This window comes from Pseudochaenichthys georgianus, chromosome 8 (assembly GCF_902827115.2).
Source record: "Pseudochaenichthys georgianus chromosome 8, fPseGeo1.2, whole genome shotgun sequence".
Classification (NCBI taxonomy): domain Eukaryota; kingdom Metazoa; phylum Chordata; class Actinopteri; order Perciformes; family Channichthyidae; genus Pseudochaenichthys; species Pseudochaenichthys georgianus.
Genome location: NC_047510.2, coordinates 29,914,552 through 29,986,640, shown reverse-complemented (window position 1 = coordinate 29,986,640; position 72,089 = coordinate 29,914,552). Strand labels below are relative to the sequence as shown.

The following is a 72,089-nucleotide window of genomic DNA, read 5'->3' as shown; positions in this document are numbered from 1 at the left end:
CTGATTTTGGGTCCTTAGCTTGAAAGAGGAGGTGGAGCTAATGCCTGCTCAGAATTACCCAGCAGATACAGTTCAATTCTGCCGTGATTAAACGCCATCATGTTCCAAACCACATCAAGGATTATTTCTGAAACAGTATGGAGCTCAAATGCTTTCTCTCTTGCGGGTTTATCACAAGGTGAGTTCCTTCTTTTATGTACTCTCTCCAGCACAGGTTAGCTCTGAGTGTTAGCGATACTTGCTAATGTAAACAAAGACCATATTACGTCCAAAACAGGTCAGGCATTGTTTCTGATAGCAACTTTCCGATAGTGCCGTGGGTCCGCATGTCCGATATGATGCAATTTACGTCATAACGGGCGCAAATCTTGATCAGCTCCGTTGTAACCCTGTTTTTAGAGATTTGGGTACAGAGGAAAAGAGAGAGGGTTTTCTTTTCTGACACTTTGTGAGTTCCCCGACGCACCGGGGACACATATTTATGTATAAAAGACATCAAAAAGTGCATTTTGCATGATAAGTCCCCTTTAAGTGTGGTTAGGGAAGAGGTGCATGTGTTGAACACCAGACAAATGCACATCATCGATTGCAGTATTAATGGGACTGCGTGCACTTTACATGACCGAACTGTACGTAGATGCAGAAAAGAGGCTTTAGTTTATTCAATGAATGAAATCATCCCTGTCGTTCTCACGAGAGGATCCTCCAGGTCAGATTGAAGTTTTAGTTTCCCGTTTGGGGATTCTCCACCAGAGGATCTGTCAGAGCAGTGATGTCCCAGCATCAACTCCAGGGAGGTAATTAGAGGACCGCTGGTTTGTGTAATGCTGTGGAGGAGGCGCCAAATCAAAAAAGGACAAAAATTGTTTGATGTAACAAAAAAGGATAAACACCACACCACACACTCAAAGCCACTGGTTAGTGTAACAACGTTTCACTAGTTTTTGTGAAAGTTTGATAAAAGTGGAGGTTTGTTTCTCTGATTGTTGACAGTTTGGTTTGACAGAGATATTTTTTGTTAGCGAGACAGCTCAAACTCCGTCTGGAGGAACCGTTAATAATGGCTCAACAACAACTGAGCCCTTGCGAAGTGTTTTTATTTTCTGCTTCTCTTTTCTTGTTCTCCCTGATGACAGGAACAGTTACTGTCATACATAGCTTTTATGTGAAGTCGCAGTGTATATGCTTACGTAAAATATTACTGTATTGTTTCTGGCAGATGTGAAAGGAAGATCTAAAAGTAAACATGCTCTGTTTTTGACAACAGAGGTGCTGCATCTCAGTTATTTATTCCGTGTTACGGTTTGTTCTGTGACCTTTCTGATAATATGACCTGGTTTTCAATAAGAGCTTTATTGCCTTGACAAACATCATTAAGATGGTATTTTGATAGCTTTTCCCAAAGTAGGGGAAGAAGCGTTAGCCAAGAGATACAAATAAAAGGTTTCTATAAGTTGCTATTTCTCATTGTGTGTCTGTGCTGATGCTGATGCCTCTCTTCCAACAAACTGTTGTAATTACAGAAAGCACACTTGGCAGCTCTCTGAGTTGGATCCGTAGCCAGTGTTTCCATATGACCTCGCAGGACGAACGAGAATAGAGGGCGCGGTTGTGGATGAAATATTTTCTCTGAGGAGACATTTGTGGGATGCACAGAATTGCCTTCATGAGGACTGCCAGTTGGCTAGTCATCCGTGTTTCTCTAAAACGCCCCAGAATCTGTCCACTCTCTCTCGCTCTCCTAAAATACCTCTGTTGACTTCTGTGGATGCCCATTCTTCTGAACTGCTTGGCGTCGAACCTGCTCAAACACCGGCTTACTGGATTTATTACAATCTATTGTAATTCCCACTGCTGCTGTAAGAGTTGAAGCCTGAAAAAGCTTTTTGACATTAGTGTGTATGACATTCGGATTATCGTATTGTCCTCGGGCGAGACACCCAGCCCCTAATTGCTCCCGACGGCATGGGTAACGGTGTGGGAATGGCCAAATGCTGACTTGTATATGTAAAGCGCTTTAAGCTGTCGCACAGATTGGAAAACCACTATATAAATGCAGTCTATTTATTATTAATGATTCCTCAATGCCACACTTGTCATACTGGAGGTGCACTTACATCAGAGATTAAGGAGGATCAATTGCAAGGCAGACTGTAGAGGAGGGACCAAGTGAAGTCCCAAGAGGTTCAAGTCCTAAACAAGTCATAACTCTTCTACCTGCATGATTATTTTGTGTTTCTCCTGTGACATGTCTTCATGCTTTAATGTTCAAAAAGGTCTTTATTGTTCTCATACTGCCTGTGCTGCAGCATCTCTTTTCACCCTCTGTCTGAAACCAGAGCCCAGTCTGCTGTGATTGGTTAGCTGGCCGGCTCTGTTGTGATTAGAGATGTCCCGCCCCTTAACCTGTCACGTACAATGTGTTGGAGCGCCAGCCAATAGAAATGCAAGTGTTACATAGTGATGTCCCTTTGCGTTTCAGGCAGTGAGAGAGTTTGAGATGTTAGCCTCTGCAGTCCATTTACATGCACAAAGACTTATATATATATATAGACATTTTTATTGATTGGGATGAACCCCTTGAGATGCACCATCTCGTTTTCAACGGGGTCCCGACAACAGCAACAACTTACAGACATACATAAACAAAAAGACAACATGCAAAACATGACACACAAGACAAACCACATACAGTCTGTTAAGTAAAATTCAAGCAATGCATACAATCATTACAAGTTGAGACAGTCAAGCAAATCAGTTTCATCAATATCAGTTTCATTAATAACAAGACAGACCAGTTGAAAGTGAGATGATAATGCATGTTTAAACATACCCAACGATGCAAGAGATCTAATGGCAGCAGGTAAAGTATTCCAGTCAGTTGGGGCTTTGAACATGAACGCTCTTCTGCCAATCCATTTTTTTGCAGAAGGGACAGAGAAATAAATCTGAACAGAATGTCTAACTTGATGATTTGGTGAGGTACAAAATACTGCTTTAAATAAGGGGGATAGTTAAGATAAACGCATTTAAATATCAGCTGAAGCCAATGCGTGTGTCTTCTTACATTTAAAGAAGGCCATTTAAGTTGGTTATACATTGTGCAGTGATGTGTACGAAAAGGACAACCAAGAACAAATCTGTATAGTCTATTGTAGGCTATGTTGAGTGGAGCAACATCTACACACTATAGGAAAGGTAAAACCCCAAAAAGCTTATTAGTGCCTCTTAAATCTGACATTTGGGAGTCTGACTTGAGTCTTGCGATTCTTCCTCTGGTAGATGCTACAGCTGTCAACTGTAATAAACTTTGTGTAAATAATTAAACAAATGTGATTATCTAGCCACAGGTTTACTATTCACTTAGATCAGTTTGCCGGACTTCGGGCTAACATTTCTACCTCCAGTGTGCCTCCACTTCAAACAAAGTAATCATCTTCACAGCTGACACTCCAGTGGGCCCTTCACATGTGATGCATTGAAGTGGACGCTCCAGTGCCACATCTGTTCACATGGTCTAAAATGTGTAGTGACACCTCCTCAGGTTCCATCAGTGAGCACATGGGCCGCATGCTGTAGATGAGTCAGCTTTTGCGGCTCTTAAATGTAACAAAAATATATACGAATCAGAGTGTAATGAGGATAAACTGACTGTCTTTTAAAAACCAAAAACGACCCAATTTTCCTTTGTCATTGTGAAACATTTGAAGGGCACATGTGAGTCTCCTTCATTGTAACAAATAGTGTTTTCAGGTTTCTCTTATGCAACGCTGTGAGGGCTTACATTAGGCTTCAACCCAGTCATATTATACCTTCTTCACAAACACCATTGGTGTCATAACAGCTGCCTGGTGCCATCAAGTGGACAATGTGAGTACTGCAAAATCACAAATGTAAAGCTTCCAGGCTTGTTATATCACAGTCTGAATCTCTCCTGAGCCAACAAACGTCTCCACATGATGTCTCGAAGTTCCTTTCTGAAAGTGGGCCGTTGTGTTAGGAGACGTTTTTTTATTGGGATCAAGATAATAGCAGGTTTCATTGTTGCAACAGCCAGTGTGTTCATTAAGGACCATTCAACCCCCAGCTATCAGGTAGTTAGTGTTCCCTTATCCTGCTTCCCGCTCTTTTCTGTCTTCCTTAACCTTCTTTTCTTCCGCCCCATCTCTCCCTGCCGTCCACCCCCCTTCTCCCTTAGAGGTCTGCAGGCACCATACCAGGTCCCTGTAGACACCACAACTACACACTCCTCCTAATGAGGGACACAATGCCCCAATTCAACTGTAACACTGACTCTATAGTGGATATATGACCGTACATCGATTTAGTTTGTGTGCCTGTGTGTAACAGATATACAAAGGCAATTTCCTGTGGTTACATGGTTGGACTGCTTGACCTACAGTACACAGGATATTTAATTCAAAATGAAAGACTGAGGCGTGTGCTTTTGATTTTCGGTGTGTTTGATCTTGCATGCGTGTTTGTTTTTATAAATGCCGTTCCTGGAAAACTATGAAAGATAGAGTGCATGACTTTCACATCTAAAAAAACATCTGTCACATTCGATCCATCGCCAACTGCTGATTAATCCTATCGCCATGAGGGAATCTTCTCCGTTTTCTTACAGTATTTTGGAGCAACTTTCCCAAGCTGGTGCACTAATTCCGCTTCTCCCTAACCCAGCGAGCGCTAGTCCTTAATCCTTCCTCTGAACGCCAAGGGTTTATTTGATCTGAAGCATCCACTCCAGAAATGTGCGCCATGATCCTGGCCGCTGCTCAGTCTCTCTCTCTCGTATGGTACTCTCCCTCTGAGCGGGGGGGAGACAAAAGTTCTGCACTCTAACTATAATTGTTACACATTTATTTGTTGCTTTCTTGCCTAGACTTTTCCAAAAGAAAATGGATACTCTCGTGACTCGTTACACACCAATTCATTTTCATAAGGCCATATTTTCCAAAATATCAAACTATTAATTTAAGTTAAGTGTCTCCAACGTTTTCATGCTAAGGGTATATGTATAAAACGGTGATTGCATATTAACTTGAACAACATGCAGGTCGGCATAAAGTGGCATTTATGAACATACCTTTTGTGGAGCATCATTACACAGCTTTTAAATAATAATATCTGTCCTAAGCTAACATAGTTGTGTTATTGATAGGTGACACACAATGTTGTATATAATATATCTCAAGTGATTTCACAAGGCGTGTAGACTTTCATCAATGTTGTGTAATGACCTTGGTTGTTTTTTTAAACGGTGATTTATCTTTGCTAATAATATGTTGGATTCATGTTTCTGTAATGTGTATTTTCAGACATATTTTAACTTTCTAACAATAATTTGGCATTCATGAACCACCTGTCGAGGACCACACGTCTCAGGAGATCTTGCAACGATTAAAAATGGAGGTCACATAAACTTCATAAAACTATGTGCGCACAGGGACAGATAAGTTGTCATTTTCTCTCTCTCACACACACACATGGAGGCAGACACACTGAACTCACCGACACACACACACACACACACACACACACACACACACACACACCCACACACACACACACACACACACACACACACACACACACACACACACACACACACACACACACACACACACACACACACACACACACACACACACACACACACACACACACACACACACACACACACACACATACACACACTGTCCAGATGGGACAACCCAAGGGCATTGCAGGAAACGGCTGGACATGGTGACTGATGCGGCAGAAGGTCTGGAGGACAGTTCACATGTGTCTCTAATATATTTATGCATCCATGTATTTATGGAAGGGCACGGCACTTATCCTGGCCTTGGCTCCACACAGACAAGGAGCTGCGACCTGTCCAGCTGGTGGGCCGGCGCTGGCTGGTTGCCTGTGGAAGGAGCTGACAAGATGGAGGTGAAAGTTAAGGAAGGAGAGAGAGGTGGTCTACAGATTAGTGTCCAGCTTTGGCTTTGGTTTTATTTAAAGAGGAACTGTTGTGCTTTTGGGGGCTTTCTCTTTCCTGTGTGTTTTTTGTGCATATTAAAGGTGGGGTAGGTAAGTTTGAGTTACCGGCTCGAGATACACTTTTTGTTATATTCCATGGAATGCTCTTAACATCCCGATAGCAATGAATATCTGAAGTGCTTTGACAAAATCTGTGGAAGCCGTAGTACTGTAAAAAGCACGACCAATCATCTGAGCCGGCCCGGCTAAAGTAACTGGATGGCCTACCTGCCTGTCAGCCTTCCATCTGGGCACAAACTTATCTCGTGCCCTCATTGGTCACGTGCGCGTTCATGTGTGTTGGAGGAGGGGCTCTGTGAGGAAGTGGCAGATTTGTTCCGGCTGTGTATTTTCAAATTCTAGCGCACTCGAGCTGGTTTCTCCAAAATTGCCTACCCCACCTTTAATCGTCTGCAAAGGCTAAAATCCCCTAATTCCTTCCAGAGGGAGTTTGTCTCCCCCTGAAACGCCTCCATTGGATTTCTTCGTTTATTTCCGTTAAATAGTCATATCACTATGTAAAGCTTCTCTGGCTAGCGCTCCAACACATGATAGGCTAAAGGGCGGGACATATCTACGCGGTTGACCAATCACAACAGAGCCGGCCAGCTAACCAATCAGAGCAGACTGGGCTCTGGTTTCAGTCAGAGGGTGAAATACAGGCAGTATGAGAAAAATAAAGAGCTTTTTGAACATTAAAACATGGAGACACGTCACAGTAGAGACACTAAGTACAAATATGAACCTGAAAATCAGCAGAATATCTCAACAAGTCCTCCAACTCATACGACCAAATGGGTCGATTGTTTAAGCCAGGGGTGGGGAACCTCCGGCCCCCGGGCCGTATACGGCCCGCGAGACAATTTGATACGGCCCTCGAGGTAACACACGCAAAAAAGAAAAACAATTAAGAAATCTAGACCGCAAAATATGTAACAAGCGAGTGCCTGTTTTTCCTGGCCAAGGTCAGTGTCCTTGAACACAACACGAGCCTAACGTGTCGTCACGTGGTATATGTCTCGTCTGACAGGGGTTTAGAGCTGCCGGAGAGCAGAGCACCAAAACGCCGCTCCGGGTCAGGACTTCACAAATGTCAGTAGCCATAAGGAGCCGTACACATGCGCAGTTTTTGCGTGGCTGTGTCTTTAGTTGAAAGCCCAGTGGCGATATGTTCATCTGACATACTGATCATACAGTCAATAACTTTGTTGTTATTAGCATCTGGTTAGCTAGTTATGCTAACGAATATAAGAAGCTTTTTCTACAACCAGTGAGGTAAAGGCACATCTTTATATGATCATTATAGTTATAAAAAAATAAGAGAATAAAGTAAACAGGTATAAAATACTATATGACAGTAAAAAAAGTTGTTATTAATAAACAAGAATACAGTTTGAAAAGGGAGTGATTTGTAAAATATCCATAAAGAAAAAGAAAATCTGCTTCCAGTTCTGTTTCATATGTGTTGAGAGATGTATCCATAGATCTACTAATGTTGCTCTCAAAGTGCACCAGATTGATGCTTTTAACTTCAATATTTAAAAAAAAAAAAACCCTATAGTAGGTTAGGTGCCCCCCCCACTTAAATCATGTTCACATGGATAGGAAACTAAATTGCACACATCTTGTGTCCATATCTTTCTGTTTTGGTGGTCATGCCACAACTGTGCACGTGCATGCATGCGCGAATCATGGTAAAATATCTGGATTAAGAGGTTGCTTTTTCTTTGCACAGCATGAAAGAAAGGCCAAATGAATGGGCTGTGATTTTAGTATTTTAAGCAGACGTCAATAATTTGTACGGCCCTCGGAGGACGTTGAAAAAATTGAAATGGCCCTTGAGAGGAAAAAGGTTCCCCACCCCTGGTTTAAGCCCTTATTACGACCAAATATGTCGTTTGTTCAAGCGCTTAATACGACCTATAATTACGTTTGAAAATTGTCGGCCTCGAGTGCTCCCGTTGAATGCAAACGTTACAGAGGGTTGTTTATTCACAAATAACCCTCTCTGTAAAATCCTAAATTGTAGGATAGTTTGGCCATTAAAACACTTTATGATTAGATTTCTAGCGAGAAGTATATATTGTACTTTTAGAATCCACGTCCAGTCGATATGTAGGATCTATAGTTTGATAGATATTACGAAGATGATTTGAGATTTCGTCAGGAGAACGTGGAAATGCAGCAAGCTTCCATGTAAAGTTACGGGTTGAAAACAGTATTTCCTGTCTCGACATTTTCATAATAAAACCAATGATCAAATGATTTAACAGTGATATCTGCACTACACATCCACTAAAAAAACATCAGTTTATCCTAGTTAATTATACGACATTAATTGGTTTAAATTGTGTACAATGCTTTTGTGTTTTTCCCATAGGTTTTTCTCTTTCGATTCTGAGAGACACATTTATTTTTTCAGAGGTTTTGATAGGCTAAAATCACGCCGCAATGCACGTCGGGATATGGTGTTTATGTGATATGAAATCGGAAAACATTAAAAAAAATAATAATAATACTTTATTCCGAGTGTTCTTGCTTTTCTCTTTGAAAGTCATCACATAACGGCATTGTAATACACGGTTCGGCTGCATTAAATATTACATATCTGCCCTAGATATGTATTTATAGAGCCCTGATCAGAAGACCTTTTGACAAACTGGAAGAGATGCCGCCAAAACTGAATACGTGACGTGGACCATAAATATATCAACAATTAAACAACATCTTCCATTTCTTTTCACACAATACGTCTCCTTGCAGTATCAACACTAATTCGGCTGACTTTTATATTTGATCCAATTAGTAGATAGTCTGTATTTACACCATAACGGTGCACAGCTGATAGAAAGGGACTTTTTTGTAGTTTTTAAAGATATTACTGATTTTCTGAACTACCTTTCCAACTCCTCATGCAGTTGACTGTTACAGGTCTATACAGGTTCATGGTACACTGCATAAGCTTCACATCGAGAGACTGAAACTGTATTTTCCTTTACCGTTCTGTTTTAATTTCACAATAAAGTGAATAGTCATATTATGTACGATATTATTATGTTTTATTAACTAGACCACTGGTCTAAACCGCACCTCCTAGTGGTTAAAGCACGTTATTGAATGTAGTTGTTGAATAAGTTATATTTGATGAAAACATTTAAATATTAAGAGTAGCCTACATACAAAATAGGGGTCAATGATAGAAATATAGAATGGAAAATATCAAGAAGATACTGTAGTGATCTCTACAATAAAACAGTTTAGTGCAGGACGTCGAAAGATATTAACAAGAGGATGTGCAAAACAGACAAACTGATAAGGCTGAATTTTACTCAGGTGTAACTAAAGTCTGATTTAAGGGTTGTTTATACTTCACATCATTAATCAGAATCTGCAAAGTAACAAAAATAAATGTAGTAGAGTAAAAATACCAGGTTAACCTCTGAATTGTAGTGGAGTAGAACAAAGTAGTACATGCTGCTGTAACAAAAACATTTCCCAACTTGGGATCAATAAAGTATCTTATCTTAAGATGATCGATGGCTACTGCCATATTTGCTAAATGTGCATCTGAACCTTGACAAGTGCATGTTTCAGGCTTATCAATTAACAACAGGAGGGGTCACAGGCATAAGACCAGCTGTCATGTGGTATTAATGCTGCCCATTATGGACACAAGCAATTTTCACCCATGTATTAATTATATGTTTTAAATTTGATAACACCAATGTGTTTCGTGTCCCCTAAACCTCCAGGGATGTATACAGTTTAATACTGGCAACTTCTAATTGTGGGAAATACGAAAACGTCTTTTAAAACTACATTTCCCAGTAGAGACGTGACATAGAACATGTTGCGAAACACACAATAGCCAGCAAGTGTAATTCTGGGGGGGAGGGCCGGGCTGGACCCGTCCAAGTCCAGTTTTGGATAGTCTGGCGTGGTTCCATTCCATTTCAAAGAGCTGTTTGACAGCGTAACCTTGTCGCACTGCCACTCCAATATCCAATCACAGAGCTTGAGGGCTAATCACGGGGTTTGTAAAGCAAGGCGGATGTTGTAGTCCCAAACGATAGCTGGGGATTCTGGGTAGTGTAGTGTCTTCGGAAACTCTGTAGTGTCTAAACTCTGAAAAAACAATTTGTTTCACCGAATCGAAGGTTAAAAACACAAAAGCATTGTACACAATTTAAACCAATCAATATTGTGTAATTAACAAGGATAAACTGATGTTTTTTAGTGGATGAGTAATGGAGATATCACTGCGTAATCATTTGACAGTGTGGGGAATACTTCCGGTTTTATTATGAAAACTTCGAGACCGGAAATACTGTTTTCACCCACGCTAACTTTACATGGAAGTTGCCCCATATACAGTACACGTTCTCCTGGCGAGACCTCAAATCATCTTCGTATATCTATCAAACTGTAGATCCTACACATCCACTGGACGTGGATTATAAAAGTACAATATACATTTCTCGCTAGAAATCTAATAAAAAAGCATTTTAATGGCCAAACTATTCCACAATTTAGGATTTATTGTGGAATTTAGGAGAGGGTTATTTGTGAATAAACGACCCTCCGGAGCGTTTGCAATCGACAGGAGCATGTTGTTTCTTACACGACCACTAGAGGGGCTACACTTTAAAACGTGACTCTGGGTCGTATTTAGCTGCTGAACAATCGACCTATATGGTCGTTTTTTGTAGGAGGACAGGCTGGAATATCTATCATACACTCCCTAACATCAAAAAGTGATCTGTTTCTGCATCCAATAAAAACGGAGCCAATTCTTGTTTGCAACAAACTTGACCTGCAGAAAGTGCATGAGTGCTTTTAGTAAAAAAAGAAAAGAAAGTCCATTGAAATAATATATAATAGCTGCAAAGTCCAAGGCAAAATGGATGATGGAAAATGATAGGGGTTAAGGAACAAGGTCAGGAAAGTCGGAGGAGGACACGAGTAGAGGAATGAGAGGAGGAATGGAAAGCGGAGGAGGTGCAGCCAAGCAAAAACTCCCTGGGTAATTAAGGATTTTGAGAAATGGGGGATTTTAAAGGAAGTGTACAGAGGTGTAAGAGTAGAAACTATGAGGGAAAAGACGAGGTCTGAGGTGTAAAAAGTAAGAAACTATTAGAAAACGTAAGGTATGCATGCTTAGTACTGGTGTGTTGCAAATGAGGTCTGAGATACAAGGAATGGACAAAGGACAGATTTGCAGAGTTATGGAGGATGAACATACAAGAGGAGGGAGATGGAGGATGAAGAGTTAAAGGGTTCAAAAGAGGATATACCCTTTTTTCTCGTACATGCTTAAAGAGGGTTGCTGTGACAAATTGACAGTCATTCAAAGTGACACCTACAGCAGAGATGAAGCATGACCGGACAAAAATAATCACGTTCTAGACAGACTCCTATGTGCAGACGACGACTGTGACAACACAAGGAAGAATCCAAGAGATTAAAATAGAATAAGGAACGTTTATTCTGCTGCCAAGAGTGGTTTGTTTCTTGAATTTGGTTTGACAGATTAACCAACAAGATCTAAGAATCAAATCTGAGCCATTTAGGAGACTCACAGTGGCGTAGTGTTGTTCAGGCGTGCAGATTTGTAAACGAGATTAAGGGATGTCTTCCTGCAGAACACCAGATGAAGGAAACATGAAGGAAATATGGGACAAATGATAGGGTTTTCTCTTACCCTAAAACTAAGAGCCTGGCACTCTGCTACTGTGCAGTGTGCAAACATTAATTATTCGCAGGGTAACCTTCAAAAAGTGGTACATGAATCCTTTAATTATGCATATCAGTTCTAAATGAAACATTAAGCCGTGGGGAGAGCTCACAAAATGCAGCTTTTAAACACTTACCTGTTAAAAGCCTCCCTCTTTTCTCTGTCTCTCACCTTCTCTCACCCACAGAAACACTCACAAACTTTGAGGACTCTGTTAGAGACTCACACATCAGAACCTTTTAAAAATGAATTCTCAAACCTAGAATGCATTTGGTTTGTGTGGTTAGCTTTGAGGCCACAGTTTACGATTTTGCTTTTTCGAATTTGATTACATCTTAAAGCTTCTTTAACCAACATATTTAAGCTAGTGGTATAACCTAATGCATCGCCACGTTGTTCTTTTGTACAGTGTACTGTGGTCCAGTCTGATATTTGGACTACTGTTGGAAGGATTCAAGTCTCATATATAATAATATCTACTGGATTGATTGGCACAACATCTTGAGGTCTACAGATGTTCGTGGTTCCTAAAAGACGAACGATGTGGAGCACCTGACTTTCATCTAGTGCAGTGCTTCTAGCTGGTGGTCCGTGAGCGCCCCCTAGTGGTCCATGAGTAGCCTATATTAGTAAAATTTCACATTTGAAATAAATAAATGTATTTAAGTTTTTCGCACTCGCGGGAATATCTCCGCAATGGAACGAGCTTAAGTTTCACTTTCGATTGCATGATATAGCCCAGATAAGCACCTTCATCACAGGCCGAGGCTATATACAGGATGGTCCTGTACACAACGCCAAATGGCTATATACAGGACCGTCCTGTACACAGCTCTCTGAAATGGCTATATACAGGACGGTCCTGCACAGAAGCCCTGACATGGCTATATACAGGACGGTCCTGCACAGAAGCCCTGAAATGGCTATATACAGGACGGTCCTGTATATAAGGTCTCTGAAATGGCTATATACAGGACGGTCCTGTGGATAAGATATCTGAAATGGCTATATACAGGACCGTCCTGTGGATAAGATATCTGAAATGGCTATATACAGGACCGTCCTGCAGCTAACGTCAAATGACTATATACAGACCGGGCTATTATAGCATGCTTAAGCAAGTTTCGCGGGTGGTAATGTAGGGATAGGATTCACAGATAAATATTCTCACGACAACATTATTTTCAATGAGTTTCCCCTCAATATAAAATGGTCGCAATTAAATCTCTTTCCATGCCAATTGCTTAGCTTTTTATGCTGATTTCAGTCTTTTTTTTGGCTTATCTTTTTATGTTGTTTCAATCATTTTCTACTTTATATTTTCCAATGCACAATGTTTTACTTGTAAAGGATATCACTGCATACTTTAAAGACTACTCGGTTTTATTAAAACTGACGTGTTTTTTTTAAAGAATACGCCGACATTTCGTTGACGTGTAGTGATTTTGCATTGAAAGCAACACAAATCATTTATCGGCTACGCCGGCATTTTTATTTTAGAAATCGGAGAAACCGTCTTTTGAATTGTATGTAGTATGCTGTACATTTTTGTAATTTATCCTGCTGTAAACGTTAATTGTACACCAATTATATCCATATTTCTGTAGACATAAAAAGCCATTTCAGGGCTTCTGTGCAGGACCGTCCTGTATATAGCCATTTCAGAGAGCTGTGTACAGGACGGTCCTGTTTATAGCCATTTGGCGTTGTGTACAGGACCGTCCTGTATATAGCCATTTCAGAGATCTTATATACAGGACCGTCCTGTATATAGCCACTCCCTTCATCACATATGTTGCCAATTTTCAGGCGATTTGTAAAAAACGATGTGTTTTTGGATATTTGTGGAGTTAGGTGGTCCGCGAGTGTTTTTGTATTGGTTAAGTGGTCCTTGGTATGAACAAGTTTGAGAAACACTGATCTAGTGCTACAACATTTTTGGTTAGAAGTCAAATGTCTTTTGCTTTTACAGGTTGCTATGAAATTTGATTCATTTAATATGTTACTTCAAAGAGGAGGAATCATCTGGTGTCTGCACTTTATATCTAGTGCCATTTTAGTAACATTTAATTAGTCAAATATTTCAGTTCGAAATCTACTTTTCGTTTAGTGCAAATGACCAAATGTTAGCATCATAGCCAACACGCCAGACTGAGATGTAAGCTAAGTAAACATTAGCTAAACAACATGTTGGCATTGTGTTTGTTGGCATGGTCAGTTTAGCATTCAACTGCTTGCATTTTTAAGAGCCAAGCATTTCTCTGAAACATTGAGCTAAAACGGGAGTGATTATTGGATTGAAATTGAAATGGGTGTGTTAATAACAAATGATATGCTAACATGTTGACATTGTAAGTCAAGTAGTAAGTCACGACAACATACTAGCTTGACGTACATATCAAATATGATGTGGTACAGCCTACTTATAATAAATCTCATCTTTTTTATTTAATTTTACAGATTTTGTGGACTAATGAGCTGAACTGCATGGCACTTGCCCTTAACATTTAAACCGGTTTACATGAGATGAACTTTGTATTCTGAATCTGTATTTTGAACATGACTCTACATGTTGGAGGAAAAGCCAAATCACCCTTATGTGTCATGGCAGGATTTGCACCCCCAGCAGGGCCGTCGGTGACTCGCCGGCTTTTGTCACAGAGGTACTGCCATGCTAACAACTTTGGCCAGCTTAACAGTCCCCTTGTAGTCGAGGAGAAGGTTAACGTTTGTCAAACGTCATGTGGAGACTCATAATTGTGCTAACCAAGCTGATTCAGCGGCTCGGCTGCAGGGAGCAAGGACAGGCTAGCTCTGTCTCGCATTTATTATCCACTTTCTCTCAAGACAGGTGCAGATTCTAAAGGTCATGAGCCAGGTCTGTTTCACATCTGTCCGCTCAATAATTTTGCTGCACAGTGAAATGTCTGAGGTATCTACTTTCTCTGCAGTCATGATTGTTACCCCAGAGTTTAGATGACAAAATTATATTTACAAGATCTGGTTTAGACAGATCTGGACGGCTGTGGCTCGAGAGGTAGATGATTGTCTGCCAAATGCCTAAAATGCCTCCCAATGGCCAATAGGGAATATAATTAAACACATAATACGGATTATAATTTGTCATAGTTAATCTTAAATGGTTATTTTGATCCAAATCAATGTCTGTCCTGAAGCTGCATCTCTAGCTAGAGACAGAGCAACACTGACTCTCTGTGGACACTTAAAGAACTGCAGGAGATACCCAGACTTTGAAAATTTAATACATTTAAATTTGGGGATAACAATACAAGATTCATTATCCCCATATTTAGCATGCGTTATTGAAAACATCTCATGATAGTTATGAATTTCATATACATATATACTTATATACATTTACATATATATGGGCCATTCTACCGAATTGGTGAAAAGTCAGGTTGGAACAGTTTTGAAATGTGTTTTTTTCCCAAAACGTTGTCCATATATATTTTGTACCATATCTAAACTACACATATCTAGTAAAAGAACTGTACATTTGTATATCGTATTTTCAGACTGTATTGGAATGTTCTTCCTCTACCAAAAATGGTCACTACCGAAACATATATACACTGTAGTAAAAAAGTATTATATCAACCTGTTAAGATTGTTTTACCTTCCCTTCTTTAAATAGTATTTTAACAAATATTTCTTGAGGGTTTTCACAAATAAATTAAAGCAATTTAATTTGTAATCAAATTTCTAAGTTCAATTTATGCAATACATAAAAATCATAATGCAAAATGTCTTTGTAAAATGTATAATACTGATCATATTGATTCCAGAGTTGATGATTGTTGAAATCGAACATACATTATGATTAAACCAATTAGTATCATATCATTTTAGTTGATAAGTCAATATACTTATTTCTTTACAAAGCATCCAGTGTTTCGGTAGTGAGTGACCACAGTGTTTTGTTCTCAAGGTTGTATCTTATTCTATCAACCTTATTGCTTAATCTTAACTCATAACATGCCTTATGTTGAAGTGTGAATGTTTGAAGCTACTGACACAGAATCAGCACTTTAATAACAGGCTGAAATAGAGGGGGATTTGGCTAGAATGGGTGATCTGTTTAGTATTTTGAGCAAAACACTTCAGACATGTTTTTATATATATCTGAGGCCTATAATATATGCCTAACAATAGTATAATAAGAGACCTTTAAAGTAACACACTGATTTTCAGACTTTAAAACACATTTATTTCAAAACTATGGGATTTACCTGCTTACCATTCCATGTTGTCACGACCGAAACGATCATGTCAATTACCAAAACGTAACCATATGTTTCGCTCGTGACTGTTTCGGTAGTGATGATTCTAGCTCAATTTGAGCATAACTAAAGAATGCTAGCAAGTAGCCTACATGGCTAGCATACACGTTTTTGAAGAGGTTTACACACATAACATAATACTTTGCAAAAACCCCGAAAAAGTGTACTTAATTGAAGATAAAATGTGTTCGGTAGTGACAATTCTTAAGGTTACAGTGAGTACACGCCGATTTTCGGATTTTGGAACAGATTTATATCAAAAGTATGGGATATAGCTACTTGCCATTCAGCCATGATGGGACGGGATGCAGTGTCACTGCCTTGTTAAAAATGCAGGGGTGTGGCTAAAACCCCTTGTGTTTCGGTAGTGACGTGAAAACTAGGGACATGATTTTTTTAGTATAGTTTTTTTATTAAAAAGTGACACCCACAATTAATCTAAATATTCCAACTTCTGTTTGAATGTAATCATAAAGATCTTCTAAATACACCATTCAACAACATCAAATAAAAACGTTTTAAGTGTTATTTACAGAAATTGAAATGTAGATGTCAGGGCTGGGCACAGCTACTTCCCAATAGAAAGTACCCAATACATGATGTTTTTGTTTAAATAGACCATAACATATTCTTAGTAAATATCTATGTCTGAATACTTAATTGTTTTGTTAAATAGTTTTTCTTGCTGTGGGACCGCACTTTGAACTAATTCGGTAGAATGCCCCATATACCTTATTGCCTACCAAATGATTCAAATGATATGTGTTGCTCCCGATGGCATGGCCAACGGTGTGTGAATGTGTATGAATGTTAGTTCCTAGAGTTAAGTACACTGCTCTGTATGAATGGGTATGAATGGGTGAACGACATGTAGTATGTAAAGCGCGTTGAGGGGTCTTAAAGACTGGATAAAGCGCTATATAAGTACAGTCCATTTACCATGTGCAATCTATGAATAAAATGTATACAGTATGCATACCTGAAGCTATAAGAATGAGTCAATAATAACAATAGACGTTCTCAAATTTGCAGTCAATAGCTTTATGTTTACAAAAGAAAACAATGACGCAAACAATATGCATAAACATACTATAGTTAGAATCATTAAATAGGGCCATATCCAGCACTATCTGTTGCAATTTCCCATCACAGGTAGCATCCAGCACACGTCAGATCAACACAGTGATTTGTGCAGGAATACATTTCACTGGTCTGCTCAGCATGTCTCTCAGTTGGTCAAAATAACAAGAGAGCCTTCAAGCCTCTTAAATGGGCAGACAGTGGCCGAATGCTTACAAATATCAGGTTTGGAAATATAAACGCTGCAAGGTAGAAACGATAACGGTCACAGCTTGGAAGGTACCATTTGTGAGATGTTTGCTTATTGCAGGAAGATGCAAAGACATGTAATGCTGGTTTAGCCATTTTCTTTGTTATTTCCTTGTTTTTTCCGTTTGATCGTTGCACGAGGTTCAATAGGTTCATATGGGGAACACTGTCTTCATCAGGCACACTTCAAATATGTCAAAACTATGAATTAGCTTGAAATTAGACACTTTGTGTTCTCTCTGATGGCCGTGTATAATGCACTGATATTATAGGCTGTGAGTGTTGCTGAACTACTTAAGTTTGTCTCACTACTTCTACCCACTTTCACCTCATGTGTGTAAGTTTTCTGGAGCCCCACACAGTAACCTAACTACAGATTTGAATGCAGACAGCACAGGGAGTTACCATCTGTGCTGCACAAAACAACATGCCAGCTCCTAACAGTGTGACTGTCACCAGGCGGAGGGAAGTGAAGGCACAGAGGTGCATCGTATATGCAACACACTCTGGTGGCTGTCAAAGGATGCAAACAAGTTGTATTTAAAATCTGTGGATGAGCAGTTTTTATAATACACATGGCAACAAAAAAAGGGTATAATAAAATGTAATTATAATCAGCATCTCCCTGTGGCAAAGAGGCACGACTCATGTCATATAACAGGACCGGGGTGCAGTTCACTTAAATATCTGAGACATAAGTTAAAGGGGCCCTATTAAGATCATTTTCAGGTTCATATTTGTACTTAGTGTCTCTACTGGGACATGTCTCCATGCTTTAATGTTCAAAAAGCTCTTTATTTCTCTCATGCTGCAGCACCTCTTTTCACCCTCTGTCTGAAACCAGAGCCCAGTCTGCTCTGATTGGTTAGCTGTCCGGCTCTGTTGTGATTGGTCAACCGTTTAGAGATGTCCCGCCCCTTAGCCTATCACGTACAATGTGTTGGAGCACTAGCCGCTAGCCGATAGAAGCGCAAGTGTTATGTAGTGATGTCACTAAGTTCAGGAAGTAAACAAAGGAGTCCAATGGAGGCGTTTGAGGCAGAGATGATATACGTAGGAATAACTCAAATGTAAAGTGAACTGATCCCAGTCCTGCTATAATGACACATACTCAACATGTGGTTTTCTCCCCATCACCTCTCTATATATTGTAACTGCAGTATGAGTTAGGTGTCAATAACCTGCTTTATCACAAAAGATGCAACAAATCAAATCATATCTTGTCAGTTGAACTCGGCAGAAACAGACACATATTACAGGTATAAAAGGGTCAATGATGGACATTTAACTACAGGCTACCAAAGAACAATCGACAACACAATCATAAAAGTGCAAAATGTAAATATTGTTGACATTAAAAGATCCTTCAGCTATCTTCATCCTGATCTTCAAACAGCCTTCATATAATTGAATATATTAAATATATCTATGCAAAAGTGTACACTACATATATCTGATATGCATGTCAGTGTAAAACAATTACATTCATTATTAAATAACTAAACTACAGAAGTAAAATCTTATTAAATGAACACCAAAATGGGAATTAAACTAGTTCCAGGTGTAAATTTGCTTTTTTGTATAAAATGTATTGTACTTCCTAAGTGGATGCACTAATGCGCAAGAGGTATTTTAATGTTGTAGGTGGTGTGATTACAGCCTATAGATAAATGTTATGGAGTAAAAAGTGCAATATGTTATATATGTTATGGTACAATTTATTGCAAAATGAACATGCTAAGTTACACCGCAGTGCTCCAAATCTTTAATATACATGTGTCTGTTATATTTTACATCTGAAAAAAGCTTAATTGAACATCTGACTTTCCGTAGATGTATTTATAAGAAGGCAACATTCATTAAAGTCAGTTTTAAGTGTTAAAAAGCATCTGTTATCCTGCTATGCTAGTAAACCCAAAACTTCATCTGTGTTTTACAAGTACATTGACTTTGATTCCAGATTCCCCTTTAATAATAAATAACTAAATCATGTGGATCCTAAGGAGGTGTAAATTATGAATTTTTAAGAAAACACTTGTCAGTCATCAGTAATAGCTTCCAAAATGGCCATTAGCTTAAATGCTATAGTGTGTAATGTATGTACAGAAGGAAAGGAGAAAGAAAGCTTGACTGTCTGACTTCAATAAAAGTGACCTTGTGAGCGCACGGGGATCTGCGGCTCTCAGGTTACGCGTTTCTCCCCCGGTTGATGACGTTTCCCCCTGGAGGGGCGATGTGGATCGAGTCCAGGATCGGCCGCAGAATCTGGCCGAACGGTCTGGAGACAGACGGAAGAGATTTGATATTTTAAATCGCAGCAGCAAGGGTTCTTAACATTGATCATACACAAAGCATTATATTATGTAGCAACTTCATATATCAGCGAATGCCTTTCAATTTGTGCGCGGACAAGAAGTATCAGATAAATCCGGTGCCTTGCTCGAGGGCACCACGGCAGGCCAGGAGGTGAACTGGGAGTAGCAGTCCACACTTCACATTTAGGTCTGTTCGGGGACTTGAACCGGCGACCCTGCGGCTCACAGTCCAAGCCCCTACTGACGTGGGGAGTAGTAAACAACTTCTAATTATAACTACATCTTCCAGAAGCTTGATGTTCGCTCAACTATTTTCACATATGTTATTATTCATGTTATTGTGACTCTTTTGCATTGTATTTTCTTAAACCTTCGATTGGAGTCACGGGGAGCTGACGGATTGAGTTCAACACTCACGTGGAGAGGACTTCTGATGGGAGGTCGGTGATGTGGGATGGGATGGAGTTGCCCGTCATGAACTGAGCCACCTCGTTGGTGAAGGTGTTGCAGTTGTGCTCAAACAGGCGATACCTGTCTCCTCTGAACCAAGGAAACAAATATCAAATAATAGTTTTTCAGTAGATTTGTGAAATTAGCCAAATTAAATTACAATTAAACTTTGAGAACTTATGAGAATCTCTTTTACTTAAGGATTAATACTATGTGTCTTGCTTTGTGTTGCCTTGAAGAACAGCTATTTAGCAGTTACTCGACCTGTATGTGCTTTCTCCCAGGGAAGAGAGGTACTCCATGAAGATCTCCTCAGTTACTTCGGTCTCTCCGAGCTCCACCACTGTGTCTGGAGGACCCAGCATCGTCCCACCCTGACAAACACACAGTACACAAACATCTCATAACATGTACACGTCATATAATAATAATAATAATAATTCCTTACATTTATTATAGCCCTTTTTCAATGACTCAAAGCGCTTTACATATACACACATTACACATATCATACATGCAATGGTCAGAAACTGTGGACAATACCCACAGGAGCAAGTTCAGGTGAAGTGTCTTGCCCAAGGACACATATGACATCCATGAGCAGGGAAACACTAGTTGATTCAGTTGTTTCCTTTCACCAATACTGTGTGGATTTACAGACTCCCTGTTTGTAAATCCACACTATTATAGGCCACTTCAATAACACATTATTGAAGTGGAAAATGAATTGTAAAAGTCGATAAAAAATAAGACACTACACGTAAATATTGTAAAAAATATTGTACTTATAGATATATACATTACCTAAAGTAAAACCTTTTTTTTTTTTTTTTTAGAATTCAAGTTTTCATCTTATTGAGAAAAAAAAAACTAAGAAATGTTGATAAATCTCTCTGCTGTCACTTTTGGTTTGCATACTTTTTCTCAATAAGCTTGTGGAAAATAACTGAGAGTTGTGAAAGGAGTCAGTCCCCTTTACACAGACTCACCGGCGGACAGCTGGAGATCCCCTCCCCTCCGTAGAAGAACTCCTCACCGTATGCCACTACCGCTGTGTGCCTGTGAGAAAGCACACAGTTATCAAAGCTGTAAATAAAGCTTAGAACAGTGGAATTGTGTTTATTTAGAATTGTAACTAAGTGCCTCTTTACAGAAAAGCAAGCTATAAACCAGTTAGACAGCCTAATAACGTATAGCAGTACACAGTAATACAAATTAAAAACCCAGCATTTGATAAATTGATTGTTATAATGAACTCCCAAAGTATGTATTATAATTGTTTTCAATACAATCTCTTATATTGTTAAATTATGCTCTACTTTTTTTTTAAATTACTTTAAGCTAAATACAAAAACATTACTCAATAACAAAATAAGCTAGAGCTGCTAACAATGAGTTGTTTTATTTATTAGCTTATTGTCACAAAAATAAACTGATTGCTTATTTTTATGAACTGTTTTATTTTGTATGAACAAATTAGCTGTTTTCAGAATCTTTTAAGTACTTTTTAGTATATATGTTATGGTTTTGGACTAACAAAACAAGACAATGAGAGTCACCTTGGATTTTGAAAAATAGATACTTCTTTCTATTCTTGCCATTGTATTGACCGATCAAATCAATTAATCAATAATGAGAATAATCATTGGTTTCAGCTTTAAATTAAGGACAGAAATAGTCACATTTCCAACATTACATATTATATTATAGTCATGTGTTTTCTGTGATAATGAATGGGTCAATGGCCTGGACTTGCAATGTTTTCACAACTCAAGAGGTCGTTTTAGATATAAAAAAAACAGCTGTCAAAATAAAATAAAAGGGTTCATACCATATACCATCCAGTTGCTTTCCTGTAACAGAAAGGGGTACGAAATGAATCGGTAGCAGACGACATTCAGTGCAGCTGTAACTTACAAGTGTATCAGTTTTGTATCAAGACCTGAGCCATTTCTTAAGAGGTAGAAACATAAATCAGTCACGATTTACATTATATTTTCAAAATAAATGCATTAAAAAATCTTGATGATTTAACCAAACAACAGTTCACTGAACGGTAATGAGTACATACAAACTGTTAATACATATATAATAAATCCCCTATTTGTGTCCAAGGCCGGATTTTTTGTCTGCACTTACCTAACATGATGGGACTAAGGCTGCGGGCCATTCCTCTCGATAAATCATAAATATATAGCTGAACATTGTATCGCGTTACATTATTATCCATAATGTAAAACCTAAAATAGCTTTTTTTATTTAATGTGTTTCTTGGCTGGCTAAGCGACGGATATTTAACCGCACAGCTGACCGGGAGGATCTCATACAAAAGCACTTCCGATTCCACTGCTTCAACCGCCTTCAAAATAAAACATGTTTTCGCAAGACGCCAGCAATTCATCGTGAGCTTCCTAGAGAAATCTTCTTATTTTGAAAATAAGTTATACCTCCTCTGGTTTTACTATCACTATCGCTTAATGACTTGACAGTTTCTATGTAACCGCAGTTTTTGCTGGAAATGTGCCACTTTAGATAAGAAAAAAAAGACATTTGCAACTGATGATCCCTTCAGATAACACAGAAAAATTCCTGAATATGTAATCGTATTAATCTAATGCCCCACACTCAAAAGCAAGCACATAAGCAAGTCCTTGTAGAAAACGGGACACCCACACAGACCTGGGTGCATTGTAGTCCCTAGTTAAAACCCCTAGATGGCGCTTTACACACACTAATATTAACCTTTGGTACACATTCCGGAATAGCGGGTGGCAGTAACTGTTGGTAGAGGTTATAATAATATTCAGAAGTATGTCAAAGTGTCAAAGTTTAAAGGGAATTCGCAGAAAAGAATGTGCGCAGTTTTCTCCAGGGTGAGATCAGGACATACTGGACTCAATGATATATTATTCATTATGAAAACATCCAATTAGAAGACAGTTGAACATGTGTTATTATGTTGTAAAGATTCACTATAGAAAGATAAATACTGAAGTGAAGTGTATACAAAAAACATGTTGAACAATCATATATTGCAAATAGTAATTTACAGATTCGTATTAGACTATTACAATTGTCAAACTCAGAAGGCAGCCAGTAATAATACTAATTCAAAATAGGTACATATTGCACAACACTGGTGTCGTCGTGTTTGTTTTTCAGCGGTCTTTAATTAAATATGTCAACAATACCGTTTTTATTTCTAGAATTTAGCGTGGTTTTCTTGTAATTGTCTTTCAGTCTTGACGATATACACTCCAATACAGTAGGTGGCGGCATGCACCTTCAAACGTTGGTTTGTCGCCCGCCATTAAAACTAACGAAGAAGAAGTGTGCCGCAGCCACAACCCTCCCTGCCTCTGGTCCAAAATAGACAGTTGAGGGCAGAGCAGCTGATAAAGCAAACAGAAATGGCTTCCACCGGAGTTCTTCCCTTCATCAGGGGGGTAGATCTCAGTGGAAACGACTTTAAAGTAAGTCTTCCAATATGTTTTTGCTGGTATTGAATTCGTCGCGTTGAGCTAGCTAACCAAAGCTAACCCAAGTTAGACTTTCACAACAAACGGCTAAAGGCTAAACTCGCTAAACACTAGCTTAGCTTAACGTCGCTAGCATTGGGCGTTAGCCAGTTGTCAGTTTGACATGGACAAAGTAGCTGTCTGGTTTCCGTCACTAGCCTGTTTCCTGGCATTTGACCACTTTCTATTTAGAGGAATGGGCTGAGAGGGTTCGTTTTGTACTTTGTTATGGGTACACGTTAGCTCATTCTGTGTAGTTTGGGATCTTTAGCTCTAGTTTCAACGTCACATTAGCTAGCAAACTTAGCTTCACTGTTGGCTAACTCTGTGACTCAAACTTCCCTTCACAACATGTCTCAGCTTTATCAGCGTTTAAGTATAATCACTAACCTACAAGGCCAACAATTCAATACATGTGGTTACTGTTTTAGAGTTTGTTGACTCAATGTCGTCATGGTTGCAGGATTGAAAACAGACACACTTTGTGAGCTTAGTTTGAGAGACTGGAATTAAAAGCAGCCCGACTGGCAGCAGTGACAGCTGAGTTCATCTGGCATGTATTCTAACTGTCAGAACTATTTGTGTGCGTAATGCTAGCTGCCATGTTGGTATGAAAATAGTACGAAGCTGGATAAATAACCTTATTGTTAAATTAATGGCTGCTTATATCTACAGTACAGGATGACATCATTTCCTCTGCCTAACTATGAATCATAACGACCGACTGAAAGGTTTCTTATCCCGACTATAACATACTGCACATCACAGCTAGCTAAATGTCTGCTTTCTAAACTCGTGTAGCTGATTTAAATGACCTAGTTGTTTTGACAAGTTGACCCACAATAAACCAGCAAGGATGTCAACTTATATCAGGGTTTGTAGGTGCATGCAAGAAATGCACTGTTCTTATTCTTATGGATATACAAGGTTCATATGCTGTGTTTAATACATTTAGCTAAACATATGGTAATTATTTGGAAGAAAAAAATTCAGTTTGAACTTTGCCTTTTTTGGGCTGTTTCAGTAAAACATATCTCCATTATGTGTTAACAATAATAATAATAATATATTTTATTTATAAGCGCACTTTTCATTTATGTAAACAAAACTCAAAGTGCTACAAAATTTAAAATTTAAAAAGGGTGAAACAAAACAATAAAAACAATAAAAAAAAAAACAATTAAAACGACATAACACTACATCTAAGGGTTTTACACCAACATTCCAGTCTTTCAGTCAATGTTGGGTGGGTTTTATTTGCACCCTCCACCAATTTTCTCTCAATTGAACTTGACAAAGATCTAGCATTGACCTTCCTTTCCTCTCCGTCTCTACAGGGCGGGTACTTCCCCGAGCATGTGAAGTGTATGAGCAGTCTGCGATGGCTGAAGCTGAACAGGACCGGACTGTGTTACCTCCCAGAGGAGCTGGCCTCTCTGCAGAAGCTGGTGAGACCTTCAGGACTGCACTTGAAATCGTAGTTGTCGCCTATAGCAACCTATGTTAATGTAATTCCCCAAGCCATCTATACATGCATGGTTGGGAACAGTATTGTTAATTGTTTATATTTAATGTGTGAGTAACAAAGGACTTCACATCAGTAGATTTAGAGAACAGTGCAACCTCATTTGATAAAACACTCAGCCTTACTTTAGTCCTTCATATCTTTGATAGGATTATCTAATCTGAACCTCCAAAGCTTTACTCAGCAGGCTGCGGTGAAAAGGTGAATAAGATTAGTCTGCTCAGCAAGGAGTCACAGTGTCTGGGCTTATCAGTCCTGATTTGATCCTGTTTTCCGTCGAATCATTCTGTTTAGTGACAAATGAGAATTAGTGCAAGAAGTACGTTGCAAACTGGACATTTATAGTGTATTTATGGAGTTATAGATGATATTTTCTTTGTTGGTGCAGTCTGTAAACAAAACCTCTGTTGTTCTTCAGGAACATCTTTCAGTGAGTCACAACAGCCTGACCACTCTCCATGGAGAACTGTCCAGTTTACCCAATCTACGGGTAAGTGACACCCACACGCGCACAAGACGAAGCATGTGGCAATTTCTTACAAGCCATAAGCACTGTACATTTCAATCTGATGCTTTTAATACGGCCCCTTTCTCCTCGTGCCAATGTGTAGTTTTATATTGCCCTAATTGTGTTTCTATATCTGTGCAGGCGGTGGTAGCCAGAGCCAACAACCTGAAAAACTCCGGAGTCCCCGATGACATCTTTCAGCTAGATGACCTCTCTGTGCTGGTATGTAATACTCTCACACAATCCCAATGTATCTGCTTTCCAACCTGCCATTTTTACAACAACACATCCACCATAACTCTACCTCCCTGACAGTATTGTCTTCAAAAACGCCACATTCCCCCTTATTCTCCTTCAGGACTTGAGTTTCAACCAGCTGACGGAGATCCCGCGGGACCTGGAGAACAGCAGGAACATGCTGGTTCTGAATCTGAGCCACAACGGCATCGACGCCATCCCCAACCAGCTGTTCATCAACCTGACGGACCTGCTGTATCTGGACCTGAGCGACAACAAGCTGGACAGCCTGCCGCCGCAGATGAGACGCCTGGTCCACCTGCAGACGCTCACACTGAACAACAACCCGCTGATGCATGCCCAGCTGCGGTGAGCCGACAGGACTCCGTCATCTGTTCCTCTTACTTCATCAGGGCGGCACAATTAATCAAAAATGTGATTGAAATTGTGATATGGACAATATTCACATTGAAGAAAGCACAATTTTTTCTAAGTGTTGTCGTGCTGTGAGAAAATACAGGCCTATAAAGGGTGTTCTACTTAACAAAACATGTATGTTTGGCATAGATAGATCCTTTAAAACATTTTTTTTTTTTTTAATGACAATCTGGCAATATCACACCTTTACCTGATTTAACGTTTATTTGTTTCTTTCTTTCTGTGTGTGTGAGCAGCCAGCTGCCAGCCATGGTGGCGTTACAGACTCTCCACCTGAGGAACACCCAGAGGACCCAGACCAACATGCCCACCAGCCTGGAGGGCCTGACACACTTGGCAGGTAACAAGTAGATAAACTCACACACACACTGTCATGTTTTCTTCCAGAGCTTTTTTCGGGGCTTGGCCCATTCCTCTTCTTACGTTGACCTCTTGGCACGGTGGTACATTTTTCACATAGCAGTACTGTCAAAGTAAAACATTTCAGAGTCTTACACATTCACCACCTGCCAGGCAACAGAGAAGCAGTCTTTCTCTCCCGGGGAAACGATTAGACATCTTGACCAAATTAGGAAACAGACGAGGGGAACACAGTTGCTCTGGGGAAACATCCTCTTACTAACCCGTGTTGCCTCTGTCCTCCCGTCCCTCCCAGATGTCGACCTGTCCGGTAACGACCTGTCCCGCGTCCCCGAGTGTCTCTACACTCTGGGCAGTTTGAAGAGACTGAACCTGAGCAGCAATCAGATCACAGAGCTGTCCCTCTGCATCGACCAGTGGACGCAGCTGGAGACGCTCAACCTGAGCCGCAACCAGCTCACCTCGCTGCCCGTAAGCTCACGGAGAAACACTCGCTGCCGTTTTATCTCTCCGTGTTCAGAACGCTGTGGAGCTGCAGCTGTTGCTACATTTAAGGACACATTTGATTCCATTATGTTGGGTGTTTTACTGGGGTATCAATGTGATCTACTTTCTTGCTGGAATCTTACTAGCTTTTGTATCTTGCATTAAATCAACATTTCTCTCGTGTGTCTCTACTCAGTCTGCAATCTGTAAGCTGTCCAAACTGAAGAAGCTGTATGTGAACTCCAACAAACTGGACTTTGACGGGGTGCCTCCGGGCGTGGGCAAACTGTCCAGCCTCACAGAGTTCATGGCTGCCAACAACAACCTGGAACTGATCCCAGAGGGGCTCTGCAGGTGAGACACACACCAACACACACACAGACTGAAGGTGCATTGTTACTCTGATATTTATATTTCCCCCTAAAAGGCTGAGTCTTAATGAAGAAGCATTTACAGCTAAGCAACCAAATTCAACAGCTGTGTAGAAGTATGCTGGCAGTCGGAGATTCTCTGTGCCTGACGACGAGTTATGTCGACACGAGAGTAATTGGCGATGTTGATCCAATATGTGGTTTTGTGTTGCGTAGGTGTGGCAAGCTGAAGAAGCTGGTGCTGAATAAAAACCGTCTGGTGACGCTGCCCGAGGCCATCCACTTCCTGACTGATTTAGAGGTACGATCACTATTAACTAAGTATGCACTTGTTTCCCCACCGGTCACTGTGGCAGGTCACAGAGCACGTTTACTGGCCACTCCATTTTAATGTTTCTGCAACTTCTGAACTCTAAGAAACAAAAACATTTAACACTGAGTCAGTGCTTCCAGACAGTTGAAATATGGAATATATCAGGTCTATTTTTATTCTTTATTTATTTGCCATGGTGTTGGGTGACCTGACATTTAACCTAAATTCCCTGCAAGGTCAAATTCTCTGATAGAATTGGATTTAAACAACATTTATTTTAGGGAAAATTGTAGATTATTTATAGGGTTGATTACTTCATAAAAGTGTCATAAAGTAACCCGTCTCCTGGCTGGAGAGAACATATAACACACTTATAGACAATACATTCTAGTTAAAATAGGATGAAGTTGGATAAAGCAAATATAACTTAATCTGACAGACATAACAACTTCATGACAAAGGCAATAGTCGTAGTCCAGTATATTTTACATTTCGGTAGGAATGCTAACAAACAGACCTGGAATGATTGGTGCTCCGTGAGGTCATAATGTTTAGGAAGGATAAATGCAAACACATGACGATACGACCCGGTCTTTTGTCTCTAGGTTCTGGATGTGCGTGAGAACCCTAACCTGGTGATGCCTCCCAAGCCAGTGGACCGCGGAGCCGAGTGGTACAACATCGACTTCTCTCTGCCGAACCAGCTGCGTCTGGCCGGGGCCTCGCCGGCGACCGTGGCTGCTGCTGGGGGAGGTGCGTGTGTTTACGTCTGCAACTGGAGGAAGACTTTGGACTTTAATGTATATAGAATAAGTTCCTTATTTAATATTAAAAAATAATTCAAATGTATGATTTATTTTTTTCTTCAATGAAAACATCATTAAAATCATCAGAACACTTTCTTTTAATCCAAGGGGACATTTTGTGACAGTTTCTCAATTTTATAACAAAATAAAAGATATATTTAAAAGTAGAATTAAAATAGAAAAAGTAGATAAAATATTTGTATGAACATAAGAAGTTATATACTACAAAATACAGTATAATATGTATATTAAAAAATATACAGCGGTGTGAAAGTCTTAATACGATATTAATGGTGATATCTGTCTGCTGAAGTAACTCCTGGTATCTCTGTCTCTATGTTTGCAGGAGCCAGCCCCCGAGACCCCCTGGCGAGGAAGATGAGGCTGAGGAGGAGGAAGGACAGCTCTCAGGACGACCAGGCCAAGCAGGTGCTGAAGGGCATGAGCGACGTCGCTCAGGAGAGGAACAATTTGGAGTCAACGGTAAAGATCGGGAAGGACGGATCCAGCGTCCAGAGGGGGAACGATGAACACCGTGAGGGTCTTAAACTACCTTCTGTAAACACATGCTTTGCTCCTCAGGAGAACGGGGAACTGCAGCTCGCCGATCTAAAGGTCCGGCGCTGGGACAAGAGTCTGGAGAAACCGGCGCTGGACTACTCCGAGTTCTTTATGGAGGACGTGGGCCAGGTGAGGGGCACACTTTTACTTACTTAGATTTAAATTCTATTTTATTTATTTGATCTTTTACTTGATTTGAACCTTTAACACATTTTGGACATATTACTGGATTTTTTTTTGTTGAACTTCTTATCTTATCAAAATCATTTGTTTTAATTTAACTTGTGTTTATTCAAATATGTTAATTTCATTATTTATTTTGTATTGCCCGTTCTGACATTAACTTATTTTCTTCATTCATATTTGTTTTATTTTTTATTTATTTGATCTTTTACTGGACATTTTAATTTCATCTAATAATCACATTTTTTTGTTTTATTTAATTCTAAAATTGTGTTGAAAGGTGTTAAAGAAATAAACTTGCCTTGCCTAAAATAAACCTGTTTTTCCTCGGGAGAAAAACAGTATTCTGATTCTGTCCAAGCTACAGCCAACCAACTGAAAGATTGATTATAAACATTTAAAGTGTTGCATGGTACAGATATCAGTGCTTATATCTCCTGTCCCCCGTCCTCAGGTCCCAGGCGTGTCCGTGTGGCAGATAGAGAACTTTATTCCTCTACAGGTGGACGAAGCTTTCCACAGCAAGTTCTACGAGGCCGACAGCTACATCATCCTCAAGGTGACGCGTCAAATCAAACAACACGGGATATTTATCTGTAAACTGTCCTGCACGCTGCATGCCAGGACGACTCTCTGACCTCCGTCCTGTGTGAACTTGCAGACCTTCCTGGATGAGAACGGGCAGCTGAACTGGCAGATCTTCTACTGGATTGGTCAGGACGCCACGCTGGACAAGAAGGCCGGCGCCGCCATCCACTCCGTCAACCTGAGGAACTTCCTGGGAGCCGAGTGCAGGACGATAAGGGAGGAGATGGGGGACGAGAGCGAGGAGTTCAGCGCCGTACGTAGACTTGACTGTACAGATGATAGGGGCACGCCGATAGGCAGACAACTGAGTCTAAGCTTAACACAAAGTAAAACCCCTGTGCAGTAGGGATGTGCATCTCCATCACTGAGGCCGATGCGATGCGCATCTCGATACGTTGCCAGGATACGATACATTAACGATACATTTGAAACACCAGGCGATGCGATACGATTTACCCCAGTTGCGATACAGTTCGATACGATTTGATTCAACATTATGCGATTCGGTGCGATACGATGCGATTCAACATTATGCAAAAATAATGATACTTCAATATGGTACGACAGAGGATTTTAGTTGTATTCCTTATATGCAGCAAATCATACATTAACAAAAAAGTGCTTTACATATTTGGTACTGCACATCCCATCATGCCGTTTACTTTTTTCCCTTTAAAAGCTCTCCAGAGTACAATTGTATAACACCTCACAGTTAAACAATGTAAGGATGCATTGCTCATGATTAACAATGTGCAAATAACAGCTACCATAGTGCCATGCCCATACAGCTGCTGCCTGATGTGCTGAACACTCATAGGCTAACTCACCAGTGAGCAGAAATCAGTGGGTTCTATAACAATAAAGAATACAAATAACCTTTCACAAACAGGTATTTCATAACTGCTTACAGTAAGGAAGACATGTAAACTATTATTGGCCGTCACATGCTGCTGTAAACTAAACACCACTCTCTCTGACGAACACCTCACTGAGTGATTTAACTCATGTCTAACTTTCAGGTTTCTCTTTTCAGCCGCAGACCCCATGTCGCCTCTTTATGTGCGTCGCTAAGTTCCTCGTACTACTTGTGTACTTTAAAGCGGCTCGGCATCGTTTACAATTTGCGAGCGATTTTTCAAGTTGACCGTCTGTAGTATATAGTGCCGCGCACATATACCATCAGGACGTTACTGATGGGGTGCGGCTGCGGAGTGATACTGTGTGTATGCAAGCCCGCATCTAGGACGGATCTATGTATCATGGCTGGAGACCTGTTAAGTAATAAAGATACCTCATACAAAGGTCTACGGATACCTTATTACTCTCCATGACCTGCGGTCAGCTATATAGCATAAAGGACTATTACACCGTCTTTCTGGAACAATCCAAAGTGTTGCCAAACGTTTTATTTGTAGGTATTTTTCGGTGCGCTGTGTCTCTCTTTCTCCTCAACTTCCGTGTGGGTTGATAACTGAGACTCTCGGCCTCCGTAGTGGCGAAGCAAATATCAAAGATCGTCTCTGCTGAGCGTTGACAAGATGAGGGGATTTTATATGAATGAATCGGTTTTTTACCGATGCAAAGGCGCTACGCAATCGATGCATCGCGAGTTCAACCCGGTTCAACCCAAACTGTAGTCGATGTGCACTCTTTCAACCGGTGCACTCGCATCGTGAACGTTTATGCCGGTGCACCGATGCGAATCAGTGAATCTTAACATCTCTACTGTGCAGTGCAACATTTCAAGATTAAGGCTTTTATTGTCATGTGTGCATAGCTACAGTGTAGTCATGACAATGAAAATCTGAGGTCCCCAGCAGCTCCAACAGTGCAACACAATCAAACAGATAATAGTGCAAGTAAATCAAATCAAATATAATAGAAATAGTGCAGAATAGTCTATATACAAGTCATTGGAATATTGATATATATCTAAGTTGCAACCAGATGAATGTTATGGATGTTCTTTCAAAGGTTGAGGTGTTTAAAGGTCCTTACAGTCTATGGTCCTTACAGTCTATGGTCCTTACAGTCTATGGTCCTTACACACCAAGCCGATTCCGGGAGGAAACTGTCCCTGAGTCTGGTGGATTTAGTCCGAACACAATGTTTGTAAAGTCCATTTCCTTTATTGGATGGAGTACGAGACTGTTTTCTGTCTGCGTGCAGGTGTTTAACAATGAGATCTCCTACATCGAGGGAGGAACAGCCAGCGGCTTCTACACTGTGGAGGACACCAGCTATCCCATCAGGTGAGATGCACGAGACTTGTTTTTCAAATGCGTCTTTGTTGTTTCCATTCTTCTTCTTTATTTCTGTCAAGCCGAGGAACAGAAGCGCCGTGAGGCAAGTTAGAGACATAGAAGAACCTGGAACCATAACTCTGATCAAATGGTTTTCAGGGTTTCCTTTTATCGTCTGTAAAATTGTGAAACTTGTTGTTTTCAAAGTTCCATGTATAAATCATCTTTCAGGCTGATGGTAACTGCCAGTTGCTTCATGACTTGCCAATACTCATCACGCGTCAGCCTCTTGTGGCCAACACGAGTATTACAACAACAAACTCCAAGAAACACAATCTCCACCAACAAAACGTGTTCCCTAAAAATACATAAATCATTTCTCTTTGCTTTTATATGATTGTTATCTTGTCGGAGATTATTCATCTGGAGTCTGAATACATTTAGTCAGATTAAAGCGCTAAATCATTTAGATGTTGTGATGTGAACTTTTGTGTCTGTCGGTCTGAAAACATTTTAACGAGGTATTAAATATTGTTTTTGTCCAACAGGTTGTACAGAGTTTACGGCAAGAAGAACATCCGACTGGAGTCTGTCCCGGTGAAGGCCTCCTCGCTCGACCCACGGTAACTCACACACTTCCTGCCTACACTCGCAGTCTCACACACTCTTATGACGGAGATGCTGAACACATTTGAAAGCCCTGTGATATTGGGCCCATTGATTTGATCCCTTTCTATTTGACATGAACTGGAGTTAGTTTTTGATTGTGTTTGTTTTGTTTATGGCAGGTTTGTCTTCCTGTTGGACAGTGGACCCGACATCTTTATCTGGAGAGGAGCCAACGCTACTCTGAGCGGCACCACGAAGGCCAGGTAGGACACAGAGCAAATAGAAACTCAAATCTAAAGCCATTAAAACATGAAAACCACATACTTGTAGTTCAGCGAAGCGTCAAAGTGTGCGCGCATTGTTTCATCCGGCAGGTTGTTTGCAGAGAAGATCAACAAGAACGAGCGTAAGGGCAAGGCGGAGATCACCACCCTCTCTCAGAACCAGGAGCCCCCGGGCTTCTGGGAGGTTCTGGGAGGACAACCGGAGGAGATCAAGAAACACGTTCCGGACGACTTCTCTCCCGTCAGACCCAAGCTCTACAAGGTGAGCGTTTGAACAGCAGCGCTGCTTCAGCGCGGTGTCGCCGTGGCGCTCCTGCGGTGTGGAGGCGGTGTGGAGGCAGTGTGGAGGCGGTGTGGGGGCAGTGTGGAGGCAGTGTGGGGGCAGTGTGGAGGCAGTGTGGAGGCGGTGTGGGGGCAGTGTGGAGGCGGTGTGGGTGTAGTGTGGGGGCAGTGTGAAGGCAGTGTGGGGGCAGTGTGGGTGTATCGGGTCAGAGTTCTAGGAGGTGTGTGGGATTCACTGGAGCTTTCGGCTTGATCTCAAAGTCACGTGTCACGTTTCTGTAAACCCACGATGGTGTGCACGATGTGGGATGGACTAAAGCACAAACAGTCCCATTGGAATATGACTGGAATCAAAGAGGTTCAATATTATTTCACATTCGTTGATACTTAAAACTTTTTTTTTACTTTATTACATGATGGCAGACGAGTCAAGATGTTGTCTTTAGCTCCAAATGAAATGATGTTTATGGATGATGCCTTGCTGTTTGTAGTGAGTATCTCAATGGGTGTAGTAGAGACACAGATTAGAGACACTCCCTACTTAAAATGGCTTCTTACGGTAACACATCATTTATCTCGTGAGGGTCTCGGACCTGAGCGTTGAAATGAATCTATACATGTTTTGCTAATTAGACGAGGCCCTTTCTTACACACCTTTCTACTGAAATAGACTTGCAAATTATTTAGAAAAGAAATAAAAAGTCCATCAAAAACGGCGTTACAGGAAATATGACCCTTAGTAAAGGTGGGGTCGGTCACTTTGAGAAACCAACCCGAGTGAAGAATCGCTACAATTTGAAAATACACAGCCGGAAGAAATCTGCCACTTCCTTCCAGAGCCCCTCCCCCAACACACACGAACGCGCACGAGATAAGTTTGTGCACAGATGGAAGGCTGACAGGCAGGTAGGCCATCCAGTTACTTTAGCCGGGCCGGCTCAGATGATTGGTCGTGCTTTTTACAGCGCCACGGCTTCCACAGATGACATGTTTTATGGATTTTTTGTCAAAGCACTTCAGATATTCATTGCTATCGGATGTTAAGAGCATTCCATGGAATATAACAAAGTGTATCTCGAGCCGGTTTCTCTAACGTACCTACCCCACCTTTAACTCTTGCAGAAACAATAAAAAAGGGTTTATTAGAGCTATCAAAAAGTCTCTATAGCGTGATAACACGTTAAGCAACATGACAGGGGCAGCATGATGACATCGCCCAGCAGGAAGTTACAGTTCTCTGATGTTTTGTTTCTTGTGTATCCTGTCCTGCAGGTGGGCTTGGGTCTGGGCTACCTGGAGCTGCCTCAGATCAACTACAAGCTGTCCGTGGAGCACAAAGACCACAAGATCAAACTGGACACTCAGCCGGAGCTCAGACTGGTAACTTTGTGCTGAAAGCACGACTTTCTGACTGAAATGTTGCCATTTAAAAAGTCAATATCTGATTCCATGTTGTCCCTCTCGTGTCCCCAGGTGCAGTCCCTGCTGGACACTAAGGGCGTGTACATCCTGGACTGCTGGTCCGACGTCTTCATCTGGATCGGGAGGAAGTCCCCTCGCCTGGTCCGAGCCGCCGCCCTGAAGCTGGGCCAGGAGATCTGCTCCATGCTGCACCGGCCCAAACACGCCTCGGTCACCCGCAACCTGGAGGGCACCGAGTGCCAGGTAACGATGATGATAAAAAAGCTTTATTGATACAGCACTTTTCATACAACACAACAACACATGCAGCTCCAAGTGCTTTACAAAATGACACATCACAAGTTAAAAACAAACAACAAGAAATTCCCCTCAGATGATTTGTTAAGAACTTTAAAGGTACATGCAGCAAATATAACATTTATCAGGTTAGTCGACACAAGGAGCTCAAAAGTATGTTAATGAAAATAAAATAAATAATGGTTTCTCTCTGACCGATGAGACGCAAGACGACTGAGTCGATGCAACAATATAAAATATAAAATAATTTAACACTTCTCACTCACTGCTGCAGAGACTGGGAGTGAAGGTGGGGACGGCACACCCCTTCTTAAAACATAACATCCCCCTGCTTTACCTGCTGTCTCATGGCGGTATCTAGGGCTGCACGATATTGGAAAAAACTGACATTGTGATTTCCCCCCCCTGCCACAGTGGGATCAATAAAGTAAATTTAATCTCCTCCTCCTCCTCCTCCTCCTCCTCCTCCTCCTCCTCCTCCTCCTCCTCCTCCTCCTCCTCCTCCTCCTCCTCAGGTGTATAAGTCTAAGTTCAAGAACTGGGATGACGTGCTGAAGGTGGATTACACCCGAGCGGCTGAGACGGTCCAGCAGAAAGACAACCTGCAGGGCAAGGTCAGCGATGCAAAGCGATCCTTCCCACTGCGTGGACATCGAGCTCCAGAGCCCGACGTGTTGCAGGAGCTCTTGTGTGTCCGGTTATCAGAGTGATGGTTTCTGTGTTTCCTCTCAGGTGAAGAAGGACGCAGAGCAGAAGGACAAGATGAAGGCCGACCTCACCGCCCTCTTCCTCCCCCGGCAGCCCGCCATGGCCCTCACGGAGGTAACAACATGGCTATTGTTCTTTTGTTTCTTCCCATTAACTGTCGAGTGGGAACTCAGTCTTATTTTGTACGTGTTTGTGTTTCGCTCAGATGATTGGTCGTGCTTTTGACAGCGCCACGGCTTCCACAGATGATGTTTTATGTATTTATTGTCAAAGTATTTAATGTATTCATTGCTATCGGGATGTTAAGAGCGTTCCATGGAATATAACAGTGTTTCTGAAGTGAATGACCGGCCCCGCCTTTAAGTGCCATGAACGGAACAAATACAAATGAAATGTTCATTTCCACGGACTCACTAACAGTTGAATTACTCGCAGCTGAAGACGTTCTTTGAGGCCGAGGTCTCTCCTGTCTCTCCTGTCTCACATGTCTCACGTGTCTCTCCCTCCGTGTGCAGGCTGAGGTCTCTCCTGTCTCACATGTCTCTCCCTCCGTGTGCAGGCTGAGGTCTCACATGTCTCTCCTGTCTCACATGTCTCTCCCTCTGTGTGCAGGCTGAAGTTCTGATGGAGGAGTGGAACGAGGACCTGGACGGGATGGAAGGGTTCGTGTTGGAGGGGAAGAAGTTCGCCCGCCTGCCTGAGGAAGAGTTCGGTCACTTCCACACGCAGGACTGCTACGTCTTCCTCTGCAGGTAGGACATGTGACTGTGGGGAGCCAATCAGAGCCTCTGTTGGACCAACAATGGCCAAACACTCCCTAAAAGCTTACAATTAACAATGTAGAAATAATACTTGGTCGTTTTTTTACTATTTTCCAAAAGATTTAGTTTTTCCCCCAATTGTTTTCCCATCTAGGTCAAATACGTGCTATTGTCCAGGTTCCCACTTAATAGCAAACATATGGGTTCCACTTCACAATGAGACGACCCTTATCAAGGATTCATCAAGGGTTCATAATTAGGTTATGAATTAGGTTGTAAACACTTTATTAATCATTAAGAACCATTTATAAACCAGTTCTGACATACTGTTCATACATCAGCACAGGCTCACTATTTGGCAGGATGACGGCCTGTCCACGCACAGGCATGAACAAAATCTTGAAAAATCTTGAAGCTGGGCGTGTCTGAAAGTTGGCGATTTTTTGCGACCAACAACCAATCACATGAATCTCCCGCCCCCCCCGGCATACAAAGCAATAGCAATGTTAAAACGAAGTCCACTGGATATAAACTCCCCAAACAGGCGAAAACCTACCAGTTTCACCCACTGTCTCTGCCACCTCCCTCCATGCCTGGCTCCTCCGGTTTGTATCCCGGTAAATAGTTCTGGTCGGAAAGAACCGGGTGATTTGCTACCGTAATTTCTCGTTTGGAATATGAGGAAATGAACTGCGGTCTGGCTCTCCCAGCTTGCACGCGGTTTGATTGGCTAGCGCTTGTACTGGCGGGATTTGCATAAACGGGATTTGATTGGCTGATGCCAGCTTCGAAAGCAACGGGAGCATCAAAAGTTGAACATTGCTCAACTTTTGATGCTCACGATGCTTGCAAAGCCATGCCATGCTCCCCACAATGCAGTTCGGCGAAGATTCAAAATCTTCTACATCACCCCATTCAAGTGAATGGACGAAGCGTTGAAAGATTGTTTTCATGCCTGTGTGTGGACGGGCCGGTATATTGGCTACTTAGCGAGAATCAACTCGGTGAACAACAGACACCAAGGATGCTGGCTGATGAAGGAGACGAAGAAGCCAATGTAAGACTTAGCAGCACAGATAAATGTGGGCTCACTATTTGGCAAGCAACCAATGTCTTATAAAGTGTTCGCAACCTAATCAATAAATGAGTTGCAAACTATTGGTAAACCCTTTATACGGTAGTCTTATTGTAAAGTGGTACCAAAATATGTAACTTAGTGAAATTGGAAAATAGTAATAGTTTATAATTGGATGATACCTTTTTGCCCTCGGAGCAACACAAACAGAAAAGGGCCATCGCCTTTAGAAAGATGTTGGTTTCTTTTTAAAACTTAGTTTATTGGGTTTTTTCAACAGCATACAGTTATTCTGTCAGAGCATGTATCAAAAGGAGGTCAACAAAGGTTCACTTTATAGGTTGCTGAACACCAGGGCAAACTCAATGCCACACAGACAGAAGACAAACAGACAAACAAATAAATAGAAAACCAGTCGGCTAAAACAAAAATGTCAATAACAAACAATAGGGCGATGTTGGTTTCTGTGTCCTGTCGGAGCGAGTCAGTCTCCCTCTAACCCCGCTCTGCCTCCTTCAGGTACTGGGTGGCTGTGGAGTACGAAGACGAGGAGAAGGGGAAGGGGAAGAAGGGGGGTGAGGGCGCGGAGGGGGAGAGCGCGGCAGCAGCTGAGGAAGAGGAGAAGCAGCCTGAGGAAGACTTCCAGTGCGTGGTGTACTTCTGGCAGGGCAGGCAGGCCTCCAACATGGGCTGGCTCACCTTCACCTTCTCCCTGCAGAAGAAGTTCGAGAGCCTCTTCCCCGGAAAGCTCAAGGTACGGGAGCCGGTCTGAACGCACGCGTGGACAACGGAAGTCCCACTCTGTTGTTGTTTGTCTTCTGCAAGTGCTGTTCCTATATTTATTACGCTGTAAAGAAAATACCTCATTGTGAGTCATTTAGACAGCGAACACTCATCATCTCATGTGTTGCTACATGAGAATATTCATGTTAAGTGTTATTATGGGAGAATTGCTGTCCGTGTGGTTCTGCTGCCGTATGGAGCGTATTAAGAGCAACACTCATGGACAACAACTTCCTTACTTGCAATGGTCACGGAGAGACACCGCAGGTCTTTCCTTCCTGCAGCCCCCCCCCCCTGTTTCCTGCTGTAAATACGCACTAATTAGACGGTTATTGAGGAACAACTTGTACTTATAGATTAAGGCATTAATAAGTGTTTAATAGTAATATATAGATACTGCTAAGATGCACGTTAACGATGACTAGTTGATGGTGAATGCGTGCACCTCAATAGGAAGTGTTACGGAACCCCGCTCTGAGCGTGTAGTGGATGGTTAACCCTCCCCCTCCCCCCCCCGCTGCTCAGGTGGTGCGGATGACTCAGCAGCAGGAGAACCTCAAGTTCCTGTCGCACTTCAAGAGGAAGTTCATCACCCACAAAGGGAAGAGGAAACAGAAGCTGGACGCCGCCCAGCCCTCGCTCTACCACATCCGCACCAACGGCAGCGCTCTCTGCACCAGGTACCCCCCGCTCTGGGAGCAGCTGTTCAATGCACAGAACCACTGTCTGCAGAACTTCATGTCTTTGACTCTCCCTCAGGACGATCCAGATCGCAACAGACTCCAGCAACCTCAACTCGGAGTTCTGCTTTGTTCTCAAGGTTTGTTGTTGTTGTTGTTCTCCTCCTCCTCCTCCTCCTCCTCCTCCTCCTCCTCCTCCTCCTCCTCCTCCTCCTCCTCCTCCTCCTCCTCCTCCTCCTCCTCCTCCTCCTCGTGAAAAGGGTTCTTCTGGTTCCTGTGTAACAGTTGCTTTCTGCAGGTACCGTTTGAGAGCACAGACAATCAGGGCATCGTGTACACGTGGGTGGGCCGAGCCGCGGACCCCGACGAGGCCAAGCTGTCCGAGGACATCATGAACAGCATGTTCGACGACACGTACAGCAAACAGGTACTCGTGAGGCGCCGTGTGCATCGTCAAGTCCTTCATTATAATGGATGTTTCTGTGCAGCTTCTAATGCTCCACAAAGGTCAAGGGTCAAACCCACGCACGCGCCCTGTCGCTCCTATATCATCAAAACTCCTTTCAGTGCTTCAACTTCAAATACTCTCACTTTTAAATTCCAATTAAAGACATTTTAATGATTTGCTCGAGCCGTAGTGAAAAGTTTCAAACTTTTAAACTCTAAATGAAACCTTGTTGACGTCATAAAATGTGACGATAGATATAAAAAGCTTCTCTCTCCAGATTTGAGAAAGATACTTAGGCGTCTGTTTGTTGTCAAACTGAAGATTCAATTTGTCTCCTAGGTAATAAATGAGGGGGAGGAGCCAGAGAACTTCTTCTGGGTGGGGATTGGCTCTCAGAAAGAGTACGACGAAGACGCAGATTATATGAAGTGCGCTCGGCTCTTCAGGTGAGTGAACATCATCTCTAGGTGTTATGTACTCATTATGGGAGGCGTGTGGCGCAGTGGGGTAGTGCGTTGGTCACAGGTTCAAACCCCACTGCAGTCAGCATGTCGTTGTGTCCCTGAGACGCTTCAACCAAAGTGCTCCTGTGGGGATCGCCACAGCAACGTCTAACAAGTGATGGAATGGTTTACAAAAGTGCGACCTATAAATTATATGAAGTTGAATCTGCTTCTTTCTCAATGCCGTCTTTTGCCTCCCTCCCTCTCTCCCTCCCTCCCTCTCTCCCTCCCTCTCTCCCTCCCTCTCTCAGGTGTTCCAATGAGAAGGGATATTTCTCCGTGTCGGAGAAGTGCTCGGACTTCTGTCAGGACGACCTGGCTGACGATGACATCATGTTGCTGGACAACGGGAAGGAGGTGACGGCCCATCTTAAATCTGAGTGATGGACTAATTCCTTTCATCTGTAACCATTAACTGTGTGTGTTTCTGCCTCACTTCCTGTTCCTCCCTCACTTCCTGTTCCTCCCTCAGGTGTACATGTGGGTCGGCACTCAGACCAGCCAGGTGGAGATCAAGCTGAGTCTCAAAGCCTGCCAGGTGAGTGAGAAACTGTGATTTAGTTGGTGTGGAAAACACAGAAGCTCATTCAAAGTGCTTTACACAAATGAAAGACTTTAAGAGCATTAAGAAACATATTATAAAATGGCATTTAAAAGCAAAGATAATAAAAATTGACAGTGCAGTGTGAGACGAACCCCCCTTTGGAAAATGTTAACCTGCAACCCAATATTCTGAAAGTTCTACGGACCCTGGCCGTATTGTGTAGCGTATCAAATGTATTTGCTCCCAGACAGGCTCGCTAGTTTTGGACCCCATCTGTAGTGAAAAGGTTCTGCTGTCATCCTCATCTCACTGACTCCCCCCCGCAGGTTTACATCCAGCACATGCGCTCGAAGGAGGCGGAGCCACCCAGGAAGCTGCGTCTGGTGCGGAAAGGAAACGAGCCGCACTGCTTCAGCCGCTGCTTCCACGCCTGGGGGGCGTTCAAAACCCAGCTCGCATAGACGCACCCGGAGTGCTCGCATAGACACACCCACAACGCTCACACATGCTTCAAATCCATCCGCTGCCATGTCATCTTCTTCCAGTAAGATGATGATGATGATGATGTCTTTGCCGAAGCCGGCTTTATATGAGCTCTTATTGCCCCCCCCCCTCTCCTCTTGCCAAAAACAGATTTTAAAGTTCAGCTTAAGCTTCAAAAAGTTCTTCTGGTCAAGAAGCCGTCTCTCGTCGTTGGGACAAACTGCAAAATATCATTTTTTTTCTACAAGCTTTTTTGGCAGCGTCTGAATCGTGGCGTTGAACGAGAGGTGATGTTTGAGAGGAGGTTTGTGTGTGTCCAGAGGCTTAAAACCCAAAGGGAGCGGAATGCCCTGACATATCGATCTGTTCTGCTGCGTGGGCCAACGTTCCACCTCGCCCAATCGAAGCAGGTACAAGTTTTACAGTTGTTGTTGTTGTTGTTTTTGCATCAGTGGTGCAGAGATGATGTATTTGTGTAGGCCGACCTGAGAGTTAGCATCGAAAGGGCGTTCAAGACAAAAAGCTAACCGATTGGATTATTGCAGAAAATACACGTTTGGTTGGTTAGTAGTCTCATTGAGGCACTTGTTATCGCTTCAGACATTCAGCAGTGGGCGATTTAGTGAACTAAACGTGAACATGTGTTTACCACAGACCTCGTTTCAGGCGTCCAACCAAAAACGCTGATTTTGTGACGAGCAAACAGGAAATCGTCACTTGCTAACTCGTTACCTGGTTTTAGGACTCGTTACCTGGTTTTAGGACTCGTTACCTGGTTTTAGGACTCGTTACCTGGTTTTAGGACTCGTTACCTGGTTTTAGGACTCGTTACCTGGTGTTAGGACTCATTCCTCACGAAGCAGAAAACGGCACGAAGAGTTTTTCTGAGGAATGTCTGTTTTTACATATAAATGTCTGTTTGTCTGATACTTGGTATGTTTGTATGTTAGCCCCGCCTTCATTGAAATGGGGACGGCTGATTGGTCACCTAACTTCTCTCATGTAAAGATTCTTCATTCGGCCAAAGAGATGTTAAACAAAGGGTCGTCTCCTACGTTTAATTTAAGGGACAGATGTTTAAAAGTGCAATCAGCAGAGCCGGGGAGATATTGAAACTAAATATAACTATTCTTCTACGACACACGCTGCGATCAACTTGTCAAATGTTTATTTTCTTGCTATTCTGGAGCGAAGAGGACAAGAGGAGCTAGTTTCTTTCCAAATGTAGTCTAATGATGTTTGATTCTACAGGTTTAGAAGTTAGACATTTCAGTCGGACATCGATGTTTCAACGTTGCTTTCTTTTTCACATATCTTGTTTTGTAAACTTTAAGATCTGCAGACTTTAATGGGAGATGTTCTGCAGCATATAAGAGACATATCTTAGTGACTTCTGGTTCCACTGGTCTCAAATCAGTAGCTTATGTTGAAGGGTTTACAGATGAGTTATGAACTGTTTCTAGATCAGTGTCTCCAGGGTCAATATTTAAAGGAAACCTGCTGCGGTGATCATGTGACCTGTGTCGAGTTCAGGCATTGGTCCAAACCACATATATACGTACCATATTCTCTAAATGGCTGCAACTACCATCGTTTTGTTTCTTTATACTTTATTGTGTGGGGTGAATCGTATGCCTGGTAGCGTTTGAGTCCTCTATTATGTGGATGTGTGTATGAATATGTGCACATGCTTCTGATGCCACTTGCAGATGCTTTATTTATGTATTTTATATTAAAATAAAATTTCACGTTTTTGTTGTCATCTGGCCTTATTTTTGCACTGTTTTCACATCTGTTGGGAAAGGTCTGGTTTATCACTTAATGACATACTTACCATGACTTTTACAAATATAATATACTTTATTTGACCTTAAGGACCTTTTATAGTATATATATATATAGACCTTTTTATGCCAGACCAATGCCAAAACACTACTTTTCCTGTCATGCTACTACGACTATCACAAACCTTTTCTACATAGACCATTTTTAAATGTTCTTATTGTATTTGACACTTTACAGTGACTGCCTTATAATATTTTCCACCTCCTAAACTGACTTACATAGAATGTTTAAGTAATTAGGGCCTGAGCACGTAGTGCAAAGACCTATTGAAATCGTCAGTATTATTATTCTGTTACCGGTTCTGCACTTTCGACCTGTTTTTGAGGGGGTTACGACACTATTCATGTAGCGACATTTGGCAACGCCGCCAGGACCGGTGAAAATGTTAACATTCTGGATTCGATGGGAGAACATTTTTCAACTTGCTCTCTAGCGCCACCTGTGTAAATTCAGTGTTTCGAAAAATTTACAAAGTCGCAGCGTAAGTCTGACGGACCTGAAATTTTGCACACTTATCCGGGTGGAGCAGCTCTACATATTATCCTCTCATATCCCGAAGCTCCGCCTACTTTGATTTTTTTTAAATTAGCATAATGTGAAAAACATTGAAATATTAACTTAAATTCCAATTTCTTGATTTTCCAAACCAAACTTAGTGCACAGCATCAATGGAGGGGCAGACACATTACCGTACAAAATGAGCACGAGGTGTGGAAAAATGTGGCCGACATCAATCAAAACGTATTAGCAAAAGGGTGTGGCCTACACATAAATGCTCACAATTCATCCAAAATGTATCCAAATATCACAGATTTCGGTGGATAGGTTCAGTGTGTCTTGGGGAATAGGCACAACAAACAATGTTCATTTCGAACAATAGGGGGCGCCAAAAACACAACTAATTTATATCTCAAGAACCGATGGACTAAAAAATATATATTGTCATAGACATACTGGCAGGGTGAGTATAAACTGAGATTTAAAGGGTCGCAACCAATGAAAAATGTGGGCGTGTCCTATTCAGTTTTTTCTCGAAATCGAAGGGTTCAAAAATGTACCGAGCCATAAGTAGGGGAGAAAATGAGTTACGGCCTTTACATTCGGAACGCATGTCACAGCCCACAACCTTTTCCAGACTGTAGAAAAAAATCGGACGTTTTAGCAAATATGTCTCAGTAGCGCCCCCTATTGTGCGGTAGTCAAATATAGTTTCTTCGAACTACCCGAAACTTGGCACAGAGGACATATGGACATATTTCAAAATGGCTTCCATTATCTCCGCCCCCCATGAAGTCGGCCATTTTGAAATATGTCCATTTTAAGCGCATTTTTGCATACTTGTCCTAGGAAAATGATCGGAAAAATTTCAAACCAGGACAAGATCATCCCATATCCAATGTGATGCTAAATTGCGAATGAATAGTTGACTTGTCAAACGGGGAGCTCGTAAGCTAACGGAACATGTACCAATTTTGACGATTTAAATGCTACAAAATCGCTAAAATGACTTTCGGACGCAAAACTTGGAACACACGTCACAACCCACGTCTTTTTCCAGACTGTACAAAAAAAATGTACATTTTTGTACACCAGCTCAGTAGCGCCCCCTATTGTGCGATAGTCACATATAGTTTCTCCAAACTACCCCAATCTTGCCACAGACATTACTGATGGAATTGCGGACATATTTCAAAATAGCTTCCATTAGCCCCGCCCCCCAGAAAGTCAGCCATTTTGAAAAATCTGTGTTATTCATGCATTTTAAGCGCTTTTTCGCAAACACCTCCTCGGGAAAAGATCGGGAAAATTCCAGTCCAGGACAAGTTAAGCCCATATCCAATATCATGTTAAATTGCGAATAAAATAGTTGCTAGCTCAATCGGGGCGAACGTAAGCTAACAGAGAATGTACCATTTTTGACGATTTACATGTCTCAAATGACTCCAAACTACTCGCATATAGTTTTCCAGATATTCACGAAACGCTGTATACACATTACTATTATGATGGCACACAAATTTACCAGCAACAGCTCTGCTTATTAATTTCCCACATTAACCATAAACACCACACATACATATAAAACTCCTAAACAATGTATGGTGAAATGTTTTCCATCTTTGTTTTTCTATCTACGACTACAAACAGTATTTCCACTACAAGCACAACAGTAACACATCTTTCTATGCAATACAATAGAACAGTATGTGTTCACAGCCAATCCATGATTTAATGAGTATTTCCTTTGTGCCAAGAGCTGATTTAGTATATTGCATCAACGACCTTTTCAATTAAATTGACAATTCTTTTGTGTAATTAATAGTGTGTGAAACCAGGCAGAGTGAGTGACATGGTGTTCATTTCCACTATGCCAAAGCAGTTTACAGTTGCTGATGTGTAAGGTAATATATATTGTCCTAAGTAATTGTATGTAGCTGTGTTCAAAGGAGTACATGTTACAAGGCCGTGCGGGGGGAGCTGCCAGACCCAGATGTCCTCAAAGTCAGCGAGGTATACAAGGACCTCTCAGCAGACATCTCACCACGAAAAAAAAAAAACGAATGGCTCACTACTCAACTCAATCTTGTGCACAGAGCCTATAGAACACATAATTTAAACCAGCAGGATGTAAACAGAGGAGAACAGCCGGTCTGATTTAGTGCCATGTGATTATCCTGTAATGAGTAACATACACAGTGTTGATCGACTATATCAGGGGTGGGGAACCTTTTTCCTCTCAAGGGCCATTTCAATTTTTTCAACATCCTCCGAGGGCCGTACAAATTATTGACCTCTGCTTAAAAATCACAGCACATTCATTTGGCCTTTCTTTCATGCTGTGCAAAGAAAAAGCAACCTCTTAATCCAGATATCTCACCATGACTCGCGCATGCATGCACGTGCACGGAGTGGCATGACCACCAAAACAGAAAGATATGGACACAAGATGTGTGCAAATTTATTTAGTTTCCTATCCATGTGGACATGATTTAAGTGGAGGGGGGACCTAACCTCCTCTAGGGCGGTCCAGGGGGGCTTGCTCCCAAGGGAAGATTTTTTTAAAAATATTGAAGTTGAAAGCATCACTCTGGTGCACTTTGAGAGCAAAATAAAGAGATCTATGGAAACATCTCTCAACACCCATATGAAACAGAACTGTAAGCAGATTTACTTTTTCTTTATGGATATTTTACAAATCACTCTCCTTTCAAACTGTATTATTGTTTATTAATAACAACTTTGTTTTACTGTCATATAGTATTTTATACCTGTTTACTTTATTCTCTTGTTTTTTGATAACTATAATGATCATATAAAGATGTGCCTTTACCTCACTGGTTGGAGAAAAAGCTTCTTATATTCGTTAGCATAGCTAGCGAACCAGATGCTAATAACAACACAGTTATTGACTGTATGATCAGAATGACAGATGAACAGATCGCGACTGGGCTTACACAGCCATGCAAAAACTGCGGCATGTGTAGCCTACGGATTTATGGGTACGGCAATTTTCTTTTGCAAGTCCCGGGGTAGCGTTCTGGTGCTCTCCGTCAGCACTGTACCCCTGTCAGACGAGACATGTGATGACACGTTAGGCTCGTGTTGTGTTCAAGGACCATGACCGTTGCCAGGAAAAACAGGCACTCGCTTGTTTAATTATTTTGCGGTCTAGATTTCTTTAATTTTCTTCTTTTTTGCGTGTGTTTATAAATGACCTCGAGGGCCAAACCAAATGGTCTCGCGGGCCGTATACGGCCCGGGGGCCGGAGGTTCCCCACCCCTGGACTATATAAACAGTTCATTTATTGTCTCGATACATGTGTTGTGTAAGACATTTGAATCAATTTGATACGTCAATATTAAATGTACCTTTATTTTGAAAAACTTTATTGTGAATGACAAACCGGATGTCACATTTCCGGTATTTCCGGTTTAGGGAGAGACTTAATTCAGGTAGCTTGCCTTGGCTGTCTGTGTGCGCGGAGGTTTTGTCGTCAACAGAGTCATTAAACTACCCACTTCTCGGTACATAGAAACCCTGCTCCACGGTCAAACGTGAGTAACATCGCAATTGGTGTGTTGTACTGAAATGTGTTGACCTATACTTTATACTTTATTTATATATATGTATGCTTTTCATTGGAACACGCCGTGGGTGTGTGCAGTGCTAATGCTAATACCTAGCGCCACTTGTTTTGATGTACGTTTTTGTTGGTAACCTCGCTAGTTTGTATCTTTTAGTGTTGAGATGGGTACCGTTAGATTCTGTATCTCCTTGCGGTCATAAACAATGTGTTTGATGTGGAGCTAGGATAAGTAATAAGGGAGCTAGGAGTGATTTTCGGTGCAGTAATAGGTTAGCATTTTTCGCTCGGGGCTAATTCAGAGGCTCACTGTTAGCATTGTGTGTTTTTTGTGAAAAAATAAATGAAAAAGATCAGTTAAATTAGTTTTTTTCCCGTTCTATGGATATAAAATATTCATAGTTTATTAAATAGTAAGCTTCCTTAGACGTTGTTTCCTGAAAATGACGCGATTACGGGTCCGTGGGGCCTAAGACGATAACAGAGTATGTTTTATTTTATTTTATTTTTTTTCACAACAGTTGTATTTGGATGGAATGAATACCTATAGTGATAATACAAAGTAATAAAATGATTTTTACAGTGAAAACGTTCAAATGGAACTGATGGTTCCCAAATTACCCAGAGGTGAGGTGGACTTTATTTTTCTAAACCTCTCTTAAAAGGTCAAATTTCACTTGTTTTGCATCAATCTTGATACAGGGTACTTATTATATGTTATAGTTTGGATTCCTAAAGCTTTTAGTCTACTAAACTCATCATTCAAGGGTGGTTTTCACTATAAGTAATGTTTTTTTTTAGGCGGACATTAGAATTTACATGTTTTTACTATGTTCCATCTCAATTTACTTTAAAATAAAAACATCTCTATTGTACGGTGGCCCTGAAGTGCAAGAAACCACAGCATTTCACAAAACACAACAGAATTTCACAAAACACAACAGCATTTCACAAAACACAACAGCATTTCACAAAACGCCACAGCATTTCACAAATCGCCACAGCATTTCAGAAAACACAACAGCATTTCACAAAACGCCGCAGCATTTCACAAAACACCACAGCATTTCACAAAACGCCACAGCATTTCACAAAACACCACAGCATTTCACAAAACGCCACAGCATTTCACAAAACACTGCAGCATTTCACATTGGACGGAAAGGGTATTCCTTAGGGAGAACACTTATTGTTTGTGATATTGTTTGTGGACAGAGCCAGCCAGAGAAGCACTGCTGTGATTGGTTTTTGCTGCCAATCAAGAAATGACTTTGTGATTGGACCAACACATCAGCCGTTAGCTGTTAGCACACACTCAGAGCTCACAGCTCCTCATATCTGTTCAGAAACTGGACAAAAGTTAAAGATATGCAAAACACAGACTGTCTATGTCATGGTGAATACAGTCGCTGCTTTATTTATGTCTGTATGATGTTGTTGTGAGTGTGGACGGAGCAGCTACAGGTTAGTTTAGCCTGATCGATCCGATTCGATAGGATTTACATGGAGATCCGGCCCGCCCCCTCTCCAGCGTCTTTTTTGAATCACAGGAGTAAACACAGAATTAATGCTTTATTAATTCATGGTTTTTAAGGGGCTTATCTCCATGTAAATACTATGGTAGACTACCCAGTTACTAAATCAGCCTACTATCACCTAAAGAACATATCTAGGATTAAAAGACTAATGTCACAGCAGGATTTGGAAAAACTTGTCCATGCCTTTATCTTCAGTAGACTCGACTACTGCAATGGTGTCTTCACAGGTCTCACTAAAAAATCTATTAGAAAGCTGCAGCTGATTCAGAACGCCGCTGCTCGAGTCCTCACTAACACTAAGAAAGTGGATCACATCACTCCTGTTCTGAAGTCTTTACACTGGCTTCCTGTGTGTCAAAGAATAGATTTCAAAATACTGCTGCTGGTTTATAAAGCACTGAATGGTTTAGGCCCAAAATACATTACTGACCTCCTGCTAAACTATGAACCATCCAGATCTCTCAGGTCTTCAGGGACTGGTCAGCTTTCTGTCCCCAGAGTCAGAACTAAACATGGAGAAGCAGCGTTCAGTTATTATGCTCCAAATATCTGGAACAAACTCCCAGAAACCTGCAGGTCCGCTGCAACTCTGACTACTTTTAAATCCAGGCTGAAGACTTTTCTTTTTGTCGCTGCTTTTAATTGAACTATTCATATCTTAAACTGCACTGTAACTTTTATCCATGTACTTTTTCTTGTAATGTTTAATTGAACTATTTATATTTTAGACTGCACTGTAACTATCCATGTATTTTTCCTTAATGTTTATTTGATTAGCTTTTCTTTTTTAATGCTTAATGTCTTTCATTTTTTTTTTTGTAAAGCACTTTGAATTGCCTTGAGTTGAAAAGTGCTCTATAAATAAACTTGCCTTGCCTTACCCAATATTCGCATCGCTCTAATCGCTTGAGTTTCACCGCGGCTGTCAGCTGTGTTTGCTCCTGTCATTCAAACAAGACGCGCTGGGAGGGGGCGGGAAGTATCTCCGAATCCTATGGAGATACCAACTACAACAAAATGAACATATTTGACAGTGATTTAATTGTAATACACGTTTCAAAGTATGCCGAAGTAACTAATACTGATAACGGTTAGTAAACCATGAATTAATGCTTTGAAAGTCTGCAGACAAGACGGCAGGCGAAAAGCTTTTAAAATGCGTGTTTTCAGAATGGAATCGGATCCATCAGGCTAAACTAACCTGTAGCTGCTCCGTCCACACTCACAACAACGTCATACAGACATAAATAAAGCAGCGACTGTATTCGCCATCTGTGGTTTGTACATATTTAACTTTTGTCCAGTTTCTGAACAGATATGAGGAGCTGTGAGCTCTGAGTGTGTGCTAACGGCTGATGTGTTGGGAGGGACCAGTTGCGTCATTTCTTCACTGGCAGCAAAAACAACCAATCACAGCAGTGCTGTCTGGCTGGCTCTGTCCAATCATAAACAAGAAGTGTTCTCCCTACGGAATACCCTTTCCGTCCAATGTGAAATGCTGTGGTGTTTTCTGAAATGCTGCGGCGTTTTGTGAAATGCTGTAGCGTTTTCATTTTAAGTCATACGCTAATATTAACCAATACACAGCTTCAATTATTACTTTACTTACCTTGACCACATAACAGCTGTATTGAAGGTTTGCTTTTTGATCAATAAACACAACAACAAAAAGCAAACTCCACTGGTATGGAACATACATGGCCTAATATCAAGAGGATGCGTTTATTGAGTAAACAAACAGTCAAGGGCAGAACGTCTGCACAACCCACTGCACCGCACGCCACGGTTAACCTGTTAAGCCGGCGGGGACCCTGTTTTTTTTTCCACGACACTGTGTCTCAGAGCATCTTAATATTTAAAAACCTATTAATGTGTTATACCAGATTAAAGAGAAGAATCTCAGCTAACTGACGATAAGAACTATTTTTACCGAAACAAAACAAAAGTCTCACAAGAAGCGTTAGCATTAGCCCTTAGCTAAAACGGGCAGATGCTACTTCCGGTGCTAACTAGCAAAAACGACCTTTAAAACTTAATGTTTTCTGCACAAACTACATATCATCTGAAAGCTGATACTCCACAGATTATTTTTGTTATAAGTATCATCACTGTAGGACACAAACTCACTGAGCTATCAGCTAGGGTTGCCAGAAACTGACCATGATCAAAATCGATTATTCGGCAGCCCTGGCGAATAATAATCGATTATTCGACCCCCCCCCCACCCCCCGTGGGGGGTGGGGGGGGGTGCTGCATCTTTCTCTGTAATCTCTTTTGCGTGCTTCGCACTCAAATGCGAACGCATTGTTGAGGTTGAGTTGTGATAGACCAACGTCTTTTCGCAGAGCTTGCATTTAACTTCCTTTGGACTTGTAAGTTCGAAGTAGTTCCACAAGGAGGAACTCTTTTTACCTGCCGCTTTGTTCATCTTTAGTCGCACGTGTGAGGGAGAGGGGGGTGGGGGTGGGGGTGGGGTCGGTGTGTAGCGTGCTTCAGCAGCAGTCTGCTCTGCACGCAGGCTTCCTCCAAGTTTACAGTAAAACAAACTGGTGGTGTGACCAATGGCCATTTACAATTATTAATACTATTACTATTGTTAGCATATATATATTTATATATTTTGGTTGAAACTAAGCCAGAAAAAAAAAAAAAACATAAATAATAATAAAAAAAAAAAAAATTAAAAAAAAAATTAAATAAAATCGATTTTTAAAAATAATATTCGATTATGGAGACTGTAACGAATATTCGAATAATCGAATAATTGCTGGCATCCCTACTATCAGCCAGAACAGAGAAGAAAAAAAACAACAGTTTTCAAAACCATAACAATAAGTATGTCTTACCGTTGCTGTTTTGTGATCAAAGCTCTTGTTCAAGGGAATAAAAACGCTGCTTAAGGTTAATCCAATGTCTCTTAGTCACTTTAGAATTGTTCCTGATAATCTATCATTACATTCATGGCAGCAGAGTAGGTATAAAGTTTTGCAGTCCCGAGCTAATGCTGTCTCACGTGCTGTTTACGCAAACCTCTCTCTACTTGACGTAAGTGTTTAGCGGGACTTACTAACTGTCACTCGATTCTATTGGCTCCAACGGTTCAGAAAAGGTGTCAATCACCCAAATCGACCAATGGGTTCCAAAGATATGATCCTGCGTAGTATAAACTACGCCCGCTCCATTACGCATTACGCAGCCAGAAGGGAGAGCTTCACCACCGAGGCGAGCAGGTGCTAGAGATGCTAGCTGACGATAGCGGGACTTTGATCATACCAAATGACTCTTCGTCGGATGATGATCTCCTCCAGCCAGACCTGGATCCGGGCAGTAGTGACTCGGATGTTGAACTTCCACCATGGGAAAGGTATGTAATCTCTCTGTTTTTATATATTACTTATGTGTTTGGTGGAACTGCGTCACAGTGCTAGCTTAGCCAAGAAGCTACAGGAATGATTAGGCAAAATGCTAAATAGTTTTACTTGTCTTTTTGGAGTTACATTTTCTAAATGAATGGCCAGTGAATGAATATATACATGTGTTTACTTATTTATTTGGTGTAATATTATTTATTTATAGTCCAATATTATCCTTTTTATATATTACTTTTGTGTTTGGTGGAACTGCATCACAGTGTTAGCTTAGCCAACAGGAATGATTAGCCAAAATGCTAAATAGTGTTACTTGTCTTTTTGGAGTTACATTTTCTAAATGAATGGCCAGTGAATGAATATACATGTGTTTACTTATTTATTTGGTGTAATATTTCATTTATAGTCCAATATTATCCTATAAGTATAAGCCAGTGAATTAATCTAATCTCTTTGTTTTTCCACATTTGTTAGATGCAGCAGGACAACGCCACACACCCAGAAGACTGTCAGGGAGCAGCTTGCTGCAGAATTGTTGGAGTTTGCTGAAGGCCCTGCTGAAGGCCCTGCATCTCCACCACCCCCTCCTCCACCACTCACATGCATGCCCGAGTATTATGGGGAAGATGCAGTCCGGGACACGAACGTTTGAGAAATTACGAACGGCTCATTTCGGAGGACACGCGCGCATCTGCTTGATGCTGGGACGACCGGCGACCCTCCCCTACAGGCGCTCGGACGCGAAGGCCCGCCCACAACTGCGTGCACGTCTGTGACCGCAGTTTTAATTGTATTTACATTTATGCTACTTTGTACTTCTACTCCACTACAGAAGTAAATCGTGTACTTTTACTTCACTACATTTATTTAATACCTTTAGTTACTTTACAGATTTAGATTAATGATGTGAAATATAATCAAGTCTTAAGGCCCTGACACACCAAGCAGTCACCAGAGGACTAGCCGACGCTGAAGTCGGCTGTTGCCTGGCCGTGTTCTCCTGCGTTTTGGCCATGTGTCGCACGGGAACACACCGCACCGACTTCAGTGCATGAGTGGCAATAACTCTCCTTACCAGCAGGCGGCGGTAGTGTGTATTCGTCATTCAAAAGAGGCAACAACCGGAAGACAGAGAAGGAGAAGAGTATCTTTTCTCCGTAATATCATACAGAGCTGGCCTCTCCTGGATCAAGGTGATGAGCAGGTCTTCGTTTGCATCATTCCAGATCGCCATGATGAGATGAAAATGAATAGCAGTCTGTGTGTGCCTTCTTAAATCGTTTGTTTACGTCCCTCACTTCCGCTTCGCTTCTCATGCACTGATTTGCTAGCTGAACAGCCAATCAGAGTGATTATTTGGTCCGACTGCCAGACCCGATGCATGGCCGATTCAACATGTTGAATCGGCCATGCATCGGGTCTGGCAGTCCAAATAAGGCGTGTCACGGTCGACGGTGCGGGACACACCAACCTGACTACGGCGCCGCGAATGCCCGACAGCCTCTGACGGCCTCTGACTCCCAAAATCGGGTTGGTGTGTCAGGGCCTTTGAAGGTCTCCTATTATGCTGTTTTTCATCAATATATAATATTTCTCAGATATACACAAAACATGTCTCTGAAGTGTTTGGCTCCAAACAGATCATTGCAGCATTACCCATAATCCCCTCTGTTTCAGTGCTGATTCTCTGTCTGTCACTTTAGATGAAAAATAAGGAGCTCCTCCCCACGCCCCTCTGAGTTCTTTGTAACCAAATCTCTCTCAATGTGCTCTAGTTTACACTGCGGTACTTTTCCCACAAAGGTTCATGCGAATTTAGTTCATGCGAATTTAGTTCATGCAAACTCTTTACAGATCGCGTTCACACCGGAAAAAGTCCCTGGGGGTGGATTAGGCAAATGAAGCCGCTGACGTCACTTCTTCTGCTTTGGGTTTACTGGCAGGCCGCAAACCACTGCCGCCCAAAGTCCCCGGCCGGAAGTCCCCGGAGTTGGGGACTGGCTTCAGTAGAAGCTGCTGGGAGTCCCAGCAGCTTCTACTGAAGCCTTGCGAGTAAATCGCCAGAACGCCAACACCTCCTCATCTCCACCGCTCCCATGTTTTATTTTGTGTTGCCATAAGTGAGTCTCTCTGCGTTTCTGCGTTGGGCTAATGCTAATGCTAATAATGCTAATGCGAGGATAATAAAATGGCGGCTTCACAAAACTTTTTGGGAGTTTTACGGGGCGTGGTTTGCAATCCGCCCAGCCAATCAGAAATATAGCTCTTTTCTCACAAAAGGAGTAGCATGAAGCTGCAGCGTCGGAGACAGCACCAAGAGCCGTTCGAAAGTCCCTGCTCTCTCGCAGGGACTTTCGAGGGGGTAAAAAGGTTCGCATGAACTACTTTTAGTACCGGCTCTTTTTGGTGTGAACGCGATGATGAACTAAGTTCGCATGCACCTTTGTGGGAAAAGTACCGCAGTGTGAACGCGGCTATTAGCTCTAGGAGGAGATTCAGGTGATAAGGGGGGGTACCTTGGTTGCTGATTGGCTAATGGTTACACAAGACAAAACATCGTTATGACATCATAAAGTGGCCAAAATCTGATCAGCTCATTTTCAGACAGGTTTTTATCGAAATGGATCAGGACAAAAAGAGAGAGAATCTTTGTTCCTGAAACTTTCAGAATGTCTTTCCACAGAGGGGACACATGTTGATGTAGAAGAGATATGAAGAAGATGGGACACAGGTTGATGTAGAAGAGACATGAAGAAGAAATGACACATGTTGATGTAGAGGAGACATGAAGAAGAGGGGACACATGTTGATGTAGAAGAGACATGAAGAAGAGGGGACACATGTTGATGTAGAAGAGACATGAAGAAGAGGGGACACATGTTGATGTAGAAGAGACATGAAGAAGAGGGGACACATGTTGATGTAGAAGAGACATGAACAAGTGGATTTCGCATAATGGGTGACCTTTAAAGAAACTTCAGTTCCACCTGGAGTAAATCCACAAGCTCCCCTGCAGTAGTCATTACTAGCTGCAGCTTTGAGAACACTTTAATGATCAATAATTATAAAACATTATCCTGAAATGGACCAATCTGCACAATGACTACTTTAAGTACATTTTGACGATACTATTTTTACTTGAGGAACATTTTAAATACAGGACTTTTTCTGTAACAGAGTATTCCTACACTCTGGTACTTCTACTTTGACTTAAGTACAAGATCTGAGTACAACACATTATACACAATGAATTTCTGTAGAGTAAATAATTTTATTAACATTCACAATTCATCAGCCAAAACGCTAAATGACCCAATTAAAATCCTACACACAACTTATTGACAAAGTAGAAAGAAATTCATCTTAATGTGAATCGTGCCAGCTGTAGCATCGAGAGGTTAAGTGGGTGTGCGTCAACCAGAGCACAAAAACAAGCTAACACAAACGTTTAAAAAAGCGTTAACATGATTCCTACCTGATGAGCGACACGAGTTAGTAGTGAGGTCCCTTTTTTCTTTTTACTGACGTGATCAAAAAGCTGGAATACCGAGCGGTTTTTAGGCTACGACTACACACCGTCTGTCCTCGGCTCTCTTCTGTAAACCTGGGGATAGATACTGTATGGATTTTTCTTTTTACACAGTAAAACGTTTTTTTAAAAGGGTTAAAAACACTGGTGATCAAAGCTCTGCATCTAAGCCAATATTACCCAGAATGCACCGATTCACAGAAACCCTTAAAGACCTCTCCTGGGTGCATGGTAGTACACAGTACGTTACACTTAGCATTCAGCCTGACTTCGCTTCCCTCGCCACTTCCCTGAGTCCCGTCAAAAAGATTTCAGATGATGGAGGATCTGCATTTAACACATTCTGTACCTTCCAATTACTGCCGTTCTGTTCTTTAATCATGATTTTACCTAACAACAACAAAAACAACAACAAAAACAGTCACATTGATCTCTGAGCTCTTCTGTCCACATTTTTGCCTGATAAAAACGAATTTAATGGAATTATACTGAAGGTTTGAGAATGTGTTTGCAACCCAGGCCATGCGTTTAGCAATAAAGGCATTTCAAAAATATTATTTCACCTAAATCTGCTCTTCTACTTCAAACCGAGTACCGCTTTCCCTTTGAAATCTTCTTCTACTCCCTTTCTGTTAGTCATTCAAATATCTTTCTCCAAAAGCCATACAAAACATATGCATCCATCTTTGTATTACAAAACGCCTTCATCCTCCTAGTCCTTTCTACATTATCAACACTTTGTGGTGATGTGCTTGTGTTTGATAACGGCTCATTTCATGGCACATAAGAGGCGGAGAATACACATTAATCAGCCTTCAAATATTCAAAATACTTCATTTGCTAGTCTTACTCTCTTTAAATCTACACCGCTCCCTTCCTGCTGGATTCCCTCATTTCATAAACACGGGTCATGCGTTAGCGCGAGGAATCATTTGAGCACCAATTCCAGTTCAGACTGTTGGGGAAACATCGGACTGATCCCAGCACGCCAAGGAACTCTGGGTAGGAAATGCGTGAAAACATGGAAATGTCACCGTTAAGTCTCCAATGCAGGATGCAACAGCTGTTTCCTGAAGGCTGCAGTCATTTCGTCCCATAACCATCGAGTCACAACGAGAAGAAGGGCCAGGGAGGAAGGATGGAGACAAGATGGACGACGGAAGGTGTTCAGTGCTTGACATCCAGATAATCCTCCACTAATCCATCCAGCCTCTCCCTGCCAGGTAGAGGCCGTCTCTCCAGCCTCTCCCTGCCAGGTGAGGCCGTCTCTCCAGCCTCTCCCTGCCAGGTGAGGCCGCCTCTCCAGCCTCTCCCTGCCAGGTGAGGCCGTCTCTCCAGCCTCTCCCTGCCAGGTGAGGCCGTCTCTCCAGCCTCTCCCTGCCAGGTGAGGCCGCCTCTCCAGCCTCTCCCTGCCAGGTGAGGCCGTCTCTCCAGCCTCTCCCTGCCAGGTGAGGCCGTCTCTCCAGCCTCTCCCTGCCAGGTGAGGCTGTCTCCAGTCTCTCCCTGCCAGGTGAGGCTGTCTCCAGTCTCTCCCTGCCAGGTGAGGCTGTCTCCAGTCTCTCCCTGCCAGGTGAGGCTGTCTCCAGTCTCTCCCTGCCAGGTGAGGCTGTCTCCAGTCTCTCCCTGCCAGGTGAGGCTGTCTCTCCAACCTCTCCCTGCCAGGTGAGGCTGTCTCTCCAACCTCTCTCTGCCAGGTGAGGCTGTCTCCAGTCTCTCCCTGCCAGGTGAGGCTGTCTCTCCAGCCTCTCCCTGCCAGGTGAGGCTGTCTCTCCAGCCTCTCCCTGTCTCTAACAGGACAGAGGTGGGCTCCACAGAGGGATGATGGGAAATGTTTGTGGTCCAGCACTGAAATCCGGTCCATCCAGATCCACCTGAGCCCCTCCCTGTAATACTAACAAGCAGAAAACAGTATTGGCAACAAAAGAAGGAAAATGCACTTCACAGTTTAGTGCATTGTGTCAACTGGCAGAGGGTAAAAGTAGGTTTATCTCGAAAATGTTGTAACGTTTGACCTTCAATTTGGACAATAATAGACAACATCTGGTTTGTGTTCACTCTTATGTACAGAAAGGGGGAAACCCAGTAGGCCTGTGATACAGTGCAAAGTAACGGTCAGTAAAAGTGAGTTATCAACAAAATGCTTCATGTTGGGAAAATACTGAATGTTCCTTCTATATCAGAGTAGCACGTGATAAGAGAGGCCCTACGTAGCCGTGTGCGTGGCCGTGTACGTAGCCGTGTGCGTGGCCGTGTGCGTGGCCGTGTGCGTGGCCGTGTGCGTGGCCGTGTGCGTAGCCATGTTTGTAGCCGGGTGTTCGACTACATGGATGGCGCTCATGAGACACTGTGTTGAAGTTATGATAGCTATGTTCCTAAGATTGGCATGATGACACAGCCCCTAGAGAGATAGGCATATGACTGTCATGTTTATTGCTTACGCAGGCCTTAGCTAATCTTAACTAATGTGAGAACACTGCTTTGAACCGGTATTCCTCCATCTTGTGACTGGAACTCCCTCTTGTATATCAGCATGGTAAGGACACTGTCCTGGGAACTATGTCCCACGCAGCTCTGTGTGTGATGACTACTTCCATCCTTGCAAGGATAATAAATACATGTATCCTGAGATTGAAGACCAAGCCGGTGACGAGTGATATTTTTCTAACAATTCACATTCGTTTTATTTTATTTACCCCCCCTAATTAAGAGAAATTCTATTTATTTATGACAGGGAATTAAACATTTTTGAGTATTGGAAATCATTAAAGAAGTAACTGTAGGCTCTGGCTTGTTTGGTGTAGAATTTTCAATATCTTCTGACATTTATTTAAACATCATTACACAACAACACATACACTGACAAATGTATAGATTATAAAAATATGTACATTTTACATAATGTTGTTATATCTATATTTCCAGAAGGCACCAGCAGGGGGCAGCAGAGGGTTTCATACAGGAAGTAGAGTGTGGCAGGAACCATTACCTCTGATTCATGAGTCCTGTGAGAGCAACTGGATGCATGAGAGCAGTAAGTGCTGAGTCGCTAACCACCACAACCTCCAGTGAAGATTGCACTGCATTAAAAAGGTGGAGACATTCACCACAAGCTCCAGCTGCTGTCATTGCAATCTCCTTTAGTTTGCCTTTAGCACCCATACTTTCCCCCTCAAATGTGTTTTACATAGAATGAAAAATACTACTTAAGGAAACGTATAAGAAGGTCTGCTGCCAACAGCTTTACAAAAACTGGGATCTTCACGGAGCTTCAAGGGAAATGCAACGACTGCTCCTTTTTGTATCTGTAAAGTGGATTTCTTTGATAAACTTAGACATACCTGCCACTGAATAGCAGAGGATACTATTTGTATTTGTTGTTATGCACTGTTACTAAATGTTGTTTATTTGTGCTTTTCAGGAGAGGGAAACCGAGAGGAGCGCAGGTAATTGGAATGCAACGCTCCGACTGAACAACTCTTTGAAGTTTCCACACTCTGGACGCGCTCCATTAGAAACAGGTGTCCGAGTGCGTGTGTGTGTGTGTGTGTGTGTGTGTGTGTGTGTGTGTGTGTGTGTGTGTGTTGTTCCCCTTTCATACACCCTGAGTAGTGTCTAAGCGGGTGTGAGCTCATGCATCTGCTCACTAGGGTTGGGGGAAATAATCGATACAGCATAATATCATAATATCGCAACGCTTTGCGTGGCGGTATTGTATCGATACACGGACGCCAAGTATCGATATTTTAGCATATAAACTATTCATCTTGCAAATGCAGATCATCTTGGCAAAGCTACCATCGCATTCTGAGCCAGCTAGGAACATAACTCAAGTCAACCTTCATGTGCAAAGACCTGCGTCCATACAGCGCAGGCTTTTGTCACGTGTTCAAGACACTGGAACCCACTGTATCAATATGTATGCACAATACTTAGCATATTGTAGAATCGCAATACTATTGTATCGCGGCTTAAGTATCGCGATAGTATTGTATCGTGGGGAGCCTGGTGATTCCCCCCCTACTGCTCACACTTCCTGTTCCTCACCTGCTCAGTTGATGAGGATGCCGGTGGAGCGCCCCTCTTCCTCCTTGATGTTCTTCAGGTTGTTCTCCGCCTCGTCCACAGTGCTGTCAGACACAAAACACACGTTACATTCCACTTCCTGGATCAGATAACCGACTTTAGAAAACCATAATCCTGGACAGATTTTTCAAGATCTGCGGTTCCCATTATTTTCTCACCTGCAAAATATATATCCACATATGACCAATAATGGAATGGTTCATTTTATGTCTGTTAAAAATACCATATCAATTATAATACTGTCATTCTCTAAACTGTATTTTATAATACTTTTTCAGCTTTTCTTCGATGCGTTTCTTTTTTCTGCTTTTCATGTCTTATACATTTAGTTTATTGTACTTTTTTTCGGGTTTGCTTGTCGTAAATCGCTTGTTGTTGTTTAAATTATCTTAATTGTTACTAAACATTTGACAAACAAAGGGGGCAAATAATAAAGTAAAAAATGAATTAAATAGCAGTAGGAGTGGAAGCAGGGGGACTGTGATGGGTTCAGGGTCAAAGGTGAACAGGTGAGTGTGGGCTACATGGGCATGTCGGTAGAGGAGGGATGGAGTGAGGAATATAGCGAGTGTACCGTGACACTAAAATGTACATCAAAGTGTGCCTGTTATTGTACACTACTGTGAAATAAAAAGACGCCTAAAAAAAAAAGATTATCGTGTTTTTTAAAATCAGAGCGAGATGTGTGTGTGTGTGTGTGTGTGTGTGAGTGCCTACGTGAGGAAGTCCCTGACGTCCTCCACGGTGATTTCTCCGGTGGAGTCGAGGGTGAGGTCGGCACAGCTGAGGGGGGAGTCCAGAGGGGTGTCCATCAGGGGGGAGGACAGGGGGGGGTCCATGAGGGGGGAGGACAGGGCGATCGGAGGCTCATCTGTTTGTCCTGTGAGGGAGAGAACAATTAAAAAAAGTCTAAGGCTGAACCACATCGCTTAAGCGGTGTTTACACGAGAACGAAACGGGTTATATCCGCTACTTTTCTCTCGCGTATAGCCCGTTCGTTCACACGACACGAGGCCGTAAGGGAACCGCGGAAACGGACGCCGCAAACGATAATGGGTCCCAAGGTGGATAGATCTGCATACGGAACGCTCTGGGGGGCCAAACGGCTCCGTGTTTACGCCTATACGATCATTTCCTGATAACGATGAAGCCATAGCCCCGCCTCTCTCCACCTCTGCTGCTCACTGCTGTAGCATGGTCAGTAGCTACTGCCAGTAGCTACTGACCATGCTACAGATGTTAGTGCAACATCTACAGCTCCTCTACCACAACCATCAGCAACAAGTGGACATGGAGAACTACATGAACTACATGTTGCTAAATCTACCACGGGGCATAAACAGAAGGGCAACCATGGCAACCATGCTCGGGGGTCTTCTTCGCTGCTTTTGGTGTATTTTGTGGCAGAAGTACAGCGCCACTTACAGGCCCGGCATATGTACTACAGCGTCTCCAGTGGTCTCCTGTGAACGGACACGTTAAATGAGCCGAATGCGTGTGAATGGAAGACTTTTTTGATGACGAATTTGGTCCGTTTGCGCTCCCGTGTAAATGGGGTCTTAATCTGCTACAGATGGACGACTCTTATTGGCTTCAAAAGGTTTCCTCGGTCATGTCGGGTAGAGTTTAAAATATTTGGGCAAGCACATTGTAAACTGGTACGTCTGGTATTGCTTTTTTAATACCAGACGAGCAGCAAATGGGATGCTTTTAAATGTTCCTTTGATGCAGTCAGAGCTTGGTAAAGCTGCATTCTCCCACTATGCTCCCGTTTTATGGAATACGCTGCAAGTAAAACTTTGTCTAGAGGCACTTCCTACTGTAAATGCTTTTAAAGGTATGCTACGATTAGCCCTTCATGAAACATGTAACTGTTTTACCTGGTGCTATTGCTGATGTGATTATGCTTCTTGCCACTGCACAAATGGCCTTCTGTATTTATATTTGAATTGTATGTTTTTTTTGTGCCGTGTTGGTCAGGACTCCCTGGAAGAAGAAATCTTGTATCTCAATGGGACATTCCTGGATAAATAAAGGATAAATAAAAAATAAAAATAAAAAACAACTTCATCACAATTTGGTTTGACAGTAGATTCAGGAACGATCTGTCATAAAGTTGATACCCCAACGAGCATGAATGGAGTTCAACACTGCTTCGAGAACAGAATGGATCAAATCTGTATCTTTGTTTATTTCATCTGCTGTTGTAAGCCCAAATATGGTTTAACATAAAAGTGATTTTCGTAAGTGTTCTTATCTTATTTCAAGGGTTGCAGAAGTCCCCATTTTCTTAAATGCCAAGCCTGCCTTTCAAAATTCCTCTTTAACATCTTAAAGCTGCTATTACTCCTTTTATATTAATGATGAAACAAAATGGCGGCTTGAAAATGAACTCAAATGAACTCTTATTGATGAACCGACAAAGTTGATATCGCAATGCTGCAGTTTTCCTCAACCCAACAAGGCTCGTTCCGTTTGCCTCGGCTCTACACCCGATTTTAGCTTCTTTCAGCTCCTGGTTTTGGTTTCACTCCCAATGCTCTCAGTGTTATTTTGAGTGACAGTGGGGAGCAGTTTTCAGCAAAAGAAGCACACGAAAAAAATCCACACAATTAGCATAAGTTAGCCAATCGTCTGTGCAGAGAGAGGGAGTGAGTATTGGATTTACATTCATCACATGGACAGAAACAAACTAAATGGATGATAAAGGTTTGTTCAATAAATAGGGATGTGTTAACGAACAAGATCAAAAAGATTATAAATTGATAATATGTGCCACTAGTGCTGCCCCCTAGTGGCCAAAACACACCTATAGCAGAGCATTTACAAGTAACACATCGTCAGTACATGTTTTTGGGGTTTTAGTAGTAATAGTTATCAAAGTGCCAGGTAGAAAACCCACTAACACACAACTCTGGTCTCCACGACAACCATCATTTCCTGCCAGAGAGGGAGGCGCTGGGCAGGAGAGCATTCTGAATGATTGCCATGGAGACCAGTGGGGGGGGCCCTTTCAGTTTTGAAAGAGAGAAAAGAGTGATGAAGAGGGAGAAAATACAGAGTGTGTGTGTGTGTGTGTGCGTGCGTACCCTCAGCCTGACCCAGCTGGTTCTTGTGGGTCCCGTTGGCCTGCGTCGTGCTGCCGTCGCTGAGGAGACACGCGATCACAGCATTAGACGGAGTAATAATACAGTAACAGTAGAAGTATCATTCTGTGGTGTCAGGTGGAGCAGAGAGCCTGAAGGAGCTGCTGCTGCTAGCCAATCAGAGAGCGTGACTGACAGGAACAGGGGGTTTAGAGCTTTACAATGTGGGGTCTCGGACCACCAAGAGACTTCAATAGTGGGTCTCTGGAATTCCCCAAGTCTATTTTTTTCAATCTTTTTTGCATCAATGCGTGGTTTTTCAGATATTTAATTTGCTGGGTTGAACAAACAAAAAGGCATATCTTGCTCATCTAACAACAATTGATTAAATGTTAAATGTATGATTTACATTTAACTAAAAAATAAAAAAATGGTATTATAGTATACTGTACTTTGTTTTAAATCAAAGAAAAGATCCTTGAGATGTAACCTCTCACCAAACACACATTCCAAAACAACATTACATAACGCACACTGCAGATACACACTCGCTCACCTTCTCCCACACACACCCCCACACCTCAGCTGTTCTACAAGACACACTAATATGACACCAGAAAATAAATCTATCATCAGCACGAGGAGCATTTCAAGCTGTCCGTCTTCAGTCTATTTGTTCTTCATGTTTTTAATGGAGGACTCTATCTGTATCGCACGACCACGGATTAGTTTGACTACGTGTGTGTGTGTGTGTGTGTGTGTGTGTGTGTGTGTGTGTGTGTGTGTGTGTGTGTGTGTGTGTGTGTGTGTGTGTGTGTGTGTGTGTGTGTGTGTGTGTGTGTGTGTGTGTGTGTGTGTGTGTGTGTGTTACCTGGCAGGTGTGTGCTCCAGCGGTCGGTCCAGCTGAACAGAGCAGAGCGCTTCAGTGACGACTTTAGCCGACAGGGAGAACCTCTCGTACTCCGAGGGGGAGACCAGGTAAAACCCTGCGAGGAAAACAACATTTAGACTCCTTCACTGCAAACCAGCCCTCAGTGCAGTGTGCAGTCAGACTGGGGGGACATTATTACTGGAAAGTAATAACCGTCCTAAGAAGCACAAACAAATGTCTGTGCTGAACTTGCATTATTCTGACAGATTATCATAACCTACAATGGTCTTAATTAGGGCTGTCAAACGATTCAAATTTTTTATCAGATTAATCACAGCTTAAAAATTAATTAATCATGATTAATCACCATTCAAAATATGCCATTTCTTTATGTATATTGTTGTGGGAATGGAAAGATAAATGAAAGAAGGCGGATATATCCATTTAACATAATGTATGTTTATTATAACATTGTTCTGTGTGTCAAAATGAGAGACAGCCCACACACCTATCAATCATCAAACCGTGGGGCCTTAATTCATTACGTGTTGATTTCTATCAACACGTAATGTTGTATCGATGTATCGAGAGATGTATTACAGCAAAAGCATTCTCCGTCGGGACTTCCTGCAACAACACCACGCCGTTATCTTGATTCTGATTGGCCAGAAGACATTATCAAAGATGTTCTATTGAGAAGACGATCACTACGTGACAAAAGTTTTCAAAACCGTTTCTAGTCTTCGGTATTTCCAGACAAGTGGCTGCTGAAATCAATCTTACTAACTGCGCGAGTTGGCGGACTTTATTTTGCTAACTTTAACATCATTGTTCATGGTAGGGCTAAGCCATTTCTTGGTATGGGGGTGGCCTACCCCAGCCATACCCTGGCGCTGCCACTGGTGGGATGTATGGGGTGGGCCATTCTGCACATGCGTTAAATGCGTTAAATATTTTAACGCAATTCATTCAAAAAAAGTAATTACCGCCGTTAACGCGATCATTTTGACGGCATTAGTTTAAATATGACAATTAAACAGTTTATCGCAATTATTTCTGGGACAATATCGTGTCCAACATCAGTCGCAAACTGGCATGACTGGCCTAATAATGGTGACGTTCAAAATGTACTTTACTTAAATAGAGTAGAAGAAAGCCATTATAAAAACATATTAAAAAAAATACAGATCAAGGCTGATTTGTTACAGTTTATTTTTGGGATGGAGGCAGGGGTCTCAAGAGATTCTCGGCAAATTAAACAATAATGATACGCATGACTGGAAACAAATTGGGCGAGTGGAACATTCGTTTTTGGTATACTCCGTGTGAAATGACCCTTAAAATCTCTCGCTGTGTGTATATTCTGCACAGCTTGGTAATCGTTATTATCACAATGCAATTTCCTTGCGACGTTCAGAGCCTGAAAAGGACATTTTTTATGTTTTTAATTCAAATCAAGCATATTTTTCTCACCCTGTCCGTTCTTGGTAAAGACACAGGATGCAATGCCGCTGATGTCTTCTTTACGGATGCAGTCGTGGCGCACCTAAAAGACCCACAAAATAGGCATCAATTACCGGGGCTTAGCGAACACATGAATAGTTGTCTCATATATACAAATAACCCCTAAATACTGTAATAATGCGTGTGTTCCTGCCTGAGGTCGCAGGCCGGGGATGGTGAACAGGTGCATGTCTCCCAGGTTGGTCAGACACACCAGAGTGTGCTCGCTGTAGTCCTCCTGAGCCGTGGAGCCGAACACCACCAGCGCCACCTTCCTCACCCGGCAGCCCTCGTGAGCCGTCAGCTTGAACTTGGTCTTAGCGCTCACCTTAGGGAGAGAGAACACCTGGAGAGAGAGAGAGAGAGAGAGAGAGAGAGAGAGAGAGAGAGAGAGAGACATATGCAATCATTAAGACTTACATAAAAGCACAACAATCAACATACAAAATAACAATCAATTAAATATCTTTGAGAATGTACATTAGTGCAAGACTGTCCATCGCAGCGTCAAATACAAAGTTTAGATTTAGAAAGTTTTAATTTAGACCTCAACATCATCCATTTCTCACAGTTTCTCCCCCAGACTCAGCACTTTATAATGATTTTTAAATGATGTGGTGAATAATTGTAACTTTTTTTGTAGGTCAACAAGGAAGTTAATCTTAATGGCTCTCACACAAAAAAACTATGTCATTTTGGAGCATATACTTTTAAACGAGGGAACTGCTAGTGCTACAACTACTCTCAGGGTTTAGGACTCATTCTATTAGTCCATAAAAGAAAACAGAGATACATTTGATGTGTAACACATTACACAACTGTTGCATTCTCCAGCCGTTACCTTGAGCTGCTCCTCGGAGGCGATGAGCACAGAGTGAGCGTTGCTCATGTCGGGCGCGATGGAGAGGTCCTGAGACGCTTCGTACGGGTCGGGCAGCGGCTTGCCCCGGCCGTCCAGCACGGAGATGGACACCACGGGCGCTCTGTGCATCAGCTGGATCTCCTTCCCCAGCACCGCCTCCACACACACACTGCTCTCGCCCGCCCCGCCGCGCTCACACACTCGCCCCGAGCCCACGCCCGGCACCTCCAGAGCGTAGGCGTACACGCTGCCCGAGTTAGTGCCCGCCCACAGGGTGGCGCCGTGGTGCGTCCCTGAGAGATGAGGTCATACAGTTAGTGTGGTGTCATGATGATTGTGTTATACACTTTTGATATGATATACAGTAAGGACATAGCGTCGATGTTTGTTGATATTGTCGGCTGTTTTAAAATGTGTTTACACAAGAATTAAACCATCATAAAAGCCAGAAGTGAAGTTAGTACACAGAAGGGTTTTCTCTAACATCATCTTTGCCAACAGGATATTTTAATATTCATTAGATCCCAGTGTCAATATTCTGAAGAAGTTTATTGCTCCTTAAAAAGGGTGTACTTGCAATATTATGGCGTTATATAAAATGGTCTTAAAATTACAATTATATTGTTTATCGACTTATTTCTGGGACAACATATCATCTAACGAAAGTAGTTCTTATGACAGACCTAATACTTTACAATCAATTTATAAAAAAACAGACTCAAAGCGTCGTTATTGTTCGGGTCCCACATGCAGTTAATAACCGCAATGGGTAAGTAAACACACCGTCACGGAGAAATGTGTCCGCAAAGCAGAGACATCGGACCACCCCTGACAACGAGTCGTCTGCTGAGCGCGGCTCGATCCTCCTCTGGATCGGAGCCACGTCCTCCTGCTCTGCCAGCGCCGCGTTGGCCTCCTGGACCTGCACACGAGACGGCAACACAATGCAGCGCTTAGTTCAGTCTGTATGACCCGTACGTACCTCTATGACCAAACGGAGACCGTCTTTTACCTTGCTGGTGGGCGTGGCGATGGGGCGCTTCTTCCCCGACACCCTGCTCTTACGGATGCGTCTGAAGCTCTGTCGAAGCGACTTTTTCAAAGACTTGACTCTGGAAAGAGGGCCCTCCATCGCCAAGGAGTCGTTAGGGTGCAGCGTACATCTAGGAGAACGAAAAGAGCAATAGGGTGATGCTTTTGGATCGCATTAGTGGATTCAGTGTACTTTTTAACCATTTAATCAAATTTCATTTATAGCCAAATATCAGAAAGCGCAGTGTGGACAGCAGACGACACCCTCTGTACTCACAAGTTCACAACATTGAAAAATTCCCCAAATAACCCACAATTTACATGGAAAACAATGGAACAGACTTCCATCCCAGGACAGACAGAAGTGCAGCTCTGTCCGTCTGCGTGTAGATTAAAAAAGATAATAAAGTTACAACATAAACAATACAAATGACTAATATAATAATAGGACGGTGTATAAAAAAGATGGATCCAGGAAGATCGTCCAGGTGCTGCCAACATCAAAAAAATTAAAAAAAGGAAAGAGCTGCCTGCGTGTGTGTGTGTGTGTGTGTGTGTGTGTGTGTCTGTGTGTGTGTGTCTCTTACCTGGCCAGCACAGCGTTTCTCCTGTGATAGTCGAACAGGCCGAACCCGTGACTGGTCCCGAAGGAGATGAGGTTCCACTCGGCGTGCAGAGCCACGGCGGTGACGGAGGCGGGGGGCATGCACTGCACCAGCACCTGAGGCTGGAAGCCTGGGGGGAAGGGGGGGGGTTTGAGACGGGGCTCCAGCCGGTCGTGGCCCTTCCAGGTGAAACCCTCGCGGTCCTGCAGCAGATCCACCACCGACACGTCCACCGTGTGCTCCGAGCGCTCGTCACTCAGACCCAGAACAATCACCTGGAGAGAGGAGAGCAAAAACATCATGGTGTAGAAGTTTAGAGGAAATAGAGAAACTATTTGTGTCCACGACAGCAAGCCATCTGGGTACAAAGAACAATGTAATTGGAGATCGATGATCGGCGCCAATATAGGGTCAAATAAAATCTATAGGAAATCGATGTCCACCCAGTCTGGCGGTGGACGAGGCACAGAATCATTCATCGTACACAGAGAAATCAAAATATCAGGAGGTGATTTTGATTTAAATATAATGAGCAAATTATTAAGTTATAATACATTCGCAGAAATGTAACTTTACTTGTTTGGAAAATGTATTGTAAGCAGCAGAAACATTCAAGCTCCGTTTATAGATGTTAAAAATAACATATGCTCAATTAGCCTCACAGCTACAGCCATCACAGTAGAGCAGAGATTAAGTGTGTGTGTGTGTGTGTGTGTGTGTGTGTGTGTGTGCGTGCGTGCGTGCGTGCGTGTCTGCAGCTGCAACTCTCTGCTGCCAACTTAATCAGCGAGCTGCATCTCATCCAGAGGAACTGCAACGTGAGGCTATTTAAAAAGAGGTTCTTCATCAAGTATGATCTTTAAAGTCAAATGGACTCATTAATCATTTCATTAACACATTATCAGTTTGAAAGCAGAGAGAGCAGAAGATTAGATGATGCGTTTGGTTTTTATTAAAACTGGCAAAGTGTGTGTCGTACAGATCACATGTAGCGATATAAATATGTATGTGAAATGCAGGGCCTTGGTATGTTTTCAATTTAAAAAAGGTGCTGCTTTGGTCTTATAAAATACAGTTCTTAAAACCTTAGAACTCTTTTTCTAAATAAAAAAAAAATGGCAGTGCATATATAAGGTAAGATTTTTTCCTTCACATTAGCAAGTTAACAAGGCATTTCAAATGAATTAAAAATAAAACAAACAGTAAATATAGAAATGACACGATGCGTGTGTGTAACGTGTGGACGGTATACCTGTCCAGCAGTTCCAGCCACCAGCAGCTTGTTGCTGTATTTGCACAGACTGATCTTCTGGATGCCGAGTCTGGGGTCATCGCTGTACGGGTCAAAACAGCCCACCTACACACACACACACACACACACACACACACACACACACACACACACACACACACACACACACACACACACACACACACACACACACACACACACACACACACACTCACACACACACACACACACACACACACACACACACACACACACACACACACACACACACACTTAGATTAGATAGATAAATACAAAGGACACACAACCCCAGCAAAATAAATCAAAACATGGACTAGTGCAATGATGAAAGGAAGCACCATCTTATATATTACAAAGCTGTGTGAATACCATTTTGGATGAAGTATTGTGGAGTTACAACCTACAAATCGCTTACTACAGACTTAATAAATAGACTATTACTTGCATTTCACTATTTTATTTGTATTTACTTGCACTATTTTACATGTTTTATTGTGTTGCACTGTTGGAGGAGCCTGTGACCTAAGATTGTCATCGACATAACTACACCGTAGATACAGTGGGGCAAAAAAGTATTTAGTCAGCCACCAAGTTCTCCCACTTAAAAAGATGAGAGGCCTGTAATTTTCATCCTAGGTACACTTCAACTATGAGAGACAGAATGAGAAGGAAAAAAAAAAAATCCAGCAAATCACATTGTCTGATTTTTAAAGAATATATTTGCAAATTATGGTGGAAAATAAGTATTTGGTCAATAACAAAAGTTCATCTCAATACTTTGTTATATACCCTTTGTTGGCAATGACAGAGGTCAAACGTTTTCTGTAAGTCTTCACAAGGTTTTCGCACACTGTTGCTGGTATCTTGGCCCATTCCTCCATGCAGATCTCCTCTAGAGCAGTGATGTTTTGGGGCTGTCGCTGGGCAACACGGACTTTCAACTCCCTTCAAAGATTTTCTATGGGGTTGAGATCTGGAGACTGGCTAGGCCACTCCAGGACCTTGAAATGCTTCTTACGAAGCCACTCCTTCGTTGCCCGGGCGGTGTGTTTGGGATCATCGTCATGCTGAAAGACCCAGCCACGTTTCATCTTCAATGCCCTTGCTGGTGGAAGGAGGTTGTCACTCAAAATCTCACGATACATGGCCCCATTAATTCTTTCCTTTACACGGATCAGTCGTCCTGGTCCCTTTGCAGAAAGACAGCCCCAAAGCAAGATGTTTCCACCCCCATGTTTCACAGTAGGTATGGTGTTCTTTGGATGCTACTCAGCATTCTTTCTCCTCCAAACACGTCTAGTTGAGTTTTTACCAAAAAGTTCTATTTTGGTTTCATCTGACCATATGACATTCTCCCAATCCTCTTCTGGATCATCTAAATGCTCTCTAGCAGACTTCAGACGGGCCTGGGCATGTACTGGCTTAAGCAGGGGGACACGTCTGGCACTGCAGGATTTGAGTCCCTGGCGGCGTAGTGTGTTACTGATGGTAGCCTTTGTTACTTTGGTCCCAGCTCTCTGCAGGTCATTGACTCGGTCCCCCCGTGTGGTTCTGGGATTTTTGCTCACCGTTCTTGTGATCATTTTGACCCCACAGGGTGAGATCTTGCGTGGAGCCCCAGATCGAGGGAGATTATCAGTGGTCTTGTATGTCTTCCATTTTCTAATAATTGCTCCCACAGTTGATTTCTTCACACCAAGCTGCTACCCTATTGCAGATTCAGTCTTCCCAGCCTGGTGCAGGTCTACAATTTTGTTTCTGGTTTCCTTTGACAGCTCTTTGGTCTTGGCCATAGTGGAGTTTGGAGTGTGACTGTTTGAGGTTGTGGACAGGTGTCTTTTATACGGATAACGAGTTCAAACAGGTGCCATTCAAACAGTTAACGAGTGGAGGACAGAGGAGGCTCTTAAAGAAGAAGTTACAGGTCTGTGAGAGCCAGACATCTTGTTTGTTTGTAGGTGACCAAATACTTATTTTACAGAGGAATTTACCAATTCATTCATTAAAAATCCTACAATGTGATTTCCTGGATGCTTTCCCCCCATTCTGTCTCTCATAGTTGAAGTGTACCTAGGATGAAAATTACAGGCCTCTCATCTTTTTAAGTGGGAGAACTTGCACAATTGGTGACTGACTAAATACTTTTTTGCCCCACTGTATGTACGAATGACAATAAAAGCCTTGAATAAAACATTTTTTTGGTACAAATCCTCTTTAAAAATCACTCCTTGACCAAATCAATACATTTTTCAATGATAATGAGAACAATTATGCAAACTGATCAATACCTACAACATCGTGAATCACATCACTAATGCAATATCAGTCAAACAATCATCAATTTCTTCCACTTTTCAATAAAACTTCCCAAAAACCATCCGTCCCATCCTGATCATTTGATTTGAACCAACCAACAAAGTAACTCAGGTTAAAATGCCTCCTAAAGCTCTCTTCCTTCCTTCCTTCCTCTTTACTCCTAAACTCTGCAAAATGCCAATCCCCCCCGCTGCTTCTCATACTCTGCAAAACATGGGCATTAATCTGTCTCTCACACACGGGAGGAACACACACACACACACACACACACACACACACACACACACACACACACACACACACACACACACACACACACACACACACACACACACACACACACACACACACACACACACACACACACACACACACACACACACACACACACACACACACGTCTGGTTTTCATTACACCAAAGAGGAAAAAAGGGAAAGGCTCTTCATCCCATATGAGAGCCACATTCCTGAACATGCAACTCTGTTACCACAGGATACATGAGGAAAGGTGGGGGAGCCAAACAGTGAATGGGAAGAGAAGAAGAGAGAAGAGGCCAAATAGTAACTCAGATCTATTTGTCAATGTTGAACGTACCCCTATAAATCTGTTTCTACTTCTTTTTATGCTATCAATTTCTTAAAGAGCACATATCATGCTAGTTTCCAGGTTCATATTTTTATTTTGTGCTTTCAATGTGACATTTTTTACATGCTTTAATGTTCAAAAATCTCTTTATGTTTTGGCTATTGGTCAACCGCTTAGAAATATCCCACCCATTAGCGTACAATGTGTTCGAGCACTAGCCAATAGAAGCTCGAATAGTACACAGTGATGTCACTACGTTATGACAGTAAACAAAGCAGTCCGATGACGAAGACTCCCGCCCTCTGAACTCAGAATTAAGCTTCTTCCTTCGG

The 72,089-nt window shown here is 42.1% G+C and overlaps 3 protein-coding genes across 4 annotated transcripts in view; 1 reads left to right on the top strand and 2 right to left on the bottom strand.

Annotated features, from left to right (window-relative positions):
* Window positions 1–17,082: 17,082 nt before the first annotated feature.
* On the bottom strand, window positions 17,083–22,495 carry desi1a (desumoylating isopeptidase 1a). Its single transcript, XM_034089247.2, has 6 exons — window positions 22,299–22,495; window positions 21,991–22,012; window positions 21,149–21,218; window positions 20,424–20,533; window positions 20,127–20,249; window positions 17,083–19,672 (listed from the first exon to the last, which is right to left on the bottom strand). The coding sequence occupies exons 1-6, from the start codon at window positions 22,387–22,389 to the stop codon at window positions 19,582–19,584; spliced, it is 507 nt and encodes a 168-aa protein (XP_033945138.1). The 5' UTR covers window positions 22,390–22,495; the 3' UTR covers window positions 17,083–19,581.
* A 998-nt stretch (window positions 22,496–23,493) lies between these two features.
* flii (FLII actin remodeling protein) lies at window positions 23,494–42,937 on the top strand. Its single transcript, XM_034090050.2, has 31 exons — window positions 23,494–23,632; window positions 25,015–25,125; window positions 25,621–25,692; window positions 25,852–25,932; window positions 26,069–26,316; window positions 26,622–26,725; window positions 27,041–27,216; window positions 27,428–27,585; window positions 27,819–27,903; window positions 28,521–28,668; window positions 29,068–29,204; window positions 29,304–29,411; window positions 29,920–30,024; window positions 30,127–30,306; window positions 32,223–32,305; window positions 32,845–32,919; window positions 33,085–33,168; window positions 33,280–33,451; window positions 34,744–34,851; window positions 34,945–35,136; window positions 35,706–35,804; window positions 35,923–36,012; window positions 36,511–36,650; window positions 38,254–38,488; window positions 39,043–39,197; window positions 39,277–39,337; window positions 39,496–39,624; window positions 39,985–40,091; window positions 40,400–40,505; window positions 40,621–40,686; window positions 41,019–42,937. The coding sequence occupies exons 1-31, from the start codon at window positions 23,570–23,572 to the stop codon at window positions 41,151–41,153; spliced, it is 3,813 nt and encodes a 1,270-aa protein (XP_033945941.1). The 5' UTR covers window positions 23,494–23,569; the 3' UTR covers window positions 41,154–42,937.
* A 14,404-nt stretch (window positions 42,938–57,341) lies between these two features.
* Window positions 57,342–72,089, bottom strand: part of llgl1 (LLGL scribble cell polarity complex component 1) — a 45,988-nt gene continuing 31,240 nt past the window's right edge. For both annotated transcript variants that reach the window (XM_071204090.1, XM_071204091.1), the window contains 12 exons: window positions 68,835–68,939; window positions 67,565–67,857; window positions 66,958–67,108; window positions 66,729–66,867; window positions 65,925–66,238; window positions 65,238–65,429; window positions 65,054–65,126; window positions 63,581–63,695; window positions 62,713–62,771; window positions 60,341–60,503; window positions 59,585–59,667; window positions 57,342–57,431 (listed from right to left, as the gene is read on the bottom strand). In XM_071204090.1, coding sequence (XP_071060191.1) covers window positions 59,589–59,667; window positions 60,341–60,503; window positions 62,713–62,771; window positions 63,581–63,695; window positions 65,054–65,126; window positions 65,238–65,429; window positions 65,925–66,238; window positions 66,729–66,867; window positions 66,958–67,108; window positions 67,565–67,857; window positions 68,835–68,939 — 1,683 coding nt within the window. In that variant the 3' untranslated portion in view covers window positions 57,342–57,431; window positions 59,585–59,588. The remainder of the gene's footprint in view (window positions 57,432–59,584; window positions 59,668–60,340; window positions 60,504–62,712; window positions 62,772–63,580; window positions 63,696–65,053; window positions 65,127–65,237; window positions 65,430–65,924; window positions 66,239–66,728; window positions 66,868–66,957; window positions 67,109–67,564; window positions 67,858–68,834; window positions 68,940–72,089) is intronic.

What these genes read in the sequence shown, in the direction of transcription:
- desi1a (XM_034089247.2), bottom strand. Translation starts at nt 22,389, where the DNA reads ATGGATAATAATGTAACGCGATACAATGTTCAGCTATATATTTATGAT. An exon ending in AAGCAACTGGATGGTATATG is followed by an intron (nt 21,219 to 21,990) that starts GTATGAACCCTT and finishes GCTTTCTCACAG; the next exon opens with GCACACAGCGGTAGTGGCAT. An exon ending in GGATCTCCAGCTGTCCGCCG is followed by an intron (nt 20,534 to 21,148) that starts GTGAGTCTGTGT and finishes TGTGTTTGTCAG; the next exon opens with GGTGGGACGATGCTGGGTCC.
- flii (XM_034090050.2), top strand. Translation starts at nt 23,570, where the DNA reads ATGGCTTCCACCGGAGTTCTTCCCTTCATCAGGGGGGTAGATCTCAGT. An exon ending in CTGATGCATGCCCAGCTGCG is followed by an intron (nt 26,317 to 26,621) that starts GTGAGCCGACAG and finishes GTGTGTGAGCAG; the next exon opens with CCAGCTGCCAGCCATGGTGG. An exon ending in TGGAGGGCACCGAGTGCCAG is followed by an intron (nt 35,137 to 35,705) that starts GTAACGATGATG and finishes CCTCCTCCTCAG; the next exon opens with GTGTATAAGTCTAAGTTCAA.